General features: G+C 38.4%; 1 protein-coding gene and 1 long non-coding RNA gene across 4 annotated transcripts; one reads left to right on the top strand and one right to left on the bottom strand.

Moving 5' to 3' along the window:
• Positions 1-5494: 5494 nt before the first annotated feature.
• On the bottom strand, positions 5495-19869 carry Atp23 (ATP23 metallopeptidase and ATP synthase assembly factor homolog). Of its 3 annotated transcripts, XR_007348766.1 has the most exons (7): positions 19522-19869; positions 16534-16579; positions 15326-15407; positions 10724-10861; positions 8945-9028; positions 8590-8728; positions 6039-6176 (listed from the first exon to the last, which is right to left on the bottom strand). XR_007348766.1 is itself a non-coding variant. In XM_015483073.2 (6 exons), exons 1-6 carry the CDS (start codon positions 19706-19708, stop codon positions 5973-5975), a joined length of 741 nt encoding a protein of 246 aa, XP_015338559.1. In that variant the 5' UTR covers positions 19709-19866; the 3' UTR covers positions 5495-5972. The 3 variants fall into 3 exon arrangements, 2 of the variants coding, with proteins under 2 accessions (XP_015338559.1, XP_048662008.1); XM_015483073.2 differs by lacking the exon at positions 8590-8728 and having other exon boundaries at positions 5495-6176; positions 19522-19866; XM_048806051.1 differs by lacking the exons at positions 8590-8728; positions 19522-19869 and adding an exon at positions 10959-11446 and having other exon boundaries at positions 5495-6176.
• Positions 19870-23329: 3460 nt separating this feature from the next.
• On the top strand, positions 23330-29001 carry LOC107140107. Its single transcript, XR_001503243.2, has 3 exons — positions 23330-23666; positions 23995-24061; positions 28875-29001. It is a non-coding gene; the product is annotated as an uncharacterized LOC107140107 (long non-coding RNA).
• Positions 29002-53319: the final 24318 nt, after the last annotated feature.

Raw genomic sequence — 53319 nt, forward strand, 5'->3', positions numbered from 1 at the left:
AATGTTACATAATTTTTTCTTTAGCCATTATTGCCAGAATTCCTATCTTCATCCCAGTGCCAGTGAGGACAAAGATAAAACCAATCTACAGCTTCTGCAATAGCCATCACTGAACTGCTTGCAGAACTTGCCTGGACTATATATCACTTGTATGCATTGTGAACTCACTTGTATGCATTGTGAACTATCTATTGGTGCAGCGACTTGTGGTAGTGTTGGGGTATTTTTGCTGATGGTGTCATCGGTGGTACAATTTTTCCAAAAGAAGCCATCAATTGGCTTGGTGTATCTTCCTCCCTTCTGCTTGTCATGGTCGTTCAGCTAAAATTTGGGGGCCAACAGAGGTGAGGCAAAGAACCTCACACCCCCCCCCACCGCTGGTACAAAGACCTATCCACAGATGTGGCTGTATGCTGGACTGGTAGTCAATGAAGGGTAAGATCCAATTGCAATGGTACCAACCTACTATTGGACAACCTAAGGCAGGCACAGTCCCTAAGCCACATGCTTGTTGTTTAAACAGAGAGGGGGAGATGTTGAGAGCCACAGCCGAAGGGGCCCCAGCAAACTTCCAGCTGCCAGCAAACTTCCAGCTACCAGCTGATGATTGGCTCACAGCGGGCCCCAGCAAACTTCTAGCTGCCAACTGATTGGCTCCTCTGCGGTGATGCTCATTGGGCTGTTTCCCCGCCCTTTCAGACCGCGGAGCTGCTCATTGGGGGACTTTTTTTGGCTCCGCCTACACGACCCAGCCAATCGACCTCAAGAGCAGGAGGAGTGGGGGAGGTTGAGAGGCTTGTGGGAAGCCAGTGGTGGCAGTTGGGTTCTGAGGGTTTTTCCTGAGGAGCTGTGTGGTGTGGTGTGTGTGTTCTAAAAATAAAATTCGTTTCCTTTGACAAGTGGCTCCTGAATTGTGCCCAGCCAGACTGCAGCACTGGAGACCATTTTTCATTCCTCCAATTGGTAATCATGCCAGGTTTGGATGCAGAAAATTATGGAGACGTCATTTCCCACTAATACTTTTGAGGATGAGCTCCCCTCTGAACAACAAAATTAAATAAAGAAAAGAGACCAGAACTTAGGTGTCTGCACCAAGGAACTGTCTCTTTGGCTACAGAATGTCTCTCCCCTGTTGGAGCCTCTCTCACCCAGCAGTTTCCACCCATCCTTCCATGCATGACTTCTGGATTTAATTGCTATTTTACCAGTGTGGTCACGACCCCTGTGCTATTTCATGGGCAGCCATGAAAAAAAACTCAAGACTTCAGATTATTCACCCTTGTCATGTGACTTGTAACCCTGGTAGTTTTTATTACAAGTCTTTCTTGTAATGAGTTTTGATCTGTCTGCATTGAGGCTATCATTAGTTAATGAACTTTTTTTTTAAGGGGGGGTGGATTCTGCCTCACTTAGAATAAAGGATCAAAGTTGAATCTGATTTATATTTTAGGTGCAATTTGGGGTTTTATTAACATAACAAAGGCTAAACTATAGAATGGTCTTAAAATTTATATTTCCCTTTGATGGCCATGATTCTCTATCAGAGTTTGTATTGAGACCATGATTGACAGCAGAAAAACATTAGTGATAAAGGCTGGAATAAAGAGATAACACTCCCTGGGGACAAAAGGAATGTCCAGAGAGAGACATCTAGTGGTTATTAAACATTTAACTCCCTTTTCCCCGGAGGAATCTAGGCAAAGGTGAATTGAAAAGGGTGTGGATATAAATCTTCCTATTTCAAGTCAAAGAAGCTAGCAGAGCACACAGGAGTACAGAACAATTTGGGGAGAATCCCTACAGGCTTGTACCAGCTTAATATGTGAACAAAGGGAACCCAAGTATTTCCTTATGAACCACTCCATGTAAAATGTCCCTTTTTGAACAGCTAGAGTCTGATCAGTAAGGGGAGGGGTGTGCTTGGGAGGAGGAAGCACACGAGAGTGCAGTACCGGAGGTGTATGTGTTACTGGAGCATTCACTCAGCAACGCTTGATCGACCAGTCACCATAAGATACTCTGGGGGGGGCAGGGGGGGGGGCTTGGGCTTTGTAATTCACGGGGGAGTTGCCACTTTTCAGAATCTTTCAGTTTTTTCAACCCTTTGTTCCTCTCTCCACACATCTAATAAGTGCCGATGAGTGCCCAGTTATTGTCCGATAGAAAGAAAGAGACAGAAACACGCACCTTAAAAAAGATGTGAGGTATGAAGAAGCTTACCTTGGTGATTGTTGGGTGTGTGGGAGACTCCCCATTGAAGTTAAGTTTCTGTCTAAGGAGAACATCACTCCTCTCAGAAGAGCGCCAAATTCAAAGGTTTTCCCAACCAATCCCTGGAGGGCACAGTGTTCACTTGCTGTTCCTGAGTCACCTGGCCAATCAGCACACGCCAAGTCGCCTATGCAACCCTTCTTAATCCGAAGCTTGCAAGCTCACGCTCTCTGCCCTCTTCCTCTTCTTTCTCTCCTCTCTCTGCTCTCTTCTCTTTCTCTCTGCTCTCCTCCTCTCCTTTTCTTCCCCTTCAGGCAGCCCCCCAATAAAATTTCTTGGTTGAATCTCCCTCTCGGGTGAGTCACTTGCCTTTCAGTGATGACACCAGTCTTGAAAATCAGGACTGGATTCTTGTTCCCCTGGTGTTGAAGTTAAATACCCGAGATTTACAGAGGCAAGAGCAGAAAGTAAATTTTATGTTCAAAACCGAAAAGAGAGAGCTCTCTCTGAGTCCTCTCCTCCGGAGAAGAGAGGACCCAGAGCTGGTGCCCATAGGTATGGAGGTGTCTAGCCTCTTTATAGATTTTAGGTTTCCTTTCTTCTCATGCCTAGCTGTCCAGGGGGGTAATCGCTTATGTTGGAAAGTGCAATTCTTTCCCTTTCCTGGAGGTGTTAGCAACCAATTGATGGGAAAGTGCTATCTACCCATTTCCTTCCCTTTGATTATCAGCTACCTGTCCTTTGCCCAGGTCTCACTGCTATGAAAAGGGTGTACAAATATTTCTTCAAGACCCTCCTTTCAATTGTTTCAAGTATACATCCAGAAGTGGAATCGCTGGATCACATATTCATTCTGTTTTTAACTTTTCGAGGACTGCCATAACTCTGCTCTAATCTTTATTATTTCCTTTCTTCTGTCAGTGTTAGGATTAATTGGTTCTTCTTTTTCTAGTTCTCTTTCTAATGTGTTTATACCTCTAAATATCCCCCCTGAGCACTGTTTTTGCTGTGTCCCATAAATACTCCTATATAGTGTCCTCACTTTCATTCACCAAAGGTTTTTCTGATTGCTCTTATGGTTTCTTCTTTGGTTCACTGATTGTTTAGCTTCCACAAATCTAGTTTTCCTTGTTACTGATTTTTAGTTTTATCCCATTGTCACCCGCAGGAATTTGGAACGGGTTCGTGTTCCATGGAGTCCAAGAATGAACACCATGAACGCCAAGGTAAGCAAGTAAGCAGGGACTTGACTGATAGGAAGGTGAAAGGAAGACTCAGAACTCCTGAAAGCAGTTGGGAGGAACCAGAGAGCCATTTAAGTCCTGCAGTATTCCTTCTTTCGAACACACATTGGAAAAATTGATAAACTCCTCCTGATTGGTTCTTCACTGTTAACTAGGGATGTGCCCTTTGTTAATCGGTTCTTGATATTTCAGTTGTCCTGGGGTCGGGGGCATGCTGGATTACACAGTCCCTCTCCTCCAGATGGAAATTTACACCCTTAGAGAAACAGGAACGGTGTTATTATACGCCGGGGGCATGTTAACACAGCTGCTCTGTGCTTGTCCTCTTGTCCATCTTTACTGTCTCTTCGCTACTCTTGACTGCCTATCCTTTTCTACCTCACCACTATGGTCAGAGAACATCCATTATAGACTTATATTATTAAATATATTGAAACTTACCATGTGGTCCAACCTGGAAAATGCCCCATGTGCACTTGAGAAAAATATGTATATTTTTGCTTTGGGGTTGAGCATGCTGGGTGGGGCGGGGGCCAGCACACAAGTTAGATCTGATGAATTTGTTGTGTTGCTCAAGCCCTCTACTTCCTTACTTATTTTCTGTCTGGCTGTTCATTATTGAACTTTCCAACTATTCTCATTGAATTATTTACTCTCAATTCTGTCAATTTTTGCTGCACATATTTTGATAGCCTGTCATTAGGTGCATAAACATTAATAATCATTTTATCTCTTGTTGTATTGAAACTTTCACTAATTTACAATATCCTTCTTGGTCTTTTTTAAATTTACTTTTATTTTTGGCACTGGGAATTAAACACAGTACTTCTTTTTATTTTGAGACAGAGTCTCACTAGTTACCAACACTGGCCTGAAACTTGTGATCCTCCTATCTCAGCTTCCCAAATCACTGGGATTACAGGTCACATCTAGCTTTTTGTTTTTTAAGTCTGCTTTATCTGATATTGCTATAGCCACCCCTGCTCTCTTATGTTTACTACTTTGATGGAATATCCTTTTTCATCCTTTCATTTTCAACCAACATGTGTCTTTGGATCTAAAATGAGTCCCTTATAGACAGCATATAGTTGGATCATTTTTTTTTTTCCTTCTACAATGGAAGAGTTTAATCCATTTACATTAAAAGTAGCTGATAAGGAGAGGCTTCTCTCACTTTCCTCTTTGTTTTCTATATGCTGCATCACATTTTTATGTCTCAATTCCTACATTACTTCTTTTGTGTTTGATTTTTTAAGTGAAATATTTGAACTCCCTTTACATTTCCTTTTTTGATATATTTAGCTATTTTTGTGGTTACCATGGAGATTACATTAGCATCCTAAAATTATAACACTCTGATTTGAATTTACACTACATTCACTTCAGTAACAACAACAACAAAAAAAAAAAAAAACACTGCTCCTTTTGTTAGAGTAGGTACATAGAAAGACATGAGTGGGAGGATGAAGGACTCACTCCCTCTTGAGTGACAAACTATCACTCCTTCTTGGGTGACAGAAAACTCCACCCATAGCTACCTCCTTCAGATACTACCTTCTTCAAACTAAAGAAACCCCATGTTTCAGCTTAAGGAACCTTCCATCTTTGGAGCACGCTCAGAACACTGATGCACTGTTAAAATTTGTATCTAAACAGATTTTAAATTCTAAAACAAAAAAAAATAGAATCCTGCTTATTTCACTCTCTTCAAGCCACATCTACACATAAGCATCACCATCTTTTCAGTCTGCACATAATCTAAGTGAAATCTAAGTGATATTTGCCAGGAGCAGGTGAAATATGCATGTGATGCCTTTGGTAAGGGTTTTAGATAAGCTGACAGTGTCTTCTGAATCCAAAATTCAGACACAGGGCCTGACAAGATTTGAAAAGGATCATATGAAAACTAGACTGCATTATAAATTTAATGCATTACCTTACTGAAAAATATTTAATCAAGACTGTCCTCCGAAAATTAAGCCACATGGTAACTCACATACATACTGAAACAGTGGAGAGAAAATGGCATGACCATTGAATGAGTTATTATCAACTTTAATTCTTTACATGTTTTAATTATGACAACATTTTTTAAAATGTCCTACAATGAGATCAGTTCATTTTTCTTTACATTTAATGTAAATATCAACTTTGATCCCCTATCAACATCAGACAAGGGCATACTTCATAGGTTTCATAATCAGATTTTAAAATAATCTCATGTAATAAAAATAAATCAAAATAATAAATAAAATATTAAAAAATACAAATATACAGTAGAAAATACAAAATGTAATTTATTCATCCTAATTAGCAAATGATTAGCTCCAAAGACATAATTTTAACCTTGTGGCTTAAAACAATTTCATTTTTTGCCTGTTACTCTTTCTGATCATATATTAAAGTATCTTCTGCATTTTATCTGTATTTAATTGATCATTTTTTTGTACATTTGTTTTCTTGAGAACCATATTTTTTTCTCCATGCTGATTGAAGCTCTGTAATATAAAATGTCATTCATATATTTGAGTAATATCGATCCCGGTTTTGAAAGTCTCTATGAGCATATCTTGCATATTTCTCATTATGTGGGATCCTTCCAAAAGGTTCATGGTCATTGAAGCAAGATTCAAAAACTTCATCAACAGCCTTCTCAGCTACTTCTTTGCTGATATTCCTAACAGCCAGGATAGAAAGAATTGCTCTGTCTCGCACACAAGTCTAAGGAAAAAGAAAAGTATGTGGCCTTCATTTTATGTGAAATTTAATCATGAAATATCAATTTATATAATGTCTGAACCACAATTAAAATTAATTTACTCACATATTACTTTATTAATTTGTCATTCAAAAGAAGAAAACACAGAAATGTAATTCAAATTATGGAAAATGTTTAGCCCGACTTAAAATCTTCTAGGCATAAGACAGACCTTGATGTTCTCATGTTTTCCAATAATATAAGCAGATGTCATTCTCTGAAGTTTTAGGCAACGTGTGCTAAATGGTAATTCCCAATTTTCAAAATCATACACATAAAAAAAAATGTCTACAAGCAAGGTCCTAATTGATTTCCATAAAATTTAATTACATTTAAAATATACTTCACATCTTCACCTCTCTTCCTTCTCAGTTGACCAATGCTAGCTAACTTTTCCTTCAAGAAGGGCACTCTCTTCCCTGGCTGCAATAGAAAATCACACACATATACATCCAAACTTGGAAAGTGCCTTAATTTTTAGACAGAAACAAAAATTAAACAAAACATTTTTCCCTGACTGTTCTTTGCATAAGTATTAAAGTTCTAGTCCCAAGAAAATAATTTACCTAATGTTACACAGTAAGTGACTGGAATTTTTCAACCTTCTAACTTAAATATTTTAAGAAATATAAGAGCCTGCTGTTCCAGTTCTTGGAGAGCTTTTAATTCACCTTTTTCTACTCCTGTCCAAAACTAAAAGAATAGCTTTGGATCATTTCCTAAAAAAATAATCAAAACATGATTTGATGGCTGTGCATCATGACAATCACCAATTTTCTCTGTGTTTTCCCAGTTCTAATTTAACTTGGTCTACATGCTTAAACTGGAATTAGCACTGGAATATAAACCAGTGCTTCTCAACCCAAGTTACACCAAACACTGATTTGTTTGTTTGTTTTTGTTATTGATGATGTTTTGGTGTTACTGGGGATTGAACTGAGAGACACTTTACTAGTGAACTACATCCCCAGCCCTTTTTATTTTTTATACTGAGACAGTGTCTCACTAAGTTGCCCAGGCTGGCTTCAAACTTGGAATCCTTTTGCCTCAACCTCTCAAGTAATTAGGATTACAGGCCTGTGCCACTGCATCCAGCAAACGCTGATTTTAAAAATAAATGCCATGCATAAAAGAACAAGAAAACAAACGAACCATATGAAGCTACAACAGCAATTGCCAGAGAGGGAAATTTCTCTTTCTAGAGGAAAAAAAAAAGAACTAAAAATCTGACTCCTTCCAGGCATGGTGGTGCACGCCTGTAATCCCAGCAGCTTGGGAGGCTGAGGGAGGAGGATTCAGGAGTAGAATGCCAGCCTCAGCAATGGCAAGGTGCTAAGCAACTCAGTGAGACCCTGTCTCTAAATAAAATACAAATACGGCAAGGATGCAGCTCAGTTATCAAGTGCCCCTGAGTTCAATCCCCAGAACCAAAAGAAAAAAAAAATCTGTCTCCTGAAGCCAAATGGTTGGAAGACACAAATGTAAACCACAATTTAGCTTTACTTCTTTCTACATGTAATAAATTTCTATCAAAATAAAAGTATAACTGTGCAATCTTACAGTCAGTTACAGGACCTACTGTTTCCATTTCTTGGGTTCAGAAGCAGAGATTCCATTCTCCCTCAACTAGGGTCTACTACTTCCACTTGTCTCCCAACCTGTTGCTAGTTTTACTTATTTTCTGTTTATTTTCTTTTATTCAATGGTAAAAAGTGGGAGAGACTTCTCTTTCAAAGACCGTGGACCCAGAGCTCATGCTTTAATCACATTATCTTCTTATTAGTTCTAGGATATGCTAATGTACACCCTGCTTCCATTCTCTCCACTGACAGTGACACAGAGAATTTGCCAGGGAAGTGGGTAAGAGACATGTGGTGCATGACCAGTTAGTAGGTACACTGGGTTGACTTGGCACTGACTGGAAGCCTAATGGTCCAATCAATCCATTCAGAATAACTGCTCTCTCCAAGCATCAGGCTTGTCTTCCAGCTCACTGAGTTCACAATTTCTATTAATAATTCGCCATGACTTTCCACCCCTCCACCCCAGAGTTGAGTTGCTCTTTCCTCTGGAAACCAAAGGCCTCTCTGTCATTTCAAGCCTATCCGCCTTATATCTGGTTGAAACTGCTATCCTGATGAGTCTAACTTCACAAATCAGCCCAACAAGCTCTTCTCACAGAAAACCTCTAACCAGTCTTTCTCCCCAGCATGGACACAGCCTTGAGAGCTGTGGGCAGAACTTCTCACCTCCATTATCAATCCTTGAGCTCTATACTGCCTCGTCACACGATTTTAAAAATAGACTTTCCCTAGATCCCCTATCATGACATTTCTCCAGGGCCTTGACTTAACTATCAGGGGCACTGATCCTTACCCATGCAGTCTGTTCTGAAAGGAATTACAATTTGTCTCCAGAATACTGTGTTAGCTTCCAAATGTAAGTGCAGGACTTTAGAATGAAAGACAGGCTGTGGTTTCCTTCTATTCTTCATCTACCCCCATCCAAAAGTATCCTAGAGGCAAAAGCAAAGCCCTTTTCACTACCAATATCTCCTAGACACATAGTTTGTTGTAATTGTAAAGCAGAAGTAAATTCCATCTACTCAGTTAAATGGGCTTTTCAATAAGGAGTTCTTTCAAATTTCAAATACTAAATGCACTTCATTTTTTCATTCATTATTTCCAATCCTAATACTCTTGAGGGTAGGTGATTTCATGTTAGTTTTTACCTGATGGTGTTGTTTTAATCCAAACCGTAACCTGAATATTTCATTTACAAGTGAACAGTCCCCACTAAGGTTAGCAGCTCGAACCTATCACAAAGAAAAAAGGCAAACAAAAAGAAAATAAATGCTCATGCCCTGTGTTTTTATGATAGCAAACAATTTTTTAAAACTGAGAAAGAATATAAAATTAGCATGTTTTTCTAGGAATAGAGTTAAATCTTTCTTTTAAAGAATTTTCTTTATTAACAACAAAAGCACACATTTGTGTCCTATAGTAGACAACACCAAATACACTGAGGTTGGAGAAAAGTTCATTCGCTTACCAAAGGGAATTTTCTAAATTTTACCCCATAGCCTTAAGACAAAACTAATTTTTTTAAACCAAAAGTCAAAGAGTTGGACCTCAAAGTTAAAGTCCATATCTCTACAAGATATAAGCACTTCTAGAAACTACCAAAAGGACTTCAAGAGAGTATTTTGATCTACGAACCAAATTGCAAAGTGAGCTCAAAACTGGACACACTGGTATCTAAGACACTTTGGGCATAGGACTCCTCCCAGCCCCAGTCCACATGGGGGAAAACTCTCAGACTTTCCCTAGATCCCCTATCATGACATTTCTCCAGGGCCTTGACTTAACTATGAAAGATTAATACAAAGAATTAAAAACATTCTTTATACAAAAAACCAAGAACATTCAAAAGCAGTCATGCTATGAAAATGACAGACTGCAGTTAGAACATATTTTCTAATTTGCTACATTTCAATAGTTTTTTTTTTTTTAAAGTCTTGGAACTACCCACATAGGTTCCACACCCTCTGGCAACATTTTTGCTAATTCATTGCAAAGAGAATGGCTTCATTCCCCAAGGAGCTTAACACACTTAACTAGCTAATAGGCATTAAATGCCCAAGATAGAGAGCTATTTAAAAACTCAGGTTTCAATCTACTCTCCAAATAATATGAATTATATATAATTAGATGCAGTGGGGTCACTTATTAATTTCATGGGAAAGAAAAATAATCTAAGTTGTAAAGTGTAAACTTGAGATTTATATGAGTTTTTTTTTAATTTTTCATTGCAATGCTCTCTTCAGTTAATAAAATAGCAGTATGGAATACACATCTCTCTAGGAACATATGTGTGTATACATGTGAAAGGAATCCAAAGTGCTTATGAATAAATACATTTTATGTTAGACTAAATGTTTTATTCTAGGTCAAGCAAGGACTTTACCTATGGAAGACAACACGGCAAACTAATTAAGAACCCTGGTTGAAACGCTGCCTCTGCCACTTCCTAACCACGAATCTAAACAAATGCTTCATTTCCACTTATGTAAAGCAAGGATAATAAGAATATCTTCCTTGATAGGTTGTTGCGAAGATTAAATAAGAATCCATTCAAACAGACTAGTGTTTGGCATGTAGCCCTCAGTAAATGTTAAATATTATATTTTTTTAATGTTATATAACTTATTCCATAGGAAAAAATGGTTTATTGTTATAATTAAAGTCAGTCATCATTATTATTGGGCCTTAAAAGTTATATTTAATATCACTTTAAAATATACTTAGAATTTCTCTAGTTGTACCTCAAAAATTATAGTTATTAGTTAAATATAGATTATATGTATATTCTATATATAAATATAGAAATTCAAGACTAAAGTAGAACTGTGACAATAAGAAAAGCAGTAAGTTTAAGCAAATTATACTGAATAAAATGTAAAGCACAGAGTATTCTGGGGAAAAAATGTGTCTTCTTCAGTGAAACTCACCTCTGAGCAGGCCAAATGCCTGACATTAGTGAACCAGTGGACATGAGCACGACAATGATCAAATGCGTGAATGAGCTCGTGGGTGACCACTCTGCTCATGTGGGCCTGGTTACGGATGTTATTCTGGCACAAAACAATCTAGAAGACACCAAAATAAAAGAAGTTCACGTATTTCTAAAATCTGCTTTCGTTCCACAGATTCTACCTTACCTCCCACATGATCCTGTGAACTCACCTGCTTGGAATGCCTCTGGCTACTCTTCTTCACCAACCCCACACCTGCTCCTTGTCAAGTCCCAGTCCTCAACGTGCATGCTCTATTAGCCTTCCCTATAACTATTTTCTCCCTTCTTCTTTCTCAGGATCACAATGGCACTTGGGTCAAGGACATTTATTCCCGTAAGAGTCCTCACTGAGCTATCTTGTATTTCATAGCTCTGTGGTTACGACTGGACTTTGGAATGAAAGAGACAGATTCAAATTCCAACTCCAGTCCTTGCTAACTTGGTAAACTGGGGCAAATTTATTCAACTATAAAAAGGAGATCATTTACAGTACCTGCCTCATTGAATTGTGAGAATTAAACAAGAATATATCTAAAATAGTTTTAGCACATTTCTGAACAATAAATGAACACTGTTGTCCTCATTCTATTAGAATAAGAAAAAAATGCCAGGAAAAATTCCCAAAAAGATCTTCACAAATAGCACGCTGAGCAGGACTCTGTAAGAATAAGACACAAGAGAGCCAATAATGACACACCATTTATTGTGCACTTCCTAAATACTAGACACTAGTATATGTACCAGAAATTTTATATATTCATTTAAAATTTATTTATTCAATTTATTTATTAAGACCTAATAGTAGGGGCTGGGGATGTGGCTCAAGCCGTAGCGCGCTCGCCTGACATGCGTTCGGCCTGGGTTCGATCCTCAGCACCACATACAAACAAAGATGTTGTGTCTGCCAAAAACTAAAAAATAAATATTAAAATTCTCTCTCTCTCACTCTCTCTTTAAAAAAAAATAAATCTTTAAAAAAAAAAAAGACCTAATAGTAGATTCGCAGTCTACTAATACACAGAAATTAATAAATACTTACCAAAATGTTTAAAAACATGAATGACAATTTGTCATCAAGAAAAACTCAGGTTGTTCTGAGAACATACAGTAAGAAAGAACATACGGTGATCTAGTCTGTTTAAAGGCACAGAATATTTGAAAACTGAAAGCAGGGCAAAGAGCTGAAGCCCAGAGTCTGGCATGGCAGGCCTGAGATGAGGCTGGTGAGGAAGGCAGAGATCAAAAGACTTCCCTGTCTTATCTTGAGAACAATGGGAAGCCACTGAGGGGGAGAGCTGACATAGACCACTGCTTTTGTTTTATGTTGTTTTTATCCTTTTTACTATACTTGGATGAAGCAGCAGAAGATGACAAAACTGGATGCAGAGAAATTACTTCTAGGCTAATGAAATATTCTAGGCAAGAGTCAGAGAATGGGGTACTTGAGTTAGAATGGTAAGACTAAAAGAGGAATTTAGGAGGCAAACTGGACAAAATTTGGTGATGGGTAGAAGATGAGGAAGGAATAAAAAGTATCCATATATTTCTGGCTTAAGTAATAAGATGGATGGTAGAACCATTCACTGAAATATGAAAAGCTAAAAGACCAAACAAATGAAATATGCAAAATTTTAAAAATTAGGTTGGTTGGTGACAAAGAATGCAAAAATCATGAATTTGGACTTGGACATGTCAGGTCTAATTTGCCTTTAAGACATCCAAGGAGAGGTGTTCAATGGGCACTTAGATACATGAATGTGGAGTTCAAAAGAGATTTTAACCTAGAAAAATTAATGAGATACCGTTGGCAGAATACAGAGTAAGAAAAAGTAAGTACACAAAGGATAAAAGGACTTCAATAGTTAATGACTAGAAGAAGAGTTTCGTATCAAAGGAGTAACCAAAGAGTATTATGTATATGAAACCCTGAGAAGAAAGTATTTGACATGACCAGCTAAAGTCCAGTGTATATATATTCCAAGACCCATAAATTCTTCTCTAAGTCTTGTATCTTGGAGAAACTCTTGCAGATGTGCATTAGGACAGAAGGTAAAAATGTTCATAGCAGCATCATTCATAACAACAAAACTGGAAACAATCAATATTAGGATAAACTGTAACACTCACACAGTGGAATACTATATAAAAGTGACTTAAAACTAACATTGAAACACTAAATGCTCACTATGGGCCACGCACCATGATAAGCAACTTTACTAGAGATATTTAATTCTCAAAAATCATTCTATAAGATAGATATAATAATTACCCATATTTTACAGATAATAAAATAAACCAGAGAGGTTTATTTAGCGTGGAAGAATCTCACAATGTTAAACTAAAGGATTGATTTACAGAAGACAATCTACTGTAAGATTTCATAAAGCTGGGTGTGGTGGCACATGCCTTAAATCCCAGCAACTCAGAAGGCTGAGGCAAGAGGACCACAAGTTCCTTACCCTGAGTTTTGGAAATCACTATTTTTCTGAGTGTTTTACCATGTACATATACCGTCTCAGCAACTTACCCAAAATCTGTTTCAAAAATCAAAGTGCCAGGGGTGTAGCCTTGGTAGTAAGAACACCCCTGGTTTCAAACACCAGTACTGGGGGGAAAAAAAAAAACTACAAAGTATTACATAGAACTCAAAGCATTCTAGATACAAAGCACAAAAGCAGCATCTAGAACAGTACATTTCTAATCTGTATATGTACATGGTAAAACACTCAGAAAAGTAATGATTTCCAAAACTCAGGGTAAGGAATAAAGGGATGTGGTTAAAGATGAGCACACAGGCTTCTAAAATCCTGGTGATGTCCCGCTTCTCAAATTTGAGTTGCAGTTGTACAGCTGTTTCTTTTATTAATGAAAGTGGACATACAGGTTTTTTACTCTTCTGTATGAATGAAAAACTTAATTTAAAAAACAAAAAGGGAAGCTGGGTGTGGCAGCCTGTGCCTATAATCCCCAGTGGCTGGGAAGGCTGAGGCAGGAGGGTCGCAAGTTCAAAGCCATCCTCAGCAATTTAGTGAGGTCCTAAGCAACTTAGTGAGACCTGCCTCAAAATTTAAAAATAAAAAGGGCTGGGGATGTTGCTCAGTGGTTAAGTACCCCTGGGTTCAACCCCTGGTACAAAAAAAAAAAAAAAAAGTTAATGTGAAAGTTCAAAAGGTCCACACTATTTAACCCCCAGAGTGAAGCAACAGATGAACTCACAAAGAGCCATTTTGAAACTTGTCAGTATTGTGAATACCAAATTACAAATGAGAAAACTGAGAATAAGAAAAAACTTGCCCAAGAACAATAAAAATAACTTGCCAAAACCCAAAATTCTCACCCTTGAACTATTCTGCCTTTTCCCACGATTACTATACAACAATTACAAATAACCAAAATACATATGAAATTCACCAGCAAAACAGTTAAGTGTAGTTAAATGAGGATTATAGATACAATTGGAAATAGTTACTTTTATAACACCTTTACCTACAATCATCACATGACATAACCCATTTACCACCTTCAAGACTCTGTCAAAACTCTTCAAGGACTTAAAACTAACAATGAAACATTAAATACTCACTATGAGCCAGGCACCATGAAAAGCAACTTTAAGAAAACTTACTTCGGATCAGAAACTTCCATAGGTAGTTATCACTTCTCACCATGTTAAGGTGTAACCCTTTTACTTAGCTCACCATTCTTTCCAATTCTATTTCCCCTTTCTCCCCACACCCACGTTCCTGCCTTCCACCTAAACTAGACCACATGCTATTGCCCAACATGCCTGCTGATTTCACAGCACACCACTTATGCTCAGGCTACTACGACTCTGAGTCTTTGCCCCTGAAGAAGCTTTATATCCTGTAGCAATCCCTTGGTATTTTTCAGCCAATCACATCACTTTCCATTGTGGTACCAAGTGCTGCAGCCTGGATCTGAAATGTCCCTCAAGGGCCCACGTGTTGAAGGTTTGGTTCTAACCTGATGTACTATTGGGAGGTGGTGGAACCTTTAGGATATGTGGCATGGGGGAAAGAAGTTAAGTCTTTGTGACTGTGCACCTGAACAGGATATTGGGATCCTGACCCTTCACTGTCTCTCTTTCTTACTTCCACTCCACCATGAGATGAGCATTTTCCTGTCATGCACTCTTGCCATGATGTACTGCCTTGCCTTGCCATAAATCCAAAGGTATGGGGAGCCAAGCAAGTATGGACTAAAACTTCTGAAACTGTGAACCAAATAACCCTTTCCTTCTTATAAGATGATTGTCTCAGGTATTTATCATAGTGATGGAAAGCTGACTAACACAGCAGGCCTACCTGAAATAGTTGAATCTGCCTAAAATTTTATAATCATCTCTTTGTGTCTTATCTCTTCTGAGAGAATATAAGCTCCTTAAGAGGAAGGACCATGACTTAAACTTTTTTTAAAAACCTACACAAAATCTATGAAACAGAATATCCAGAATGTAGAAAGTGCTCAGAAAAATATCATAAGAAAGGATTAAAGGAGAGAAAACAAAGATACCAACCTGAGATGTTGAAGCATCAAAACCTCCACTAACATTTCCATTACAATCTTCACAAGAAAAGTGTCTTTCTTTGTTTACAGCACTAAAAGGCAAGAACAGATAAAAGAGAAGTTTATATGTGGGAAATAGCCCTGGACCAGAAGTTTGGAGAAACCTCCAAAATACAGGAAATCCCCTCTGCTACCAACAGATGTGAAACCTTGGGAAAGCAATTTAATACCTACAGAACTCAATTTTCTCACCTGTAAAATAGGGAGATTATCTCTGCCAAACTGATCCTCATTCAAATTCTATGTGATTCCATAAAGCATTTGGTTGACTGAATTGGATAGTGTGATACGTGATGTATTTCCTATTTTAATATAAAATATTATAATATAAAATAAAGAAAGTAAACCTTTTCACTTTAAAAAAAAAAAGACTATTGGAAATATGCTGAAGTTCCTGCCTTTGGTTGGAATGTTAAGTGGAAGTCAGAAGTTACTTCTTCTAATCCCCTCAAAGTTAAACCTATAAAAGACTCCTACATAACACTCTGAACACTCTGTCCTCCATTAAGGACAATGCCTAGGCTGGTGGAATGAAAAGGCCAGAAAGATTACTAACAAGAAAGATTTGGCTGGGTGTGGTGGCACACTCCTGTAATCCCAGCAGCTTGGGAAGCTGAGATAGGAGGATCACAAGTTCAAACCAGCCTCAGCAACTCAGCAAGATTCTGTCTCTAAATAACAAATATTTAAAAAGGGTTGGGGATGTGGCTCATAATTGAACATCTCTGGGTTCAATCCTTAGTACCAAAGAAAGAATGAAAGATTTGAACGTTGTATTTACTAAATCTCCAAGGTGAATAATAGAGCCAGAGACTGAGTTAGGTTAAAAAACAGCTGAAGAGCCAGGCTTGCTTTGAGAGAATACGGCAATCACTATCCATGAAAAAGTGATCTGACTTCATGATCTGAAGTCAGAAATCTGAAGTAGCTCAAAGCTTTTCGGGTTTTTTTATTTTGGCAGTCAGAATATAGAACAGCACTTTTAAAAGATTTAATTACCCAGGCACAGTGGTACATGTCTATAATCCCAGCTACTTGGGAAGCTGAGGCAAGAGGATCATGAGTTTGAGGACAACCTGGATGACAACTTGGACAACACAGTAAAACCTAGTCTCAAAATTTTTAAAAATTTTTTTAAAGTAAACAAGAATTACTTACCAACCGGAGCGCTTCATGGCATCAAGTAGAAGTTTGACATATGGATCTAAAAAGATATTGGTTCAATTAAGTATGCTAATTGGAAAAGTAGCACCAATTAAATTATCCAAATAGAAATAGATTATCAAAAAGTAATTCACAGGGCTGGGGCTGGGGCTCAGTGGTAGAGCAGTTGCCTCGCATGTGTGAAGCACTGGGTTCGATTCTCAGCACCACATAAAAATAAATAAATAAAATAAAGGTCTGACAACGATTAAAAAATATTTTTAAAAAAAAAGTAATTCACAAATCACAAGGAAATCATACCATCTGAAAATTGGCAAAAAAATGAGCATAGGAATGTGAACTTAAATTAACTTCAAAGCAAACTTTTAATTAAATAAAACACTAATACAAACATGAAGGTGGTACCACCAAGCATCTTAAACAGTGTCAAAAGTCATTTGTAGGCCAGGCATGGTGGCGCACACATGTAATCCCAGCAGCTCGGGAGGTGGAGGCAGGAGGATCGCGGGTTCAAAGCTAGCCTCAGTAATTTAGTGAGGCACTAAGCAACTCAGTGAAACCCTGTCTCTAATAAAATACAAACTAGGGCTAGGGATATGGCTCAGTGGTCGAATGCCCCTCAGTTAATCCCTGGTACCAAAAAAAAAAAAAAAGTCATTTTCCATTAAATGATCAAACATTTAGAATTACAGTGTATACCAAAAGAATGGAGGAATCTTAAGCCACATTCATAGAAAGAATCAATTGCATAATTTCCAGATATGAAGAATGACATAGCTACACTATTTCTGTGCTGACCAGACAGCACTGGTAACACAGGTCCCATTCCAAGTTCCACACTCCAAATGAGACTCACCAGTTGAAGCTCTCCCATGGGGGAAGGCAACTAAAATAGTGGGGGGCTGTGCTTGCCAAGAAGCACTAAAGGATTTGAGGGTTTGGAAAGAGAAAAAAAGAGTTAATTAGGACCACAAGAGGTTCAAGTATTGAAAGGGTGTCATGTGGAGATGATTCAGTCAATATGCTTCAAAAAGTGGCATGAGGACCAAAGTCACATGTGACAGATTTCAACTCATGAGAAAGGATTTTTCCAACAATTAAAGTTGGAAACAACAGACAAGTAGCCTGAGAGTGCCCCCCAAAACAGGTAACCTGTTCCAGGAGAGATATATAGATATCTGGACAGTGATGGCACAGAGGTTTTCCTATATGGGGGTGGGAATCCTAAATGATTCCTGAGGGCCTGTCCACTTTTAAGACTTGAGCCTGTGACTACTCCTGGAAAATACAATGAACCCAGATGCCTCTAATATACACTTTGCAAGCACGTATCTTGTCTGAGTCTAAATGTACAGGAAGGCTGGGCGGGGGGTGGGGCGGAGTAAAAATGTTTAATGCAAAAATAGGTGAGTAAAAGTAGCAAGGTATAGCTTACTGCTTTACTAACTTGGTTCTTCTCAGTGTTAACAGAAATATTACTACTAATAATAAGTATTACTAAATAAGTATATACCAGATGCCAGGCATCATATTTAAGTGATTATTCAAGCAACTAAGGGCTTTCTCTTTGGAAGGCTGAGGTGCACGGAATCATGGTCAGCACCCCAACTTCCTCACATCCTATCCCAAATTGTCCTCCACTATTTGGCTCTTCTGCTGTAAGAAAGCTACCCTTTATTCAGCTCCTAATATGCTGGCACTTTACCTTCTTCAAATCTATTCCTCACAACCCTAAAAGAGGTGTGATTATCTGTTCATCCCTTTTGTTTTTTTTTATTTTGTTTTGTTTTGTTACGAATAAGACAGGTTAAGTCACTCTTCCATACAAACTAAAAAGAAAGACCAGAATTTGAACTCATATTTAACTTTACTGCCCAGGTTCTTTCCACTATATTCCACTTGTAAATGCCTTAAAGGTAGGGAACTTACTCGTCTTTGTATTTCTTCCCACACATCCTAGGAAGCATTCAGTTCACATTTATAAAGTAAATATAATGTCATTATCATTCCCTTCCTTTCATCCTCCCATCTCCTTTGATTCGCTATATGCAAGTAATCCAAAGGCTGGAAAATCTTTGGGAAGTCTACTTTTGACTGGCCAGCTGTTTAACAGTAACCTTGCTATAGGACAAGTATGTTTAAAACTTTACTAAACCTATCTTAAGTAGACTTAGGAAGTCTATTTCAATGCAAAGGAGTTAAGAAATCTTCGCTAGTGCAATATCTCTGGGACTGAGAGACATGCCTCAGTGGGTCTCCCTATTTAATCCACAGCAGTAGTTCTTAATCTTTTTGAATCCATGAGCCTCTTTGAGAATGTGATGAAACTATGAACTTTATCCCCAAAAAACTTCATGTAGGTGTATATACACACAATTTTTCAAGGTTTCTATGCGTGGTAGCCCACCAATGCATGAAGTTAAGAAACCCTCACAATGAAGAGCAGGTTTGCAAAACTGGTTTTGCACTGCCAACAATAATCTGTATACAGGGTAAAAATGGGAGTTCATAACCCACTTGAATCAAATGTATGAAATATGATATGTCAAGAACTTTGTAATGTTTTGAACAACCAATAATAAAAAAAAATTTTTTTAAAAGAATGCCTTAATTAACGGGGCTCTTTTAAACCCCACCTCACCCTGACCATAAAGTCTCCCTGTTACTTCATAACTTATATAAGAAATCACTGAACTTGACCAAAAAGGGCAAACTCCTAGCCCAACTTTTTGTTCATCCCACAAGCAACAGTAGTGCTAAACGAGGCCTCAGCACCTCCTCTGATGTGGAAATTAAGGTCTGGGCCCCCGTCTCCGCCCTCAAGATGCTAGATCTTCCTAAACTCTGCGCAGAGGTGCCTGAAACCGGCAGCGACTGAGGCTGAACCAAAGCTCCCCGGCTGAGAAGGGTCCAGGCCCCTCCTCGCCCACCGGTGTCAGACACCACCCCGCAGACCCCCAGCCTCCAGGTTACTGCTCCTACTTGTTTCCACCGTCTTCAGGAGCATTTGCTGGCACTTCTGGTTATGGGTGATGAAGCTGGAAAAGAACCCTTGTTGGGGATTCCCCTGGGCCAGCCGTTCCGGGAAGACTTGGCACGAGACTTGGGGCTGCTGCAGCTGCTCCCCTGCTGCGGGGCCAGTTTGGCGCTGGTCCGGAGCTCCCGCCATGCCGCTGCAGACTTTGCAGCAGCTTCCTCCAGATCCAACTCCGGTGTGATACAGGAAAAGGTAACCTCGCTCCCACCAACCCCACGGTCCGGGCCCCTCCTCCCCAGAGCCAACCAGCAGCTAAGCAGGACGGTGGACGCTGGGCTCCAGGGTTGCTGAGCCCGGATAGGGACGCCGAGCGGGGCGTGGCTACAGCCTCTGGGCGGGGCGAGAGGCCCTACGCACGGCCAGAGGTTCGTACAGGTGGGCGGAGCTGGGACTGACTGCTGCCCTCCCAGGCAGCACTCGGGATATTCACGATTCGCAGTTGCCCCCGGTGTAGGTGGCTGGTCCCCAAAGGCACCTTTATGAAGTTTTCTGTTGCCTCCTGCCTGTCTTCCTGGCCAACACTGGTCACTAAGTCCCTTTCTGCCGCTGAAGGCCTCTACGAATCCTCCCACTCCCTACCTTGCCCAAGGAAAGGCCAGTTGCTATCTCTTGTCCACGTTTTCTGACTCCTGCGGTCCCTCTGATCCACTCTACCAAATTATGCCCAGACCATATTGAAAACAGTGCCTTTCAGGAGCGTTTGAAAATCTTGATTTTCAAACATTTGATTCCAAAGAATGATTTGTCACATCAAAAGCCTCAAGATATGGAACCCAACTCCTTTTTTTCTGGCTCATCTGGACCCATTCGTCTACCCTACTCTCTCGCCACCCCAAATAACTCTGCGATAACAAAACGCTGTTTACTTCTACCTCCAAGCCTGAACTCATCTTCTTACTCCTATTTTTAAGCCCTTTTTTTTTTAAGTCCCCATGATTTAAAGCCCAGGTCAAAACATGTCTTAGACATTAATCTAAGTTAATGTCTCCAGAACTCCCAAAGTACAAAGTACTTCATACTGTTACTGCTTTCATCACAACAAGCCAGGTTTTATCTAATTTGTGTGTTTTTCTTTTCCCGTTAAATTATTCAGCTCAGCTCACACATTTATTCAACGCCACTACAATGGTCCTGGCAGAATGGAGAGCCTGAGGAAACAACCTGGGTGTAGGAGCACACTTCCGTAATCCTAGGTATTCTGGAGACCGAGGCAGGAGGACTGCAAATAGAGGCCAGCCGGGGCAACTCTATGAGGCCCTGTGTCAAAATAAAAGGATGGGGATGTAACTCAGTAGGAAAGCACCCCATGGTAAGCTACCCAAGGTAGAAGAGAAGAGAGGGGAGGAGAAAGGAGGGAAGGAGAGAGGAGAGGATCTCCCTAAGGAAACAAAGATGAATAAAACTGGTGAAAGTGAGGAGCAGCTTAAGACTTACACAGGAAATATATCTAAATAATATAGGGTCACAAGGCCTTGAGAATTATAAACAGTGCCTTGTGTCATAGTTGCTCAGTGAATATCTAAATTTAGTGGGATGCTAACATTACTCACATTTGAAATATTATAAAAACATGAACACCGCTTATGAACAGACTTCTGAAGCTATAAGTAAAAAGAAAAAGTAGATACTGTTTATTGAGCTCACCTTGGATACATTATTTCTAATTCTCGCTACAACTCTTCAAAAATATGTAATATTATCTCTAATTTGCAGGTAAGGGTACTTCCCTTTGTAAAATAAAATAATTTATCTAGGACCACACAACCACTTTTCAATCCTGTTATAGAACAAAAACACACACATACAGAAAATTAAATCATTACAATTCAGTGTGATTAACCTGGAATATTGAAGGAAAGAGAATGTAGGGCCTAAAATGGACTACAGCTGTAAACATTTGAAATACTATTTAAAAGATTATCCAGCTACATGAATAAGCAAAACATGCAAATTAAGAGCCACTAAATTTCCCTACCAAATTAGCACTTTTCAATACTCACTGCTAAAGTAACAGAGTAAAAAATTATACCAAAATACCAGTGGTCATATAAGTATTAAAATTTTTATTATATTATTCTGAATTTTCCTCAATTCTATTATAAGCATAAAAATGTTTTTCTAATTAGTGGGGGGGGGGGGTTGGTGGTTTTGGTTTTTGTTTGTTTGCTTTGGTACTGGGGATTCAACCCAGAGGCGCTTTACCACTGAGCCATATCCCCAGCCCTTTTTATTTTTTTTAGATAGGGTTGCTTAGGGCCTAAACTGCTGAGGTTGGCCTCCAACTTGTGGTCCTCCTGCCTTAGCCTTCTGAGTCATTGGGATTACAGGCCTGAGCCACCGTGCCAGACTTGAGTGGGCTTTGGATGCCAAATGTCCAACTTCATCCACATACAGTAAAAGGACACACAGGTGGAATGAGAAGGCATCAGAGAAGAAAGTACAAATTACAAATGAGTTTAAAAGACAAAAATAATTACCACTAAGAAATGAGAGTGTGGGCAGATTTAGCTATAAAACTTTTCATTTCTCCATGGTAGCACTAAGTAAAACAAAAAAAGGACAGAAATGCTCAAATGTCCAATAAGAAGTATAATGTAAACGAGTGCCTTTTAATAAAATACGGCCATTAAAAGCTTTTCAAGTTACAAACAGTACATACAGTGTGATTGCCTTTTCAATTTTTAGTTACTATGTGCATAGTAGTGGAAAACTCCATAGTGTTTGCAGCGGTTGTCTCTAAGTTGATGAGATTTAAAGGTCTTGTGTTATGGTTTTTGTTTTGTTTTGTTGTCTTCATTTTCTTATCTGACCCCCCGCCCCCAAGTACTGGGGGATTGAACCCAGGGACTCTCTCACTGAGCTATATCCCCTGGCCATTTCTTTTTATTTCAAAATAGGTCTAGCTAAATTACACAGGCTGGCCATCCAGTTCAGCCTCCCGAGTAGCTGGGTGTACAGGAGTGCACCACCATGGCGCCAGGTGCTTGCCCTCATTTGTTTGTTTGTTTGTTTTAATATTTTAAAAATAGCTATTCAACCATGAAGTACTTTAGCAAAGTCCTATAAAAATTCTAATTACTGTTGCCAAAAGGAGAATGCTGAACAAATGATGTTTGTGGACTAAAAATTCTTTTATGGAATTCATTAGTAATATAAGACACAAAAATATTTATGATGTCGTAAAACTGCTGGAAAAAGCATGGCATATTCAGTACAATTCAGTGTTTATTTGGTCCTCATTTTCTAAAGCAAAAATAAATGCTTTTCATAGGAAATTAAGTTGTTCAATTCTATCTCATTAACAAATGAAGTTACATATAGTTTTAAAGTGTTTACCCTCTTCCAGCTTTTTAACATTTAATGCTGTTTCAACTCATTTTCAATTGACAAAAAGTGCACATATGGTGTTCGACATATTTTGAAATATATATACACTGTGGAATGGTTAAACCAAACTAATTAAAATATGCACTTTGGAATGGTTAAATCAAACTAATTAAAATATGCACTTTTTAAAATAACTAACACCTAACCCACTTATTGAGTCAACAAAATTCCGAAAGATTATTACGTTTCCTTATCTTTCCAGTCACTTTCAACGTCAGGAAAGAAAACATACCCCGCCGCCCTTCCTAAGAATACGCCACGACTCCACCTTATAATAACCCCAGCCCTCCAGGAATCGCCCCCGGAAGACCAACAGGCATCTACTTCCGGAAGAAGTCACGCCTCCGACCCCGGAAGTGAGTGAGCGAGAAGGCGTGCGGCATTCTGGGAAAAGTTAAGAAGGCGGGAGTGGGGTTGTGGGTGTTACCAGGGCAACCGGAGGCGACTGACAGTTGTCTGCGGTTTGGAGCGTTTGGCAGAAAAGGTTGGGATGCTCAGAGGTCTTTAGGGATGAGCAAAAGGGCCAAGAGAGCCCTCCTCAAAGAAGATCATCCAATCGGGAGGTTACCGGGTCGCGTTTCACCGCGGGAGTGCTGGACGTGGGAATCTGGGTCGCGCCCTCTTTTGAGTATTGAGGCGAAATGAAGTGCAGTCCAGTGGCTTCTCCCTGTCCTTTCTCTAGTTTTCCGCTTCCTTTTAGAAAGTGAGTTGAGAATGTCTAAATTACATCATAATGTGTTTTAATGTGAAAGTAAGTTATTCTTGTTTTTGTAACTATGGAAATTTTTAAAAAGAAAAAAATAATTTATCAGTAATCCAGCTATCAGAAGTAGCTTAAATTTTTAATGTATTACGTATCAATTTTTGTTCTCTGCCTAAGGTTTGTTTTTTGTTTGTTTGTTTGTTTACATAGTCAAATTGACTTGGCGAAAACCATTTTGCTTTTTTCAATCTATGAATGATATTAATTGTGATGTTAAAAATCTTAGCAACAAGAAGGTTTTGAGGCCTTAATGTAAATCTGTTCGCAGTGAGTTTGGATGCAGAATGTGAAGACAATTCTTTCAAGAAGTTTGGCTGTAAAGGAAAAGAGAGAAGGTTAGTAGCCAGAGGAGAATGGCAAGTGAAAGAAAGAAATTGGAATTTTCCCGAATAGGAAAGAGACTTACTGATGTGTATTAATACAAGAGGAAAAAAATTGGTAACCTGGAAGAGATTAGATACTGCCAAAAAAGAGGATAACTGACTGACTAACTCCCTAAAGAAACAAGAGGAGGAGCTGGAGTTGTAGCTGAACGGTAGAGAGCTTGCCTCATATGTGTGAGGCAATGGGTTTGATTCCCAGCATCACATATAAATAAGCAAATAAAATAAAGGTCCATTAACAACTAAATATATATATAAACAAGAGGAAATGAGATCCATAGATCAAGTACATAAATTGATTGGAGATAGAACTTGGTAGGAGGATGTCAAAGTGGGCATGACTGTTCAGAATTAAAGAACTATTACAAATTGGAAAAAGAGTAACAAAAATATATCAAAATATAGTCTGGTGTAGTGGTGTAGTCCCAGCTACTTGGGAGGATGAGAGTCAGGATCACTTGACAAGTTTGAGACCAACAGGGCACTGGTCAACATAGTAAGACCTTGTCTCAAAAAAGAAACACAAATATGCACACACAAGAGCTATAGATGCACATATCAAGCTGAATTATTAGTAAATGTAAATGTCACATTAAGTGCCTGTTAAATTGTCAGAGATTAAAAAGAAAATGTGTGTTGGGCAAGGATTCAGTGGAACAGGCATTGCAGGTGGGAACAGAAATTGATACCCCCAGGAATTTTAGAGCTATCAAAATCCTTAAAATGCGTACATACTGAGACAAGTAAGTATACTTGTAGGAACTTCTCAAAATAATCAAAATTGAAAATATATATTGAGCTGTGTAGAGTTCATTGCAGCATTGTCTGCCAACAAAAGACAGATTAAATATTTTATACCCATACTTCTTAAACATGATAGTTTCAGATAAGAGAAGTTCACTCACATTAGTTTAAGTAAGAGTATCCTTGATATTTCTGTGGAGATGCAATCTCATTGCTACTCTAGTACACAGTCAGTGGGATGCTTTGAACCATGGAAAAATGATGATGTAGGACTAGGGTTGTGGCTCAGAGGTAGAGCACTTGCCTAGTATGCATGAGGCACTGGGTTCGATCCTCAGCACCACATAAAAATAAAGATACTGTGTCCACCTATAACTAAAAAATATTTTTTAGAAATGATGATGTAGAAGACTATAAGAAAAGGCTTATGAGATACACTGATTAGAGAGAAAAGTGGGTATGAAATCAGTGTGTAGAATGGTTCTTACCACACAGTGTCTTATAGCTCTTCTGCTTTTTGTTTATCTGTGTTTTAATCAATGAATATATTTTGTTAGGACAAATAATGTTCTTTAAAAGATGCAGATAAGCATTTTAGGGCAGAAAGTTGGGAATTGATCCTGCCTTGAAATAGATGACAGACTTTCTATGAAACAGGAAATCAAATGAAATAAAAAGCTTTAACCAGCTCTAATAACTATTATAAATGTTTTATGGATCTGTATTATTTGTTGATGTCCCATGTCTCTCACAAAAGACTGACATGCTTAGAAAAAGATATACACTAAAATAGGAGAAAATGATTGACAGAAGATAATTGGAAAACAAAATAAAGCCAGGCATATATTATACTCCCAAAAACTCATGCCAAAAGTTCCTGTGTAAGTACCAAAGGGGTAGCACAAATTGAACTCTTAAGGATCCTAACAGCTAAAACAAAAGGAAAATATACTTTGATGTGGCCCATAAGGTTTTTCTTTTTTGCAAAATTTTTCTCCCAGAGGCCGGGGGCATAGTTCAATGGTAGAGTATTTGTGTATTGTGTGCAAGGCCGTGGGTTCAGTCTCTAGCACTTAAAAAAAAAAAATCACAAGGTTCTCATAAGGAAGTAATACAAGATTCATCTGTTACTGTTGTAACTTAGGAACATCTCAAGAAAGGTTACAATCATCAATTAACTAAGTAATTGCAAGTACTGTGAAAAATTAAAACACATGTAAGACAAAGTCCCTGATGTCAACTATTATATGTATAATATGATGAATAGGTAGTATGATAAATACTAGAGTAACTAATTTGAATAACAGTATTTTAGTCAAAAAAAGTGAGATGGGATTTTACAGTACATAAAAACTTTCAATCAGTAAGGTAATATTTATGGTTGTCATTTCTTGCATGTAATATGCCTATACAATGCTCAGCTCTTTAATTCATTAGTTCATTTTAATTCTCAAAACAACCATTTGTAAAATGGGGATACTATCCCATTTTACAGATGAAGAACTAGACATTTACCAAGATTAGATAAATTGTCCAAGATCAGCTGGTTGCTAAAGGAAAGAACCAGGATTTCTAAGCAAGTCTATTCCATCCACCACTTTCTTAACTACTATTTTTAAGAGATAGCATTCCAGTAGATTTGCCAAGTAGAGATTGGGGAAAGATAACTGAGGTAGAGAAAAGAGCAGTAAATGGAATCAAAAACTGGGAAAAGCATAGGTTATGTTTTGGATACAGCACACATATCCTCACAAAAATCTCAGTAATATGTCATATATGCAGGTGAACACAGGAGAATAAAGCTAAAAAGATTGGGGACATATTTTTAAGGACATTGTAACAATGTCAACCTAGTAATCTTTCTCACACAGACTTATTGGTTTAAGCTATTAAGAATCATAATCAGCTGGGCATGGTAGCACATACCTGTAATCCTACCAACTCCAGAGGCTGAGGCAGAAGGATCTCAAGTTCAAAGCCAGCCTTAGCAACACCCTAATTAACTTAGCAAGACCCTGTCTCAAAAATAAAATATAAAAAGGGCTGGGGATGTGGTTCAGTGGTTGAGAGCCCTGGGTTTAATACCTGGTTCCACAAAAAAAAAAAAAAAAGAATCATAATCTTTGGCAGAATATACTATAAAGTCATTGAATTTTTTACCAATTTAATAGAAAAATTGTTTCTTAGAATATTTAATTATGCACAACACTTATTAAAATCAGAATTCAGCCAGATGCAATGGCACAGGCCTATAATCCTAGCAGATCAGGAGGCTGAGGCAGGAGGATTTTGAGTTCAAAGCCAGTCTTAGCAAAAGCAATATGATAAGCAACTCAGTGAGACCCTGTCTCTAAATAAAATACAGAATAGGGCTGGGGATGTGGCTCAGTGGTCAAGTGCTCCTGAGTTCAATCCCCAGTACTTCCCCAAAAAATCAGAATTCATCACTATTAGGCACTTCCATTTATGTCGGGTGTGTGTGTGTGCACACGTGCATTTGTATGAACTTTCTATTCTTGAGACTATTTAATATTTTATTGTTTGTCTTTTTTTATTTTTAAATAATACTGCATAAGAATTATTAGATATTATGTAATTTTCAAGTATTGTAGGTTTTTTTCCTAATTTTTCTTGAAATGTACCAATATTTACTAATCTTTTCAATCATAGGACTATTTTTGACTCAAGATGATTTTTCAAACACATTAAATATTAGATATTTTCCCAATATTTTAAGATGCACTTTTCTCCTATGCATATTTCTATGTATTTTAAAGAAATCTTATTAACATTCCCTAGGTGTTTCTTAAAAGAAATAAAGTGGATGATATAAGCCCTAAGTATAAGTACGTGGTAGGTGGCAAAGTATATTATAAACTTTTGTTTATCTAACTGAAAAAAAAAAAAAGAAAGAATCATAATCTTGTAGGGCTGAGACAGTATGCTCACAAATTCAAGGCCCACCTGAGCAATTTAGAGAGACCCTGTCTCAAAAAAATAAAAAAGGACTGGGGGTATAGCTTGGTGGTAGAGTGCCCCTGGGTTCAATCCCCAGCCACCATTCCAACCCACCCCCCAAAAAAGAACCATAATCCAGAACTTCACAGAAAGTTGGCTTGTGTAGGGTATAGCTTACCTGATAAACACCTCATTCTTTAGGCATATGGTACCTAAAAAGCAGAGTTTTAAGCACAAAGATCTTGAACCTGAAAATTCTATATGAAAGCTATGGGTGACAGATTTGACAGTGAAACTAGACTGGAGTCTTAACCCAGCCAGGTGGAGTGGGAGGTCCAATTGCATATAATAGAATCCTTTATAAAACTGAGTAAACCAGGCATGGTGGCCATGCCTGTCTGTAATCCCAGTAACTCAGGAGGCTGAGGCAGGAGAATTGCAAGTTTGAGGGCAGCCCAGGCAACTTAGTGATATCCTGTCTCAAAAAATAAGGATGAGAATGTAGCTCAGTGGTAAAGCACCACTGGGTTCAACCCCTAGTTTCACCCCCCCAAAAAAATGATTGGGTAAAGGGCATAAGATTATAACTCTTAATATCCCTTTCAGAACTAATTCTGTGATCATCTAGACCAGAGACTGCATGTCCCTAAATTAGGGACTAAAAAGGTTTCATAAATGAGGAAATGGACTACATATAAGAAAAATAAGGAGTGATAGGATTATGGCTGAGTTTAAATGTTCCATCTAAAACTTCAGTCCATTCTCACAGAAAGACATAGTATTTGTCAGATTTTCTGATTTTTCAGGAGAAACAGGAAAGTCATATTTTAAAGAATATTATACAGAACAAACAAATTTTAAACTTTTACCAAAGGTGAAAAGGCCTAAACAAGAGTGATAAGTGTTTAAGTTAAAAGAATTAAATATGAAGAGAGAGGAAAAAATTAAAAAGGACCAAGATATACCCTAGGTAATGAGGATATGTTGAGCATGGGGAAAATTTATCATTAATGTGTGTCCACAAATTTAATTTGTGTGTCCAAATTCAACTATTGAATTTCAGAACTCTGTGGGATTTATCTGGAGATCGGATACAAGAATGTAAAACAGAAGTCTGGAAAGAAAAGATGAAAGAAAATTCAAAGATGTAAGACTCACTCTTTCAATAAAGTTTTATTAGACATATATCACATTATGAATTTGTTATTTTATGAAATTTAAAACCCTATGAGAGCAGAAAACACATTTTTTCACCACTTACCCAGCATCTGGTACTTGATGTATGTTGAATTAACAAATGAAAATACAAGACAAAGTGCTTTGTAGTATAGGAAATGCAGGATTTAATTAGAGAAGCTTATAATGCTGGGTGTGGTGGTACTTACCTATAATCCCAGCTTCTCAGGAGGCCTAGGCAGGAGCTTCTGAATTCAAGACCACCATGGGTAATTTAGCAAGACTCTGTCTCAAAAAATAAAAAGGGCTGGCTGGGCGTGGTGGTGCATGCCTGTAATCCCAGTAGCTCAGGAGGCTGAGGCCAGCCTCAGCAATTTAGCAAGGCACTTAGTAACTTAGTGAGACTCTGTCTATAAATAAAATATTAAAAAGGGCTGATGATATGGCTCAGTGGTAGAGATCTCTTGGATTTAATCCCCCTACCATGCATCAAAAAAAAAAAGAGAAGTATTTGAGATTGCCAAGAAGAAGAATGAATAGAGAAACAGTTTGAAGCCAGAACCTTGAGAATCACCCCCATATAAAGAAGGTAAGGAGGAATGGACAAAGTAAACAGGGAAGAAGTCATCAGAAAGAGAAACATCAGAAGAATGAATTTCACAGCAACTAAGAATCCAGGTGACAAGAGGGAAAGGTCAGTCAGCACTAATACTATAGAAACAACAAGTCATCAAGGAGGATCCAAAGCCACTGCATTTAGTGATTAAGACAATCATAACTTTAAACAATTTTTAGTTGTTCAATGAATATTAGGAGAGGAGCTGAAAAGAGCAGTACTGAGAGGCTTATTGATTTTTTTTAGGGGGAAAAGCTAGGAGAGATTATGTGTAAAACATAATGAATTTATAAAGCAAGATTTTGGAGAATTCAGCATCAATGAAATCCAAAAAAATGAAGGAAGTCATTTGTCAAGAATCAGCATTATCTCATAAATGCTGTTCAATGCCAGATATTTATTTAATCTCTCTCAATATGTTTTCATGTTCAATAACCTATTGTCTGAGCCCAAGGATCCACACATGCCTAAAAACTAGCTTTACCACTGGACTTCCCAATTAAATGAGCCAATAAACTCTCTTTTATACTTAAACTTAGATTTTACATAGTTTTTTGTCATTTACTACTCAAAACATCTGAAAACAGAGCTGTGCATTATTAAATCATTTCTTTTTCTGCTGTGTCTTGTCTTAAATGTATTACTCTGTAATGTACTCTATATTCTTCAGTTCTCACTATATTAATCCATGTCTGGCCTCAATCTTAGAATCGTCCTGCCTTAGCCTCCCAAGTAACTAGGATAACAGATGTGTGCCACCATGCCTAGCTCACCATATTTAATATACGGTAAATTAAGTGTTTAAGGCCAATTAGCTAGATTTAAGAGAGAAAATAATTAAATCCTCACTTTAGTCATCATTACAGAATAAATTGCGAATGGATTTATTACTTAAATGTAAAAGTTGAAGTCTGATTCTCAATGTTGTTCAATGCCAGTTATTTATTTAATCTCTCTCAATATGTTTTCATGTTCAATAACCTATTTTATTTTTATATTTATCTTTATGACCCCAAGATAACTTTTGCTATGCTGAAAAATAGTATTAGAATACTTAGCAGTATTGAAGAAATTTTTAAATATCTTTTAATACAATTTTCAATTCTAGAAATTTATCCTACAGAAACAAAATATTTATAAAGATAAGTATTAACAATATAGCATTAGAATATCAAACATAGTACATGTAGAAAAACTTAAGGTTTGAAACATCTATATCATAGATATAATGTTCAGGGGTGAAAATTGATTCTTGAAACAAAAAAACAGAACTTGTTTTTTATAAAGCATAAGTATTCATAAAGTACATAAACAGATAAACAGTATGTATGTGGTATTTGAACTTTATAGGGAAGTGATTAAGGAAGAAACATCTAAAAATTCTCCTTATGGAGATAAAAATAATAAAACAGCCTGAGAAAAATTGATACATGTAGTTCAGTACCAACAACTGTTAAAAAAAATGTGGTAGAATTCTGTATATTTACAAGAGAGAATACGTAAGATGCATTAAGTTTTAAGAAAACAATTCTTTAAAAAAATGCATAATATAATTCCTTTGTATAGTATATGTTAGTACAAACAAAAGGATTAATGGTATTTTTCTTTGGGGTTAAAATTACAAAAAATGGCTGGGTGCAATGGTGCTCCTGTAATCCCAGCTACTCAGGAGACTGAGGTAGGAGAATTGCAAGTTTAAGGCCAGCAGGCAATTCACAAGACCCTGTCTCAAAATAAAAATTTTTTTTGTTTTTATTTTTCATTTGTTCTAATTAGTTGTACATGAGAGTAGAATGCATTTTGACACATCATACATAAATGGAGTATAACTTCTTATTTATCTTGTTATACATGATGTAAAGTTACACAGGTCATGTAATCATACATGCGCATAGGGTAATAATGTCCAATACCTTCTACTATCATTTCTACACCCCCCCCCATGCCCCTTATCCTCCCTTCACTCCCCTCTATTCAAATTACCTCTATTTCCCACCTGCCCCTTATTGTGAATTAGCATCTGCATACCAGAGGAAACATTTAGCCTTTGGTTCTTTGGGATTGGTTTATTTCACTTAGCATAACATTCTCCAGTTCCACCCAATTATCAGCAAATACCATAATTTCATTTTTAAGGATGAGTAATATTTCATTTTGTATATATACCACAGTTTCTTTATCCATCTGTTGAAGGGCACCTAGGTTGGCTCCATAGTTTAGCTATTGTGAGTTGAGCTGCTATAAACATTGATGTGACTGTCAGCAAAGTATGCTGATTTTAAGTTCTTTGGGATAAACTGAGGAGTAGGATAACTGGGTCAAATGGTGGGTTCATTTCAAGTTTTCTGAGGAATCTCCATACTGCTTTCCAGAGTGGTTTCATCAATTTGCAGTTCCACCAGCAATGTATGAGTGTACCTTTTTTCCCCACATCCTCGCCAAATCTTGTTGTTGCTTGTATTCTTGATAATTGCCATTCTGACTGGAGTAAGATGGAATCTCAATGTAGTTTCGATTTGCATTTCTCTAATTGCTAGTGATGTTGAACATTTTTTCATATATTTGTTGATAGATTGTATCAAAATCAAATTTTTAAAATGGGCTGGAGATATTGCCTGGATTCAATCCTCAGTACAAAAAAATAATTACAAAAATGTTCAATTCTGTGTATAATGTTTACATCTGAAGTGGAGGGTACTGGGGATTTAACCCAGGGTACTTAACCACTGAACCACATCACCAGCCATTTTTATTTTTTTTATTTTGAGGCAGAGTCTCACTAAATTGCTTAGGGTTTTGCTAAGTTGCTGAGATCTTCCTGTCTCAGCCTCCCAAGACTTCAGATTACAGGCCTGCACCAAGCTACATTTTTAAAATAGCACTTTAATAATAAAAAATAATAAATGAAGCTGGCTGAGCACAGTAGCACACACCTATAATCCCAGCAGTTTAGGAGACTAAGGAAGGAGGATCACAAGTTTAAGACCAACCTCAGCAACTTAGCAAGACCCTCTCTCAAAAAAAAAAAAAAATTTTTTTTTAAGACGGAGAGCCTGGGGTGTTGCCTGGTAATAGAGTGTCCCTGGATTTAACTTTCAAAAACAAAAATAGATTCAGTCTTTCTGAAGTACAATTTAACAACATATATCAAAATGTTAAATATACATACCTTTGAACAGCAGAGATACACCTAGGAATTTATCCAAAGGCAGAATCACAAAATGTAAAATGTTCATTACAATATTAGTTTAAAATTGGAAATGACTTAACAGGCTTATAAATAAGAACTTTTGTGTGAAAAAACATGGGGTTTTTTGGTTTGTTTGGGGAGTTTTCGGGTTTTGTTTGTTTGTTGCTATGGTTTGAATATGGTATGTGTATGTCCCCCAAGGATTCCTGTGTTGAAATTAAATCTCCATTGTGAGGTATTAAGAGAATAGAAACTCAATCCAACAGTGGTGTTTAGAGGTAAGGTTTTAGGGATATGATTAGAATTAGAAAAGATCATCAGGGTAAAGCTCCCATGATTGAATGAATACTAGTGGTTATGTAAAATAGAAAGAGAGCAGTCAGGAGGGACATATGATGCACTATGCCATCTTGAGACTGCCAGCACAAAGGCAGTCACCAGATGCAGACCCTCAATCTTGGCCCAGAATTATGAGTCAAAATAAACCTTTCTTTTTATAAATTATCCATCCATTGACTTTTACAGTGATCTTATTTATGTAAATTACTTCTGTGATTACTTACACATAATATTTATCAATATGTTAATAATGGAAGCCAGGCATAGTGGAGCATGCATGTAATCTCAGCAACTCGGGAGGCTGAGACAGAGGATCACAAATTTGAGGCCAGCCTCAGCAAGTTAGCAAGGCCCTCAGCAACTTAGATCCTGTTTTGAAATTTAAAAAACAATTTTAAAGGGCTATGGATATGTCTCAGTGGGAGAAAACTTGCCCATATGTCCCTCCTGACTGTTCTCTTTCTTCTTACATGTAAAGCCCTGGGTTCAATCCCCATCACTGCAGGTGGGTGTTGGGGGGAGGTGGGGGAAATATATAAACTACCATGTACTCTCAGTTAGCTTCAATTCATACACAATCCTTTTTCATCTGTATTCCCAGCTACTGCCTCCTTACCCTAATTTTTAAGCAAATCCAATACATTTTATCTGTAAACAGTTTAATATATCCTTCTAAAAGATAAGGATGCTTTTTAACACAATCTTAATACCATTATGGTACCTAGAAAAATTCTTAACAATGCCTTAATAAAATCAATTATTTCTGATCAGGATTTACAGTTTCCTGATTGTCTTTTGAATTGTTTTACATATTTGAGTTTCATATATTAAAATTTTTCATATATTTTTAAGATCTAGGTTATGTGTCCTTTTTTTCATGTAACTCAGGAGTTGGCTGACCCCTAACATTGACTGGCCTAGGACAACAACAGTACAAAGGAAGCCCAAATACTACATATCTAAATATATTAAAGTTATAACTCAAGCTAACATTATAATACGTTCTGGATTTCTACCTTGACAAATGTATTATTTATGACCCGGAAGACCAGGTTTAAATTTAGAATCTAGTCTCTTTGGAGTTCCTCTTTAGATTGTGGTTGCCCAGAGAGCTGGCACATGGCCCACAGAATGTCCTCATTTTCTTCCCACCCCTGTCCCTATCCTGATTCCAAGAATACCCCAAGCCAGGCACAGTGATGTGCGTACCTGTAATTCCAGTGACTGGGGAGGCTGAGGCAAAAGTTAGGAAAGTTCCAAGCCAGCCCTGGCAACTTAGAAAGACACTGCCTCAAAAATTTTTTTGATTTTTTTTTTTTAAAGAAGATAAATGACAGCGGAATGCATTACGATTCGTATTACACATATATACCACAATTTTTCATATATCTGTTTGTATATAAAGTATTTTGACACCCAATTCGGGTCTTCATACATGTACTTTGGATAATGATATCTATCACATTCCACCATCCTTGCTAATCCCCTTTCCCCTCCCTTGCCCTCCAACCCCTCTTCCCTATCTAGAATTCATCTATTCCTCTGATGCTCCCCCTCCCTACCCCACTATGAGTCAGCCTCCTTATATCAGAAAAACATTCGGCATTTGTTTTTTTTTTTTTTGGGATTGGCTAACTTCACTTAGCATTATCTTCTCCAACCCAATCCATTTACCTTCAAATGTCATGATTTTGATCTCTTAATGCTGAGTAAAATTCCATTGTATATATATGCCACATTTTTTTTATCCATTCATCCACTGAAGGGCATCTAGGTTGACTCCACAGTTTAGCTATTGTGAATTGTGCTGCTATAAACATTGATGTGGCTGTGTCCCTGTAGTATGCTGTTTTTAAGTCCTTTGGGTATAGTCCAAGGAGAGGAATAGCTGGGTCAAATGGTGGTTCCATTCCCAGATTTCCAAGGAATCTCCATAATGCTTTCTATACTAGCTACACCAATTTGCAGTCCCACCAGCAATGTATGAATGTACCTTTTCCCCCACATCCTCGCCAATATTTATTGTTGTTTGTCTTCACAATAGCTGCCATTCTGACTGGAGTGAGATGATAGAGTAGTTTTGATTTGCATTTCTCTAGTTGTTAGAGATGCTGAGCATTTTTTCATACATTTGTTGATTGATTGTGTATCCTCTTCTGAGAAGTGTCTGTTCAGGTCCTTGGCCCATTTGTTGATTGGGTTATTTGGTTTTTTTGGTGCTTAGCTTTTTGAGTTCTTTATCCTTGTGTTAGTGCTCTATCTGATGTGTGAGGGGTAAAAATTTGCTCCAAGGATGTAGGCTCTCTGTTCACCTCACAGATTGTTTATTTTGCTGAGAAGAAACTTTTTAGTTTGAGTCCATCCCATTTATTGATTCTTGGTTTTAATTCTTGCACTATAGGAGTCTTATTAAGGAAGTTGGGGCCTAATCCTACATGATGAAGATTAGGGCCTACTTTTTTTCTATCAGATGCAGAGTCTCTGGTTTAATTCCAAGGTCCTTGATCCATTTTTAGTTAAGTTTTGTGCATGGTGAGAGATAGGGGTTTAATTTCATTTTGTTACATATGGATTTCCAGTTTCTCAAATTTTTTTTTAAGTTGGGGATTTAGCTCAGCAATAAAGGCTTTCCCAGCATGTATAAGGCCATGAGTTCCATCCCCAGCACCACAAAAAAATTTTTTTAAAAAAAGGACATGTCCAAGCTCAGTCAACAACCTCTGCAAACAGGGAGGACTCTGTAGACAGTCCACCTTTGGGAGAACAAACTTCGGAATGGGCCCGTGCAGGTCCTGGAAATAGGCATGGAGTGTGTGTAGACCAGGAAGTTCAGGTTCTAGGTACTAGACCATGGTCTGAAAGAAGAGGCACCAATTCTAAATGGATATGTCCCATGGACATCTCTCCCCATCTGAAGAGGCACAGCCAGAGGAGGCCCTGAGCAGGGGGTGTTTTCCTGCAGTAAAGTACTGCAGTAAAATTACTCACAGTCTGAGTTTTGCCAATCACAACCCCAAGGTGTCATTAATTTTTTTTTCCTCTCTGTTTCCTGTAAATTGAAGCATAGATCTAGAAACTTTATCAGATTCAGATTCAACATTTCTGGCAATCTTTTATAGGTAAGTCAATGTTGTATGCACCCACCAAGAGATATATAAATTCTATTTACCTTTTTCATTGTTATAATGAAAATTTAAAATGCAAAGATTATAAGTGATTGATTAATTTTAACAGTTGTGTATACTCATGTAGTTTCCTCCCAAAATAAGATATAGAATATTTCTATCACCCCAGAAAGTTCTATCATGAGTCTCTACAGTCAGTTCCCCTTCACCCCTAGAATCAACGACTTTCTCACTGCCATCCCCATAGATAGTGACTTAGTCTATTCATGCTGCAATAACAATATAACTTAACTGGGTACTTTCTAAATAATAAAAGGTTATTTATCAGAGTTATGGAGACTGGAAAGTCCAAGAACAAGACACTGGCAGATTCAATGCCTATCAGAGGTTCACTGCTTCCAAGAATGGCACCTGTTTGCTATGTCCTCAAATGGTGGAAGGGACAAACACTGTGTCTTCATGTGGCAAAAAAGATGGAAGGGCTAGGCAGCCCTCTGATAGTTTTACCTATTCTTGGACTTCATGTAAATGTGCTCATACTTACAGTATGTACCATTTTGTGTCTAATTGTTTTAACTTAAAATGTTTTTTAAAATGTCCTATGGTTTTTTCCCTTTTTGTTGCTTACATAGAATCCTATATGTGTATACCATAATTTGTTCATATATTCTCTTTTATGGACATCTGGCAACCCACATTTTCTTCTAAGGGAACTTTTTGTGCACATATTTTTTCCCTAAAGGGCAATTTATTGGACCATGTCACCATTTATCATCACCATCAATGATTAGCCAGGGAGTGTGGCACTACATCTAATAGTATTCTTTCCCTTCTTTCTTCTAGTGGGAACTTTCCTTGTTATTTTAATCAAATGCATTATGCCAGCCTGATAACCTCTTCAGCCCAAAAGGATGAATCTTGATTAGTCTAAGTCAGTCATGATAAGTACCATTTCCCTTGCCCAGTCTGCCAATAAGATACAAGCGTAAATCTGTTGGAAGCCTTTGCTCTCTAAAAGGAACACATGATAGAGACAGTTAACTTTGTCTCTCAGTATTGTCAACCCTGTGATTTCTGAAGCTGTACCAGCCAATTTGGAATCATCAAAGAAGCCAACTTCAGAGAAAAAGCCAACAGGCTAAGAATGGCAAACAGAAAGATGGAAAGAACCTGAGCCCTTGATGAGGTCAAAGGGGACATGCCCCATCTCCAGATTAATGGTATATATGATAATGTTTACACAACTTTGAATCAGGTTTTCTATTTCTTTTAGCCAAGAGCATCACATCAATATAATCAGGTAACCTTACTCAAGAGCAGCCAATCACTAGGCTGAACAGTTGGACTCAGAAAAGTACAGCATCCCCCAATCACATTAATGCCAAAGCATGGAGCCAAGGCCAACACATATCTGCTTAAATCCAGAACCATTCTCCAGCTAGAGTCTCTCTGAGGTATAATCCCAGTATGTTGTCTATTTGTCCCTCTTTGTAGTCAGTTTTCTATTACTCTGACAAAATATCTGACATAAACAAGAGAAGGAAAAATGTATTTGGGGCTTATTGTTTCAGAGGTTTCATTTCATGGTCACTGGGTTCTGTTGTTTCTGGGCCTGTGGTGAGGCAGAAGATCATGGTGGGGAGGATATGGTAGAGCAAGCTGCTCACTTAATGGCAGCCAGGAAGCAGAAAGAGAGACAGAGCAAGGGGAAGTATCCAGGGGGAAAAATGTACCCTTCAAAGACCAACCCCAGGGACTGACTGACATCATCCAACTAGGCCCCACCTCCCAAAGGTTTCATCACCTCCTAATAGCACCATGAGTTGGTGACCAAGCCTTTAGAACATGGTCTTTTGAGAACATTTCAGGTCCAAACCACAACATTATGCCACAGATCCCCAAAAGTACATTTCCATATCATAATGCAAAATCAGTCCATCTCCAGGAGTCCCCAAAGTTAGCAGTGCTGGCATTGATCAAAAATTCAAATCCAGTTTCCTCTGAGACTCAATATGATTCTTAGCTGTCAGCCCCTATAACAATAAAAAGTAAAACAAAAGTTATATACTTCCAACATTCAATAGCACTTGGTAAACATTTCCATTCCAAAAGTAAGGAAAAGGAGAAGAGCAAGGAAGTATTGGACTAATGCAAAACCAAAACCCAGGAGGGAAAACATTAAATCCCGTAGCTCTGGCCAGGTACAGTGATGCATACTTGTCATCCCAGCCACTCGGAAGGCAGAGGCAGGAGGATAACAAGTTGAAGCTAGCCTCTGCAATTTAGCAAGACCCTGTCTCAAAATTACAAAAGGCTGGGGATATAGCTCAGTGGTAAGAGTGCCCTCTGGTTTCAATTCCCAGTACCACAAAAAAAAGAAGAAAAAAAAAAGTCCTATAGCTCCATATTCAGCATCTGGGTCACATAATGGTAATGGTAGAACATCAGCTTCAAAGGGCCTGGGCAGCCCCACTCCATGGCCTTACTGCCTGGAACTTTGCCCCACCCCTCAGAGACTGCTGGCAGGGACTTTAACCCAGCCACACACTGCTTGGCCTTGTAGGCCTTCCTTTGAAATCTTGGTGAAAGCCTCTATGACCCCACAAATCTTTCATTCTGTGTGCCTATGCACCTCAGGGACAACACCAGAATCTGCCTTCAGTTCAAGCAGTAGTGAGGGCCACTTGGACCACTGCTGCAGCAGCCTCTGACTGCCCGAATGCTTGAACATGTGAAACAAATCTTGGGGAAACAACTTCCAAAGTGGCCCTGTGGAAGCAGGTCATCCAGAAGCTCTCTTCTAAAATGAAATCTTTATATTTTTGCATCTTTGAGCCTGGGAGGGATGGGGTCTTGCTGATACCTAAAATACCCTCAAGACATCTTTCCTATTGTCCCAATGAAAAATACTTGGCTTCTTTTTGATGGTGCTAATCTCTTTAACAACCATGCCTTCCTTAGCCACAACTTCTTTTCTGGCCCAGCTACAAGATTTTCAAATTTTTCTGCCCTGCCTCTTACTCCCAATTTTCACTGTAAATTTAGCTAAAAACAGCCAATAATAAATCATGCCACAGCCTGGCCACTGTACTGTCTTGAAAGTTCCCCTGACAGATAAACTAGTCCATCGCTTTTAAATTCAACCTCCCACAAAGTCTCAGGGCATGAATAATTTTTAAACAAGTTCTTGGCATGAATGTAATACAAATGGGCTGTAGTCCAATTTCTAATAGAGTCTTCATTTCTGTCTGAAACCTTACAAGACTGACCTTTATTCTCACATTTCTATCAGCATTCTGGTCTTCTTAGTTCCCACCTGATTACCTAATAACTTCCTCTAACATCATTCTAAGCTTTCTCTAGCTTTCTTCTCCAACATTTTCAAACACCAACTCCAAAGGCTTCTGAACCATATTGTTAGATGTAGTTACAGTAATGACCCCACTTTTCAATACCGAGTTTCTGTGTTAGTCAGTTTTCCATCCCTGTGACAAAATACCTGACACAAATAGCTTAAGGGAAGTAAATATTTACTTTGGCTCCTAATTTCAGAGATTTCAGTTTATGACTACTGGGCTCCATTGTTTCTGGACCTGAGGTGAGAGAGAGGAACAGATCAGGAACAAAATATGCTCTTCAAATCACACTCCCATGACCTACTTCCAACAACAAGACCCTACCTCATGGTTTTTACTACCTCGTAATATTGCCATATGCTGGCACTCAAGCTTTTTAGCACATGGCCATTGGGAGACATTTCAGATCCAAATCATAACACTCTTGTTATTATCATCATCTTTAGTTTGAAGTAGCTAGAATGAATCTATTTTTTTATATAAATAAATGAGTCCAACTAGAGCAATTTGGACTCATATATCCCACTTTCTGTAAAAAGATATGGAACTTGTTACTTTTAGCCTTAAAAGCATAATATTTGCCTTATATTTCTATTTTATTTTTTAATTATTTTTTAATGATGGACATTTATTTACTTATTTATACGTGGTGCTGAGCATCAAACAAACTAACTGGCATATCACCTTAGCATGTATATCCTAGGAACAAGAACATTCTCTTAACTAACCACAAAATTAGGAAATATTTAGAAAATCCTATTATTTATTTATCTATTTATTTTTGGTACTGGGGATTGAACCCAAGGGTGAAAGCACCACTGAGCTACATCCCAGTCCTTTTTATATATTATTTTGAGACAGGGTGTCTCTAAGGGTCTTTCTAAGTTGCTGAGGTTGGCTTCAAACTTGCAGTCCTCCTACCTCAGCCTCCCTAGTAGCTAGGATTACAGGCATGCATCACTAAACCTGACTGTGACAGTGACATTTTTTAAGAATACAGGCCCATTGTTTTGTTCCCATCATCTCTTCATGAGTCAATCAAGATTATGTATTTTGGGCAGAAACACTACATAAGCAATATTATATCCATTACATCAGGACATATTTAAGGTCAGTTTGTATCATTTGAGATGATGCTATTGACCTTGATGACTTGCTTAAAGTGATTTCCTCAAGATTTGTCCTTCCTTTTCTCTTTATATTTAGCTGATAATTTTTGAGACAATGAATTTCCTTTATACATATATTTTTTTAGTTGTAGATGGACAATATCTTTATTTTATTTATTTATTTTTATGTGCTGCTAAGGATTGAACTCAGTGCCTTACACATGCGAAACAAGTGCTCAAACACTTAGCTACAACCCCAGCCCCGAGACAATGAATTTTCTACAACAAAATTTTAGCACACACTGATGATTCTTGCTTGAATAAATTATTATTATAGTATATTAATATGGTGATTTTCTAAATCTTTTTCCTTCTACACATCCCTTCCTGTGTCCTTTTGTCCCCGTGCTTGCTTTAGCTTTTACTTTCTGGCAGAGCAAGTGTTCCAGACCCATGTTGCATTTCCCTTGCCTTAGCCACAGAGCCAAGCACCCATCACATAGCCTGGCTGCCACCCCACCAGCAGGCTAGATGCAAATACCATGCCTTAAGGACAATCACTCAAATTTATATTCACATGCCCTTTGTCACTGTCTCAGAGATTGAGTGTTGTGTTTATCTTCCCTGAAAATTATAGTTTTGCTTTATTCACATATTTCCATCATGTAAGAAAATTTTTTTCACGTTTGGAAATTCTGGCACCAAGAAACAAGCAAAAGGTAAATTGTGAAACTAAATATCATCCTGAGACATATGCAAGGAGAAGACTGCAGATATTTCTCAGGTCTGACTGAATGCACACTGCAACCCCCCAAGAAGCACAGGCTGCTGAGCAGTATGTGCACAGGCTTTAAGCCCTCACTTTGTTCTTGCCATCCTCAGGATCCCAAACAGGAAAAGGCCCTTCTGTCAATGGATAACAATGTGGAACCAGCCAGGAGGCCAGGCCCCTCCCTAAGGGAGTCAATCAGCTCACCAGTGTCTTCCTCCTCCACCTCTTCAAAGCCCATGCTGGCTAACTGTCAAGCAAGGGCCACTGCTCTAGGGAGGCTGGAGAAAACCACCCCACTAACTTCAACCCTACATCCCTTCTTTCCCTTCTTATACCATACTTCTACCTTCTGTTCCCTTGCTTTTTATCTTCTCCTTCATCCCTCCTTCCCAGACCTGATGGAGGCCACATGTCATAGTGGAAACAGCACAGGCTTTGGATGAAAAGGTGTAACTTTAAGCCTGACCTGGTGGCACACACCATAATCCCAGCAATTTGGGAGGCTGAGGCAGGAGGATCACAAAGTATGAGGCCAGCCTGAGCAATTTTGCAACACTGTCTCAAGGTAAAATATAAAAAGGGCTGGGGGGTATAGCTCAGCGGTAGAGCATCCTAGATTCAATCCCTAGTACTGAAAAAAAAAAAAAGGGTAACTTTGACTTTTAGCTAGGTCTCAATGTTTTCTTCTATCAAATGGGGATTAAAAATATCACCTGGCAGAGTTAATGTAGAATGAATAATGATGGTTTTTAGTGTCTGACACTTTAGTAACTCAATAAATAGTAACTGATAGTGGACGGAGGAGAGAACTTAGACTTTCTACATAAAACCCCCATGCAAGTAAGGCTAAAAAGATAACTTCATGCTTTCTTTTCTTACCATCCTCTAATCTGTTTCCCACTTGAAAAAAAAAAATAAATTATCTTTAAGATCTTTTCCAATACTAAAATTGTGGTTTTAGTGACAAAATAAAAATGAACAGATGCATATTAAAGGATTATTATGTACAGAGAAGGTTAAATAAGTCTACTTTGGTCCAATCTGCTTAAATTAAAATCTGCTGAAGCCAGGCGCAGTGGCACACACCTGTAATCTCAGCAGCTCGGGAGTCTGAGACAGGATTGTTGTGAGTTCAAAGCCAGCTTCAGCAAAAGCAAGGTGCTAAGTCACTCAGTGAGACCCTATTTCTAAGTAAAATACAAAATAGGGCTAGGGATGTTGCTCAGTGGTTAGGTGCCCCTGAGTTCAGTCCCCAGTACCTGCCCGCCCCCCCACAAAAAGAAAAAAATATCTGCTGAAAAATAATCTTTAGATTTTTTTCTCTTCTTTCACCATTACTGTCAAAGTTACCACTGTGTATATAATCAAGAGGAGCAGCAATATTTCCTCCACATAATAAATACTTCAGCTTCAGATTCTATTTCTGTGTGTTTGTATAATATAGACATAAATGTTTATAATTTATTATTGAATAATATCTATGCCTCAAAAATTTCATGTCAGCACTTCATGGCTTTCTAAATCTGTGTTGTCTAACTAATATGGTCAGCATTAGCCACTCATGGCAACTAAACTTTTGAAATATGGATGGTCAGTATTGAGAAATGTTATAAGCATGAACTATACACCAGGTATCAAAGACTTTAGTTTAAAAAAAAAGATGAAACATACCTCATTTATATTTGTATATTGGCACATGTTTAAATGTTACTATTTTAGATATATTCAACTAAATAAAATAATTATTAAAATTAATTTTACTTCCTTTTACTTTTTTTAAATGAGGCTACTAGAATTACCTAAGTAGATCACATTATATTTCTATTGGTAATAAATAAATAGGAAATATATATAACACCAACAATCTCCAAAAACAGTTGTTATCACAAACTTTTACTAAATTTAAATTACTAATAATAATACCTGTGGTGTATTTTTTTCCCCTGTTCAAACTCTGGGGAATAAAATCAATAACCCCCCCTTAGTGATTTTAATTTTTCAGAGTAATCCTCAAATCACTAGATATCAGTAGCTATCTGATGAAGACTGACTATCATACTCAGTGGTGTGGCCTCATTCCAAGAAGTCAGTAAAAGATGAGGCAGAGACAGTGCCTTTCAGCTCCAGTGTCTGGGAAATTCATTTCATTAAAATTGAATTAGTTCAATGTAACCCAGCTAAGCATTCTCCTGGGTACTGTGACAGCCCTTGGTGGGATAACAATGCATTAACTAGGAATTCTCCTTTTACCCTGCTTGTCTCCTCTGAACAGTACTCTCTGCCTTTTACTACCTACAAAGGTTTCTCCCCTGGGCCCATGAGATGTGCCTTATTGGGTTTATAAAACTCTTGAAATTGTATTCAAAGTTTTGTGTATCTGAATATTTTTCTCTTATCTTTTTTTTCTCTTGGTGGTGATTCTGAGGATCCACTTATATTTTAATTGTACATATTTATGGGGTTCACTGTGATAATTTGATACATGTATATAATTTGATACATCATGTAATTATCAAATGAGGATAATTAACATTTCCCTCTCCTTATCATTTCTTTGTGTTTGGAGGCTTCAGGCTCCTCCCTTCCAGTTATTCATAATATACATAATAAATTATTGTGAACTTCAGTCCCCACGTTATGCTGTAGAACTCTGTTTCTTGGTCCCTCTATTCAACTTTGTTTTGGTATCTATTATCCAACCTCCCTCTATCCCCACCCCATATGTGAATTCTTCTAGATGGAAGATCCATAGCTTTCATCAGGGTATCAGTGAAGGACTACTGACCTAAGAAGTTAAGTAGTGATCTACCTTTGTATTAGCTTTCTATTGCTACAGTAACAAAGCACCACAAATTTAGCAACTTAAATGTATTAGCATACAGTTCTGTAGGTCTCTTGAGGCTAAAATCTATAAGGCGGCAAGCTGCTTTTCTGGTGGCTCTAGAGGAAAATCGATCAAGTTCCATGCTCTTTCAGGTTGTTGCAGAATTCACCTCCTTGAAATTTACTGTAGGACTGACATCTCCATTTTATCAGCTGTTCCTAGTTTCTAGAGGCTGCCTATGTTCCTTGGCCATGGCTGCCTTTCTCCATCTTCAAAGCCAGGGTTCAAGTCCTCCTTATGCTTCCAATATTTCAGTCTCACCTCTCTGACTCATTGTGCTGCCAACCAGCCCCCTTCTTTAAAGGCTCATGTGATTACATTAGACCCATCTGGATAATCCAGGATAATCTCCCTATTTTCAAGTCCATAATCTTAATTCCCTCTGTGAGATCTCTTTTACCATGCAATTTAACATATTCACAGATTCCTGGGATTAGGGTGTAGACCCTTGGTGGGTGAACACACATTATTTGGCCTACCACACCTTCCTGCCAATGTTTGTGCTATATTCTCATTTTAAGGCCAGAGAAGGTGAGGCTGGTAGCTAACCTCTTATGCAGGGTGTCCCTCAGCAAAACATGTATAAGGCAATGTTTGACCTCAACAGCTCCCTAAACTTCTGAAGAACCATCCAAGCCCCCAACCACAGAGTCCATGCACATAGGCCCCAGTGGCACCCCACTCCTCCTGCTTCGCAGGACAGGCTGTGACCGCTATCTCTCCTTGCCTCCCCTTTTAAAAACATAATAAACTTCCTCAGTCAATGTCTATAAGGGAGCTAACAAAGTAATGAACTCCTGCAACTATCTTCAAGCCCAATCCTGGGGTCTTGCCCTTAGGTAGTCCACAGTCTTCCTTGTTGCCCTTTTCTATGGGCACCCAAACTGATAAATAGGACTGGTTTGTGCTTCCCAATTATTCTTCTGCTTCAACTCTTAACCTAGTTCAGAAAAAAATATAGTAGCTGCTACTTCCCCAGGCATTTAAACTATTTCCTGAGGATTTGTCTGTCATCAATTATTTTCTAACATACACTGAGTATGTACAGGACATTTTGTTGGGCACTTTAGGAAAAAAAAAAATGAGAAGGCCAGGGGCAATGGCACATGCCTGGAATCTCAGCAGCTCAGGAGACTAAGACAGGAGGATCACAAGTTCAAAGACAGCCTCCAACTTAGCGAGACCCTGTCTCAAAAAGGACTGAAGATGTGGTTCAGTGGTTAAGCGCCCCTGGGTTCAATCCCCAGTACCAAAACGAAAAAAGAAGAAAAGTATGACAGACCCCTTCTATCTTGACAGGCCTAAAATGATAAAATGGGATTTTAAATTACTACACAAGGATAAATGTGAATGGAGGACTATTCTATTTTGGCCTTACAGGATGGAAAGAATTTGGGTGACAATATAGAGGGAGGGAATGTGCTTCTACATGTCTAACATCTAACTTAGTGGAAGTGAGTAGGGAAGTTCTGAGACAAAGCTGGAAAGAGAGGTTGGGTTCAGATTTTAGGGTTCCTGAATTTCAGGCTAGACAGCTATTACAGAGGAAGTAGGGAGCCTCGAGAAAAGGAGATGGAGAAAGAGAAAATGGCCAAATACAGTGACACACACCTACAATCCCAGTTAAGTCTGGGCAACCTGTTTTATTAAGTTTTTTAAAGGGCTTGTGCTGTAGCTCAGTGGTAGAGTGCTTGCCTAGCATGTGCGAGGCTCTGGATTCAATCCCCACCCAGTACCCACCTCCCTAAAACTTCATTTAGTAAGATAGAACAGGTGCTGTCTCCTCTCCTAGCTTCTCTTCTGCCCCCTCTCCACCAATCCTTGGCTCACAAAGTTCCTTCTCTTTGGCTCTCTGCCCACTCCTCCACAGGCTCTTGGGGGTCTTTCACTTATTCTTATGATCCTAAACCAGGTCCTACATTTTCAAGATGTCTACCTGGCTTGCTACTGTGTTATCTTCCTATCAAATTCTGTTCCTCCAAGACTCCCTGCTGAAACCCTGAGTGGCAGCCATCCCAGACTTCCCTCTCTCTCGTTGTGTCAATCAATTCTACATTCTCAACAGTACTCAAACCAATTCTGTCCTCAGTGTTCCCATTTCACTGCTTTGAGACTTTATCATCCTTCACTGAACTACTATAATAGTGCACTAATTAGTTCTCTGTCTCCTCACTGCTACCAAAAAAAATTTTTAAATACAAATCTGATGCTATAATTCCATTGCTTAGACCCTTTAGCGGGACCTCCTCCCCTATGGCCCCTCACCTCTTCCCATACACATTCAATTCCTTTAGTCTTATCATCTGGCCTCAGGTAAACTCCTTGGCCTCCTCTCTCACCATTCCCAGGCACCATGCAATCACTCACTCATGCAGCAATGACTGGAGCATCTGCTTTGCACCTCACACCAAATGCCGCAGGCACATTTGCACTGCCCGGACACCCAAGGCAATGAGCTTTCCAACTACCCAGGCTTCCCTCTCTCATCTCCACTCCCACCCACCTCCCTAAAACTTCATTTAGTAAGATAGAACAGGTGCTGTCTCCTCTCTTTAAACCTTCACTAGCCTCTGTGTGAAGGTGACCATTCTACATTTCTGTCCCCACGGCATGCCATGCTCTTTCACTGTTATTGCACCTACAACACTACAAGGCATCTGCTTGCTTATTTGTCTTTTCTCCTATACTTCCAATCCATTGAGGACAGGCCTCACATGTATCTCGTTCGTCCTTAGGTCCCACTTAATACATGGTAAAAATGCAATAAAATAATTTTGACTAATTTCTAAGATCTTTTCATCTCTAAAATTCTGTGACTCAAGAACAAGATAATTATTTTTTAATTGATAATATATCTCTACCCAACTCCACCCAAAATTAAAATTTGGATTTTCTTATGTAGGGTTTTCTTAAATATCCTGGGGCCAGCAGGCAGCAACTGCAGCTGTCATGCCTGTGGTAGTACTGTGCTAACCCATCTCCAGCCCCCATCTGCTTTATAAGAGTTAATATTAATTTTAATTCACTTCCTTCTTGATCAGTATCTTTATTTCTATAATCCTGAAAAGCAGGAAGATTCCAAGGGTGTCATACTACCTACTAACACCAGAGGGAAAAGGGGAGGCCGAATTTGTGTTATAATTATTTTGGCCACGAGAGGGACCCAAATGCTAGTTTAAGGGAGGCAAGATGTTAACGCCATATCAAGTCGCTACAGTTACCAGTTTTCCTTTATTCCCTCTACCTTGAAAGTGAAATCTCTCCCATAGTGACCACACAAACACCTGTCAATTGTGGAGGGCTATCTGTTACTTTGTTTAGGAAGAGGAAATGTAGGAAGGGAAAAAAAAGCAACACTTAAGAAATTTTTAAATATTGGTTATACCCAGTTACTCCTGAAATTGAGGCAGTAGCATAGCAAGCGTGTAGCCAGCCTGAACAACTTGGCAAGACTCTATGAGCTTTCCAACTACCCAGTCTGGGGGTCTAGAAAAGTCATACAGCCCTTGTGTGCATGGGCCAAACTCTGGGCTCAATCTCTAGTACTGGGGAAAAAGAATTATTTAGAAAAGAGGGTTTCTTGAAGCCCAAATAAAAGAGCCAAGAATTTGAATATAGACTAAGGATTTATATTCATCCAAAGAATTATCATTATTTTTTTCAGGGGTATTATGGTATTTTAGTTAAAAACAAATAAATGTATATGCCTACAAGCAAAACAATCAAAATAAAAGCCCTCCAAACAGTCCAGGAGGGAAGAACGGATCCCAACCATGAGCATCAGCTTACATTCCTGAAAGTTTGGTGCTCTCCTGTCTCAGAAGACCCAAGTGAAAGGTGTCCTTGCAAGGTGTCCTTGCAAGGTGTCCTTGCAAGAGGAAAAACGTTCAGGCCAGTGTGGCTGCTAGGCCATGATGGACTGGCAAGTGGGACAGGAGTGGGGTAAGATACAGAAAGCCAATCCCCAAACCTGCTCCAAGGAAGTCACTTTGCCTTGAAGGACTGCAAACTTAGGAAAGGGAATTTCATGTTAGTTCTGGACAGGCTTCTGGAATTTCTATTCTCCTTAGATGCTTTCTCTAAAAAGGGGGGGTATCTTTTTCCTTATCTCAAGGAAGAAATTTTCATCAAAAATAAGGATTCATATCAAGAGTGTATGAAAAGACTACACCAGGTATGAATGGTGATTGCATACAGAACTAGAAGGAAACCCTGTGTGGGGAGCTTTGTGGTTATTTTAATTGTGTAGCCCCCAGAAGAAATAATCCCATTCCCTGCTTTTCTTCTTAATATACTTATGCTGTTTCTCCTCCCCTATAAGAAAGCTATTTATATGGAGACTGATTATAGGAGATATTTTTTACCAAAAATAAATAAATATTAGTACCTAACCACCCATGAAATAAATATTTCCTTCCCTGATTGCCCACCTCCCACTAAACTGTCCCCATGTTATTCCCTATTGCAATTTTACATGTATATGTCCTTCTCAGCACTCATGTGAAGCACTAGGTATTTCATTTGTCTGTTTCCTTGTTTACTGACTATCCCTCCACTAGACTATAGGCTCCATGAGGGCAGGACCTGGGTCTATTCACTATCTCAGCTTTGAACAAAACAGTATGTGTGTGCTCAGTAAACAGTTGTTGAATGAATAAATGAATGAGGAGAAAATTTAGTGTCATCCAAATTCAAGAGGGGGAAAATGGAATCTTGGATGATTTCTACCACAAACATTCAGGTGTGAACAGGGCTATTGAAACTATTGCTGTTTTTCAATAGAGCCCAATTATAATTACTGTTCATTTACCTGTGTTCTCCAAGAAGTACTACCTACACTGATTATTGACATTAAATCATATAAGTGTGAAATTTCACTGTTGAGATGGCAAAACATATCCTAATTTTGCTCTCTTGTTAGAAGGCCCTGCTGACAAATCCCTTTTTGGAAGCCAAGTTCTCCCCTAATTGAGCCTAATCATTGTAGAACTATGATTCACTGCAAAGAGCAGGGATAGGGAGTGAGTGTTCCCAGAGTTGAGTCCCAGCTTGGCCACTTAACAGCTGTGTGACCTGGAACAAGTCAGCTTTCTTGAGCTTGTGTTTTTCCCACATAAGAATGCCTTTCCTCAGGGCTGTGTGCCTGACAGGCTGGACCCTGGAAACTATTCAATTTCCCTGTTCTTACCATGAGCGGAGGGGAGCCAAGATACCCAAGACACCTAAAACTTACTCAGGTAACATTTTACTTAAGAAATGAGAATTCAGGGCTGGGGGTATAGCTCAGTGGCAGAGACTATTCTTGAGGCCCTGGGTTCAATTCCAAATACTGAAAGAAAAAAAAAGAACAGAGAACACTGACCACATCCCCATTGCCCCAACTCAAACCTTCTCTCCAATCTTCATTTCAATATTGTCTTCATATTAAATGGGCATTCACAGTGTGAACACTGTGAATGTCCATTTAATATGAATTGTCCACTTCCACAGAGTGACACTGCTTCCTCCACCAAGTCTCCACCAGCTTTTACTTTATCCTTCAATATGGTGAAGTGCTCAGAGCCAAATATGTTCAATGTGCTATGGAGGTCAAGGTTTTTAATCCCATCATTAGTGGGCTACAGGAAAGGGATATGCAGAGCAGTACAGCCATATGCAGGGCAGAAGAAGGGTGAAGTTCTTTAACATTTAGGAAGTCTTTACAAATCAATTAGGAAAACCAATTAGGAAAGGAACAAGCATAGAAAAATGAATACTAAACCCAGAAAAACAAATGTAAAATGTCAATAACCCTGCGAAAACATGCTCAGGCTTACTCATGAGTAAGACAAGTCAAAATAATAAGACACCATTTTCACCTATCAGATTAACAAAAATTAAAATCAATAATATCCAGTGTTGGCAGGAGTGTGGAAAACCAGGCACTCTTATATACCACTGAGAAATATAAGCTGAGCAATTAACAACATCAAAATTTTAAATATAAACCTCAACTTTAAATCAACTTCTGTTCATCAAATGTTTGCTCATTTGGAAAGTGAAAAAATAATCAACAGATGAGAAAATATATTTGCAAAATATTTAATAATCAATTAGGAGCAGGGCATAGTGGTACACACTTGTGATCCCAGCAACTCCTAAGGCAAGTTTGAGGCTAGCCTGGGCAATTTAGTGAGACTTTGTCTCAAAATAAAAAATTAATAAAAGGACTGGGGATGGGCTCGATGACTAGTACTACAAAAAGCAAAATTATATAGACAACAAAGAAAAGACAAATTCACAACCATTAAAAGCTTTGACAATATCTCACAGAATATAGTGTGACTGGGGTAAGCCTGTCAATTAGCACACCAGTTTAGAGAATACTTTTAGTATCATGGACAATTCCCCATATCTATGAACCAACAATTCTCCCCCTAGGTAAATATCCTAAAGAAATCCATAAGGGAGAGAACTGAACAAAAACAGATGAGGTAGAGAGGGAAGATGGGAGGGGAGGGGAGGGGGGATAGTAGGGGATAGGAAAGGCAACAGAATACAACAGTCACTAATATGGCATTATGTAAAAATGTGAATGTGTAACTGATGTGATTCTACAATTTGTATTTGGGGTAATAATGGGAGTTCATAACTCACTTGAATCAAATGTATGAAAGATGATATGTCATGAGCTTTGTAATGTTTTGAACAACCAATAAAAATAAATAAACATGCAATTTAAAGATATACAAGTATGTTCACAGCAGGGGGCTGGCGGTATAACTCAGTGGTATGTGGGATGGAGTAGTCATTAAGACCCTAAGGAAATGAATAAATAGATAAATAAGCAATTACCTAGCGTGTGAAAGACCTTAGGTTCAATTCTCAGGCCAGTCAAAAGAAAAAAAAAAAAAAAGAATGTTCACAGTCATGTTGTTTGTAACAGAAAAACTGGTACAACTTTAATGTCCATTAACTAGAAAATAGATACACAAGTTGTGGTAATCTCGAAGCTCTTCAAACGTCTTTTGGTGGTAACTTGAAGCTATACAGTAGTAAAAATATGTCCAAAAAGCTACCAACATGGGGATTGGGTATAGCACTTCCTAGCATGCAAAAGGCCGTGGGTTCAATCCCCAGTACTGCAAAAAGAAAAGAAAGTTATCAACATGGAAAAGAATCTCAGAAATATAATATTGAGGAGAAGATGCAAGTTCCCAAAGAACTCATATGATAAACACATTCAAAGCATTGCTTGGGATAGATATTAGCAAATTCAGGATCCTAGCATCCTGGGAGTGGACAGAAAGAGATGGCCATCAGGCTGTCAGAGGAGCATTTACTTGTGTTGACAGTGTGTTATTGTTGTTGTTATTGTTTTCAAGTTTTTAGTCTTTAATCTTTTTTTTGTATGTCTTAAATAGGGTAGAATAACATTTTAATTTAATGTACAGGCCAGGTGCAGTAGCACACGCATGTATGTAATTCCAATGACTGGTTAGGCTGAGGCAGAAGCACTGCAAATGCCAGGCCATTATGGGCAACTGAGTGACTCTGTTGTCTCAAAATAAAATAAAGGGGGGCTGGGATGTGGCTCAAGCTGTAGCGCGCTCGCCTGGCATGCCTGCGGCCCGGGTTCGATCCTCAGCACCACATACAAAGATGTTGTGTCCGCCGAAAACTAATAAATAAGTATTAAAAAATTCTGACTGTTTAAAAAAATAAAATAAAGGTTGGGGATGTAGCTCAGTGATATAGAGTGCTTGCCTGGCATGTGTGTAGCCCTAGGTTAGATTTCCAGTACCACCCAAAAAAAAAAAAAAAAAAGAAGAGAGAGAGAAAAGTAACGTACATATATATGCCAGATTCAGTGGTACACAGCTGAAGTCCCAGCTACTTAGGAGGCTGAAGCAGAAGGATCACGGGAGTTCAGGTAGCCTGGGCAACATAGTAAGACCCTATTCCATAAATAAGTGAATAAATAAATAAGCAAACTGCTGAGGGAAGCAACTCAGTGCTGCTTCACGTGTGCCTAACATGTATGAGACCCTGAATTCAATTCCCAGAAGTGCCCCCATCAAAATTAATATACATATACTTTCACTTAATTCCACTGCCATAAATGTCTTACATTCATGTCAACATATATGAGAACACCACAAAGCATTTTACCAATATTTGCTTTATTTCAAATCATCATTCTAAAAACCATAAACTTTCTACAACTAAAAAGCTTATTTTTTAGAAAACCTATTCAAAGAGGAAATTAAGACTCAAAGCCATTCACAGAGTGGGCTGGCATGGCCCAGTGGGAGTGGCTCCTGGACCCCACAGTAATATCAGGCCTGTGGTTCATCTTGTCTGACCAGAGACAGCACACTCTGGCTTCCACCTTGCCCATGTTGGCCCTGCTCATCAGCTTCATGCTCCACACTGCTGAAACCTGGGAGGGCAGAGCCGCTGGCATCAAGGCCAGAATAAACACTTGGCTCACACCGTGGGTACACCCAGGGGTCTGTGAAGCCTTCTTGGGCCCAGGCCCACATAGTCAGGAAGTTTGTGACTGAAAAAAAGAGAGAGAATATGAAGCTGAGTGTAGGGACAGAGGCTCTTGGTGCTAAGTTACCCCAGAATCAAGCTCCCATTTTTCAGCATAGTCAGAACACCAGAGCGGGAGCAGAGCCCAGTGATTGCAACCCAGAACCTCCCGATCCCACTGAAACCAGAAATGTGTTGCTTATATCTTTTGTATTTGACTATTGAGTAAATTTGTTTCCAAAAGCAAAGGGCTACAAAGAAAAGTTTGGAAATCTTTGAACTATAGAGTACTGGTGAATATGTGGTTCTCAAACAGAATAATAAAACTTTTGACATCTGTTCTTTCATTTCTTTGGCTGTGAATTAAAAGAGAGAGAGAGAGATAGAAAGAAAAAAAAAACACCTGATTTAAAAAAAAAAAAAA

The sequence above is a fragment of the Marmota marmota genome, unplaced genomic scaffold (genome assembly GCF_001458135.2).
Source record: "Marmota marmota marmota unplaced genomic scaffold, marMar, whole genome shotgun sequence".
NCBI classification, from domain to species: Eukaryota; Metazoa; Chordata; class Mammalia; order Rodentia; family Sciuridae; genus Marmota; species Marmota marmota.

What these genes read in the sequence shown, in the direction of transcription:
- Atp23 (XM_015483073.2), bottom strand. Translation starts at nt 19,708, where the DNA reads ATGGCGGGAGCTCCGGACCAGCGCCAAACTGGCCCCGCAGCAGGGGAG. An exon ending in GGCATTTGGCCTGCTCAGAG is followed by an intron (nt 9,029 to 10,723) that starts GTGAGTTTCACT and finishes TCTTTGTGATAG; the next exon opens with GTTCGAGCTGCTAACCTTAG. An exon ending in GATTAAAACAACACCATCAG is followed by an intron (nt 6,177 to 8,944) that starts GTAAAAACTAAC and finishes CTTTTTCCTTAG; the next exon opens with ACTTGTGTGCGAGACAGAGC.